This window comes from Neoarius graeffei, chromosome 19 (genome assembly GCF_027579695.1).
Source record: "Neoarius graeffei isolate fNeoGra1 chromosome 19, fNeoGra1.pri, whole genome shotgun sequence".
NCBI classification, from domain to species: Eukaryota; Metazoa; Chordata; class Actinopteri; order Siluriformes; family Ariidae; genus Neoarius; species Neoarius graeffei.
In genome coordinates, this window is record NC_083587.1 from 44140639 (window position 1) to 44212727 (window position 72089).

Here is a 72089-nt window from a genome sequence, read left to right on the forward strand (position 1 = left end):
ACCTTCACCAATAGTGCCTTTCTGCTGCACCAACAGACCTGCCCGGACTTTCTCCCGATTTTTGTGGGCACAGACAGGTTCACTTGAGAGAGAGGGGGAGTTAGCGGCAGCACAGACATGGAAGGAAAAAGGGGTGATGAGACACAAGGTCAGACATGAGCATGTGGAGCGGGTATTGTGGGAATTGGCCCCCATCTCCATGAGGCTGGGGTACTGGAGGGGCAAGGAGAGAGAGAGAGAGAGAGAGAGAGAGAGGAAGAGAAGCTTCATGGTCAAGGTAAGCCTGTAGATGGCAGTAATGCAACACTGTGGATGCCAGCTGCTGTAAAACCCAAAAGAAGAAGAAGGTAAACCTGTGCATGTGCACACAGACTTCCTCTGTCTGCTTGACTGTGTGAAGCGAGCGATTTCATGCATATTTGTGGCAGTGGGGTCGTGGCCGAGTGTCAGTCTGTGAATGGAGGGCGGAGTCAGGGAAGGTGAGTGGTCGTGTCACTACACCTGTTGTCAATTAACATGTGTTTGTGTGTGTCCTCCAGTGACCGCGCCCTATAAAAGGAGAGTGAGAAGGGGAGGTCAGCGCTGAGTGCTTGCTAGTAGCCTGTGTGTGTATGTCTGTGAGAGAGTCTGAGTTGTGTGCTGAAAAGCAGCAATAAAGAAAATAATTAAGTCGCAAACAACCGCCTGCCATGCTTCTGTGCTCCACCCACATCAGGGTCTTTCTACAATATTATTTGCTAAGGAATCCCCTCAAATTAAATAACTTCCCAGCCACAGAATGGCCTGGCATTTTGTGAGATATAGATATAGAATAACCATACATCACAATGACCTACATACATAGATCACATACATAGAGATATAGAAATAACCATACATCACAATGACCAAATTTCAACAGGAACTAAATTTCACAGATTTTATGAAATCGAAAGGCTGTCTAGCTTTAAGCTTTATTATATAAGCATGAACTGAAATATAAGAAAGCTGCATTACACTGATTTGAAATAAGCTTCATGATTAAAAAAAGCAATAGAATTATATGTATGTATTCATTGTAGCATAATTTTACAGTAAGGTATCCAGGTAGCAAGAAGACTTAAAATCACACTTGAATAACTACTGGAGTCTTAGGCACTGAAATGGATGTACTGGCAGAACACACTTGACCGACATAACACTGACAGGTAAATCTGTTTACAAAGACATTAAGATCACTTTGGGAAGGCACACCAACAGCCACATATTTGCCATCACGCTGTTGAATGCTGAAGTTATTTGGGTTCAGGTACAGGTAGTCAGCTGAATCGGGGTTCTGGCGAACACAGCGACCGTTGCTTTGGCACAGGGTCTGACTGCAGAGTTTTGCAGCTGCAGTTACGTTGGCCACATAAGGGTTCAGCGTAGAGGGCAGATAAGCAGCCAGTGCTTCGCATGAGGACTGAAAGGGAGAGGAGAAACAATAAATCAAATATAGCAACTGTCTAATGGGAACATTTTTAGTTTAAGCTGCTCCTGGCTTGATTGATTGATTGATTGATTGATTGATTGATTGATTGATTGATTGATTGATTGATTGATTGATTGATTGATTGATTGATTTTTTGGGGGGGGTTGTTTTGTTTTTTACAATGTCACAAAATTGTGCAATGGTAAGGGCATAGGATTAAATTGTAAGAGTCCCATTACATGAAAAAAATAACTGAAAACTTCATGGTATACATGTTAAATTTAAAAATGTCCATGCCACTTAACTACACAAAGCAGAATGTATGGTTTTCATTATAAATACAAATAAAAACAAACAAAGAAACAAATAAATAACTCTTGCATTAGACTGATTCATTTTTTTTTTACATAGGAATCTACTCATCTGATGAAAACCACTCAGATATAAAAGAGTATCACGTCTTTTCCAGAATCCCCGCTGAATTCTGCTTCCCAGAACACACTGCAGCCTACAAACATGGCCACCACAGACTACAACTCCCAGCAAACACACTGACTTTCATGTTCACAGTCACCTATTTACTGACTGCATTCACCTGGACTCAATCACCACCACAACTTATACAAGAACACTCGCAACACAAGGACATTTAGGAAGTAACGCTCAGTGTATCATTCATTGACCTTACCAAAGCTTATTCCTGTCTTTGCCGTCTTTTTTATTTTTATTTATTTATTTATTCTGGTTCCTGGGTTTCCTGATTTCTGATACTGCCCACTTTTTGTTGCTTGCTGATCGCATAACTCTCTGACTGTTTTTTGCATCATGTTTTTGGATCTTTTTGCCAGTGTATTTTAATAAACATCCCAACTGCATTTGACGGTCACCATGAATTTTATTATCTTAGTAAGTTTAATTTTTATTGGTGTCCCTAAAAAATTCTCATTAAAATCAGAATAAAATAGAAGCAATTTAAAAATAAAATTCAAAATTATTTTTCTGACTTCAAGCAAATATACTTCTGAAATATTTGAAATGATATTTGACTCTTACCTTAAACAGAAAGCTCAAAACCAAGCATTTTATTTTAGCATTGAATCAATTTACATTTGATTGATTCATTCATACTTTCTTTTAATAATTTAATGATGTGTACTCTTTTGTTATTTGCCTTTTGTTTATTAATAGTAAAAAAAAAACTTGATACTGTACTCGTTCCTTGTGATATTTGGGTGGAAAAAATAGGTAATCAGATCCCAAAAGAAATAATTTTGGGATCTAATCTCAGGAAAGCACCTATAGAATTGTTATTTTTTATCATGTTTTCACTTTTGAACATACCTGAAATAAATTTGAGCTGGACTTGAAACGAATGACGTATTCCATAACAGTAACAGATTAATATAAATATAATGAATATTTAAAAAAAAAAATTCAGTTGAAATTTGCCCAGAAGATCAGATATTGGTCAGACATAAATTAGAATAGATATAGTGCATTTTAAACATATTTGATATTTGCATACATTGCTGTTGTAGTCAGCACTTGCACCCCAGAGCACTGCACCTGATGCACCTAAAGCTGCGCTCTCTCCAATAGTATGGACTAGATCTGCCTGAGAAGAAGCAAACATATAAAGAGATCAATAATAAACCAGATTCTAATGTCTTCAGCAGAACTTTTCAATATTTCACGTATTTACACTAAAGGTAACAAAATCTCCAAAGTGAAAAATCTATTTGGCTGTATGTACAGTACCAGTCAAAAGTCTAGACACACCTTTTACAACCCCAATTCCAAAAAAGTTGGGACACTGTATAAAACATAAATAAAAACAGAATGTAAAGATTTGCAATACTGGAAACCCTATATTTCATTGAAAATAGTACAAAGACAACAGATCAAATTTTGAAACTGAGAAATTTTATTGTGTTTTAAAAAATATATATGCTCATTTTGAATTTGATGTCAGCAACATGTTTCAGAAAAGTTGGGACGGGGCAACAAAAGACTGAAAAAGTTGTGTTGTGCTAAAAAAAACAAACAAACCCTAATTTGGTTAATTGGCAACAGGTCAGTAAGATAATTGGGTATAAAAAGAGCATCCCAGGGAGGTGGAGTCTCTCAGAAGTAAAGATGGGGAGGGGTTCACCGGTCTGTGAAAAACTGAGTGGCCAAACAGTGCAACAATTTAAGAATAACGTTCCTCAAAGTAAAACTGCAAAGAATTTGGGGATCACATCATCTATGGTCCATAATACCATTAAAAGATTCAGAGAATCTGGAGAAATCTCTGTATGCAAGAGACAAGGCTGAAAACTGACATTGGATGCCTACAGTATGATCTTCAGGCCCTCAAGAGACACTGCTTTAAAAGCAGACACATCTCTGTAGTGGAAATCACTGTATGGGCTCAGAAACACTTCAGAAAACCATTGTCTGTGAAAACCGTTCATTACTGCATCCACAAATGCAAGTTAAAGCCAGATATAAACAATATCCAGAAACACTGCCATCTTCTCTGGGCCCGAGCTCTTTTACGATGGACTGAGATGAAGTGGAAAACTGTCCCGAGGTCTGAAGAATCAAAAGTAAAAATTCTTTTTAGAAATCCTGGACAGCACGCCCTCCAGGCTAAAGAGGAGAGGGACCATCCGGCTTGTTATCAGTGCACAGTTCAAAAGCCAGCATCTGTGATGGTATGAGGGTGCATTAGTGCACATGACATGGGTAGCTTGTACATCTGGGAAGGCATCATTAATGCTGAATGATATAAACACGTTTCAGAGCAATATGCTGCCATCCAGACAAAATCTTTTTCAGGGAAGGCCTTCCTTCTTTCAGCAAGACAATGCCGAACTGCTTTGTGCACATATTAAAACTGCATGGCTCTGTAGTAAGAGTCCAGGGGTTAAACTGGCCTGCCTGCAGTCCAGACCTGTCCCATTTAAAACATTTGGCGCATTATGAAGCACAAAATATGACAAAGGAGACCCCAAACTGTTGAGCAACTGAAATTGTATATCAGGCAAGAATGGGACAACATTTCTCTTTCAAAACTACAGCAACTGGTCTCTTCAGTTCCCCAATGTTTACAGAGTGTTGTTAAAAGTAGAGGTGATGCAACACAGCGGTAAACACGCCCCTGTCCCAGCTTTTTTGAAACATGTTGCTGACATCAAATTAAAAATTAGCATATATTTTTCAAAAAACAATAAAATTGCTCAGTATCAAAATTTGATATTTTGCCTTTGTACTACTTTCAATGATATATAGGGTTTCCATGTTTTGCAAATTATCACATTGTTTTTATTTACAGTTTACACAGTGTCCCAACTTTTTTGGAATTATCTGCCATAATGAACACTGGCTTATTTGTTGCAAAGATCTCACCTCACTCAGAAATATTTTGTTCTGATCACGGAAGACAGGACGTAAGTAAACATAAATTGGTGCAGTGTAGAGAGACTTTGGAAGAGCAGACACCCTCACAGCTTCATTTACAATACCCCGGACAAACAGAGCTGCTTCAGGTTGTTCCCTCAAGCCAACCTTCAAATATGCTGAGGGATATAAAGCTGTACTGGACTCCCACAGCCAAAGGAGCTCGTTGTTGCGGCTTTTCTCAATCGCCGGGCAATCACCTGTGTAGCCTGGTTCATCCCAACCATAGTTGTAGCAATCTGGAAATAGGTAGAAGCCCCAGAGGTAATTTGGACGCAGTTTGATTCCCAGCTGCATGGTTTTCTCCATGTACGCCTGAGCTGCATTCTGAAATTGCTGCATAGCAACAGAAGCAGCCTCACTGGAGGACAGAAGTGGATTAGTTTCCTCTGCATACTGAATGGAAAGCTTCCGATAAATATTTTTGGAATCCCAATTCCTGGCCCACAGTGGCCGCCATTGCTCCCAGTCAATCACAGACAATCCTGGGGTGATATCAGGAATATCCTGGATGATATCATAATAGGCTTTCACAAGACTGGCTGTCAGGTTTCCTTTTTGTGGAATGCCACCATTAAACTGCCTCCCTGAACTAGGCTCTGTGTATGGATATAGTCCAAGCCGATTGGAATAGAAGAGGAAAAGAAACTGATTAGGTTTATTGGCTGGTGTGGTCACTGCTTGAAAACTAGAAAAGTCCAATGGAATCTCGAGGTTTTGGCACACATGCGTAGGTGCATTCCATATGACTGCAAAAGGTGTATCCTTAAAGATTGGAGCAGCTGTGAAGGGAAGCGACAAGGCAGTGCCGAGGTAGAGGTTGACAGAAAGTGTTAAAATAAGCAGGTAAGAGCGATGTCCTCTCTCATTGGGATGACACATTGTCACACCCTAAAACCAATGAATAGCAACATACAATACATAGGGATTAAAACAACAAAAATTCAAAATTAGTGTCAATTTTATTCATAATAATAATAATAATAATAATAATAATAATAATAATAATAATAAGCATACCACTGAATATTTTCTAAGCTGAATAAGGCTGAATAAAGCTGTGAGCCATTTCAGTGCAAGACTTGCGGCATTATATATACATTCCAACATCTTATCAAAGATTGTTAAATTTGTTTTTATGATAATACTTTGGTGTGTGTGTGTGTGTGTGTGTGTGTGTGTGTGTGTGTGTTGTGTGTGTGTGTGTGTGTGAGAGAGAGAGAGGGATCGAGATCATGTGATCATGAATATGTTTGCTTTACATTGATTTACATACTTTTTAATATTTAACATTTAGTAATGAACACAATTAACATTCATCTTTAGTAGCCACTTTATCCTGGTTAAAGCAATAACACTGGCTGAAAGACAGCAATACACCCTGGATGGGACACCAGTGCATTGCAGGGCATCATGTACAGTATACTGTACATATTCACACACTCATTTACACCACTTAAACTGAAAGAAAAGAAAAGAATATGTGTATGGTCACATTAAGAGAACATGTTTATGTATGGTTTACAAAAAACCTTACATTTCTCATTAAAATGTGATTTCATGTGTATACTAAATTTAATTGACATGAGTATCCAATCTACTAATTTGAATTATGCAGAGTGAGTATGATCAATTCAGGTAATAATAACATGAACCATTTACATTAAAAAAAATCTTGTGAGGATGTTGGTGCTGACAGGAAAAAATGACTATAGTATTAAATTCATGTGATTAACTCATGTGTGGCAAAAGAGTGCATGTTTTTGGGATGTGAGAGGAAACCAGATAACCCAGAATGAAACTCACTTGGACTCTAGAATAACATGAAAAATTCCACACAGACAGCAACCTGAACTCAGGATTAAATCAGAGACCTTGGCAGTATGATGCAGCAATGCTACCCACTGCATCACCATGCTCCCCACAGCTAATTTACTTGTTCCATATTCTGAAGTTTCCATTGGGCTTAACTTCTTATCATCAAGCTGACCTTCATTCTCCATTAGTACAAAGGGAAACACGGAAAACTTGCAATCTTGATGAATGACTTTATTCTCTAAAACACATTACCCAGACTGTAATCTGTGTTTTGTTTAATGATTAAAAGCTTTAAAGTTGCACCTTCAGAAATCAGTGCTGTGAACCAAAAGTAGCAAAGGAGCTGGATAACCTGGAAGGTTGTTATGTGGGTGGATATGTAGATGCTCCAAGCAAGGCTGACCTTCCTTATGATGGCTATGTATGATGTCTTTCCCAGTCTCTGGACCCTGCACCTCTGGTATGGCTCAGAGGAGACCTGGCAACTCTGTGACTCCCAGAACCTGAGCTTGCAGCTCATCCTTTTTGGCTACAAGACAGCAAAGACACAGGGCCGGTACAGATGGTGCCATGACCGGACACAGCTTAAGCTAGCCAAAATCCTGGACGCATGCAAGCTGAACGCAAACAGGGTCAGCCTGGTTATCACATCACATCACAGTGGCTGATCCAGTTTGCCAGGCAAGGGGGCAAGGTTCAGAGCAACAGCACAAAGAAGTGATCCCTGCTGTCACTCAGAGGTGAGTGGAACATGAGCGCTAACCTCGACCACCAGCTGAAGTTCTCACAAGAGATCATGACAACATCCCTATGACCAGATATCATGCTCTGGTCCACTTCTACTAGGATGGTTATTATAGGGTGACCAGATTTCCCTAGTCTGAAACCGGGACACTTTTGCGCGTGACCATGCTCGTGCACGCACACCTTTTTTTACATAAACGTGACACTCAGAGAGGTGCTCTTATCATTTTGTTGAAGCTCACATTTATCAACATCTCACATGAAATAAAACAAACAGGCATTTTGTTATCTAGTAGCATAGTGGTATACAGATCAGTTAAATTATGGTCAGACAACAGATTTTGTAATGGCTGAGAACAGGCCAGGCTATGTCCATAGGCCAAATTTAAACTGATTTATTTCACCTGTTTGTGAGAAAACCAAGAAGATGCATATGCACATGTAGGCTATATCTCTAAAATTGTATGCACTATAGCATGAACTTAAAAAGTAGATATGTGACCTCAACATAGCCTAGGTCAGAATCAACCTTACTAACCATTCCCCACAACTGAATGAATAAAGCAAGAAGATGTGTACAAAAGTGAACACTTTAATGGAAGGTGCAACAACAAGCTGTTCAACACAGCAATATGGCCAAACTGTCAGAATGGTATGTTAAACAGAAATAAAAAAAGAGACAAGTGATTTGAGAATATATACGGAAGCCGAGAGAGGCCCTTCATATAATCCTTTTTTTTTATTCACCTTGTTATCCCGAGATAACGACATAATTAATTCAGGATCTCGAGAAAACAACACAACTAATTTGAGATCTCGAGAAAACAAAACCATTATTCCGAGATCTCGAGTAAACAGCTGAGAAATGGTTCATTCAGGTGCGCCAAGAGACTTGTGATATGCTGACTTTGGGGCTATTTCTCATTCTGTATAGACGCAACTTTGGTCATTAGAATTTCTGGAATAATCGATCACCTAATAAGGCAATATTTTGATCAGGGGTTGACACAGGGAGAGATTGCATTAAGTCTTTTAATAAGGGATAATTTCAAAATTAGTCCGTGCCACCTCCGTAGAAGACTGGCCCGGCTTCGTCTCTACCGACGGAGATACAGTGATCCAGCTGAGATCATGAAATAATTGTTTTGTTTTCTCGAGATCTCGGAATAACGGTTTTGTTTTCTCGAGATCTCGGAATAACGGTTTTGTTTTCTCGAGATCCTGAATTAATTATGTCGTTATCTCGGGATAACAAGGTGAATAAAAAAAAAATTATATGAAGGGCCTCTCGCGGCTTCCATAAATATACACTCAAACAAAACAGCAATAAAGGAGGAGAGGGGCGACAGCCCGAGGAAAGCCCCCAGAGGAGCGCACAGCATTTGCAGCATAGGCTACCCAACTCAGTACAAGAACAAAACACTTACAGTGTGTGCAGTAGGCTTCGTGCGCATTGTTCTGCACCTCTCGGAGGAAGGGGTAGGTGCCCTGTAAATCTTTGGAAAAGGTACATTTTCTTTTCGGCATAATTGCTGCGGCATTACTGCTGCTAGCTGCTAGACAAAGAACATTCGAGCCAGTTAATGTTTATTTTATTGTTGCATGGCAACACGTTCTGTTGTCTGGAATAATGTGGCTAAATACACACCCATGCCACAGAGCCAGGGGGCAGTAACCAGGAAAGTTTGCGATTCCTGTCAATTCATCAAAATAGTAAATGCAGACATTTCTCCGCTAATGATTCCCACGCTGCTCAGTCGCAAACGTCGCGAGTGGCGAAAACCGGGACATATCCGTGTCCCGACAGACTTTTGTCGGGACTCGGGACACACAACCCCAAATCGGGACTGTCCCGGTAAAACCGGGACGTCTGGTCACCCTAGGTTATTATGATGGAATTGACTGTTCCCTGGGAAAAGGAAATGGAGGCTGTCATCAAGAGAAAAGGAATGGTACACAGAACTGTCAGTTGTATGCTCACAAGCAGGGCATTCACTTATCCAGTGGAAAAGATATGCAGAGGCTACACTGCAACATCCACACAGCAGTTCCTGAAGTCTTTTAGGATCACAGGGTCCAAGTTGAGGAATGCTCTCAAAGACCTGGCAGAGGAAGCAGAACAAGGGAGTTTTTGGCTCTGGCTCTGAAGAGAGGACAAGGAGTGGAGAAAGCAAGGATCCTAGAGTTGGCTGCAGGGGATGGTAGGAAGACATCCCTACTAGTGCTCCACAACCTCAAGGGGTTTGATGTTGAAAGAGCCAAAACATCTGATGACCTCAGGAAACATTACTGACTATGTGGCCCAGCAGATCTTAGGATGTAGCTCCGAATCTGTAGTGTGGCAAATCCATATGGAACCAGTAGTTTGTAACAGCCTTCATCACTGGGTTGGCCTGTATGGCTCCAGAAACACCACTGATTAAGTGTACCAGCGCATCTTAGGATGTATGTAGGTGTACATCAAGTCTAGTCATCCTGCTTCTGGCTCTGAAGAAAGGAGAAGGCATGGGGAAAGCAAAAACCCTATGGCTAGCTGCAATTGGGTAGTAGGAAGACATCCTCACCACTGTTCCACCACCTCAAGATGTTCCATGATTAAAGGAACAAAACATCAGTGATGGATGGTTCCCTGCTAAAGACCCTGCAGCAGGCACAATGGCATCTTCAGAGGTGCATCAAGCAGAAATGCCCAGCAACTGGACACAACTGTGCTCACATTCTCAGATGGTTCTATAGGCCTTAACTTTATATTAATTTGATAGAAATCCCGACCAAATTCACTTTTCATTTCTAGATATGCATAATGACTGCTGTGCAAAACACAGCATTTACACTGCAATTTGTTCTGTTTCCTATTATTTGTTCATGTTCAATTACACACTTCCCCTCCTGCTGCAGAAAACAAAGACCTGGCTGATGACCTGAATACCTTCTACTGTAGGTTTGAAGAGAACACATTAACACACCTCACCTATATGTAAATATCTTACATACACATGGACAGCACAGTGAATCAGTGGTTAGCACTGTCGCCTTACAGCAAGAAGGTTCTGGGTTCGAACCTAGACGGGGGCCTTTCTGTGTGGAGTTTGCATGTTCTTCCTGTGTCTGCATGGGTTTCCTCCGGGTGCTCCAGTTTCCCCCACAGTTCAAGTACACGCAGATTAGGTAAAATATCCAGCCACTGGGGTAGCACAAGCCAGTGCATACTTAGTGCTGGTCCCAAGCCTGGAGTGATTGGGGAGGGTTGTGTCAGGAAGGGCATCCGGTGTAAAACCTGTGCCAAATCAAATATGCGGAACAGATCCACTCTGGTGACCCCTAATGGGAGCAGCTGAAAGAAAAAGATCTTATATATAGTCACACTTTTTTTTCCCTCCCTTGTATCGTGAGAGAGAGACACCAACTGCTGGAACCAAATTCCTTGTGTGTGTCAACATACTTGGCCAAAAAACATGATTCTGATTCTGACTTCATATAATTGAGTTCATACTTTTGTTATGTACAGGGAGAAAATAGTGTATAATTTGTTCAAATTAATAACAACCATTTTTCCTGCCTTATATACCCCTCAACACAAAGATCATCCTTGCAGCAATAGTTATTTCCTAACGTAAGCTAAGTTGCACTTGTCAGAAGTTTACATACAACCCCAATTCCAAAAAAGTTGGGATATTGTGTAAACTGTAAATAAAAACAGAATGTGATAATTTGCAAATCATGGAAACCCTATATTTGATTGAAAATAGTACAAAGACAACATATCAAATGTTGAAACTGAGAAATTTTCTTTTTTTGAAAAATATATGCTCATTTTGAATTTGATGTTAGCAACATATTTCAAAAAGTTGGGACAGGAGCAACAAAAGACTGAAAAAGCTTTAAGTTGTCAAGGCCTCTTAACTTCCTGTTAGTGATCATGATTGACTATAGCTGGTAGTTTCTCTGTGCCAACATAAAAAAGGGCTTGTTTGACAGCACTCATTGGATTGACCAACACACAATACAATGGGAAAGTCCAAGGAGCCCAGTATAGCTCTGAGAAAAAGGATCATAGATTTACACTCAGGAATGGCTCTTGGAGCCATTTCTAAATAACTGCAGATTCTCAATTATCAGTTCAAACAATTGTTTATAAGTCCAAGTTATTGGTGGGTTGTGGATGTATGTAAATACAGGAAGGTGTTTATTTACAGGCATGCTATTACAATGCAATATGTGATGCAAATTGAGAGTAACAAAAACAAACGAAACAGAAAGCAGGGTCATTAAACCAGAGTAACATAAACAAGGCTAGGAAACTTGGAAAACTAAATAGTATACTTCACTCTTTGCAAAGCTTTGGGTATTTGCAGAGTCCTTTTATGAGCACTCTGATTGTGCTCTAAACAGCAACGGGTGAAAACCAGTGATAATTTGCCTTAATGGTGCATGCAATATGCTCCATGCGCATGAACGAGAGCAGCCACTCGAGCTGCGCCAGGCTCAAGCATGCGAGGGAGTGACAGTTGGGAGGTGCAACCAATTCACCAAGCCACTTTGCTGGAAGAAGACCCAAACTGTCACTCTCAGCTGAGAGGAAACTGAGAGGAAATATTGTGTTGTGTGTATATTTTTGGCCATGTATATATAATTTTGTCCCTCTGTTGATTTCAGAAAACCCAAAATAACTTCAAACTTGTGCACCAGATTCTTGTTTTTTTTTTCATTAAAGATGTTTGTTGTACAATCATTCTGCCAGAAAAAAAGAACATCTCAAGGAAAATCACTGAAAGCCCAATATTACCATGACCTTTATGTCCCTGATGATATTCTTGTATGTGTATGTACTAACCCCATTTCCAAAAAAGTTGGAATAATTTCCAAAATGCAATAAAAACAAAAACGTGATTTGTTAATTCACGTGAACCTTTATTTAACTGACAAAAGTATAAAGATTTTCAAATGGCTTTACTGACCGAATTAATTGTATTTTGTAAAAATAAACAAAGTTAGAATCTGATGCCTGTAACACACTCAAAAAAGTTGGGACAGAGGCATTATTACCATTGTATTACATCACCTTTCCTTTAATAATACTTTTTCATCATATGGGATCTGAGAATACGAGTTGTTGCAGTTTTGCAATTAGAATTTTTGTCCGTTCTTGATTGATACAAGACTTCAGCTGCTCAACAGCTCGTGGTCACCATTGTCTGATTCCCCTCTTCATGATGCCACATACATTCTCAATAGGAAACTGATCTGGACTGGCAGCAGGCCAGTCAAGCACATGCACTCTGTGTTTATGAAGCCACTCTGTTGTAGCCTATGCAGAATGAGGCCTGACATTGTCCTGCTGAAATAAACATGGACTTCCTGGGAAGAGACGTTGCCTTGATGAATATACCTCTCTCAAATCCCAATATATCAATGGTCACTTCACACACATGCAACTCATCCATGCCATGGGCACTGATGCACCCCATACCATCACAGATGCTGGCTTTTGCACCTTTCTCTGCTAACAAACTGGATGGTCATGTTAAGCTTTGGCACTGAGATCTCAACGTTCAGTTTTCCTGAAAACAAGCTGAAATGTGGACTCATCTGACCACAGCACAGGTTTCCACTGTCTTTCAGTCCATCTGAGATGAGTTTGGGCCCAGAGAAATTGACAGTGTTTCTGCTTAGAATTGATGAATGGCTTCCACCTTGCGTAATACAGTTTCATGTTGCATTTCTGGATGCAGTGGTGAACTGTTAAATGACAATGGTTTACCGAAGTACTCCTGAGCCCATGTGGCTATATTCGTCACATTAGCACGACGGTTTTTCAGGCAGTGTCGTCTGAGGGCTCGAAGGTCACGCACATTCAACAGTGGTTTCTGACCTCTGTTCCCAACTTAGAGTGTGTTTCAGGCATCAAATTCTAACTTTGTTTTGAAAATATTTTCTTTGTTTCTTTTGTCAGTTAAACAACGGTTTAACTGACAGGTTCACACATATTAGCAAATCACATGTTTTTTGCTTTTATTGCATTTTGGAAAATATACCACCTTTTCTGGAAATGGGGTTAGTACACTTCTGACCACAACAGTATTTTAAACCACTGTACACAGCAGAATTATCATATCAGAAATGCTGTCAAATATTATTTGTTAATAATCAACATTCAGACTATGAATCTGAAGCTGAATATGTTCTGCTGAATAAAGCAGTCCATTTCAGTGCAAACTTGCATATATGGTTAGCGCTGTTGGTTTCAGTGATCCTACTGACAGAACCACTCCTCACTCCTCCTACTGTCGCCACTCCTCAAGTGCAAGTTTGATGGCTAAGAATTCACGGTTACCTACATCATAATTGCGTTGTGCAGACGTGAGCTTCTTAGAGAAGTAAGCCACGGGGTGAAGTTTGTGCTTCTCTCCACAACATTGGGACAAGATTCCTTCAACAACTGTGTCAGATGCATCGACTTCCACGATGAAAGGTTTGGTTGGGTCAGGATGCTGCAGAACTGGGACTGAGGTGAACATTTTCTTTAGCTGGTTAAAGGCTTCCTCCACAGAGGGATTCCACTGCAGCCATTTGGGTCCCTTCTTAAGCAAGGCCGTCAGCAGTGCTACAATGGAGCTAAAACCTTGAAAGAAGTGTCAATAGAAATTTGCGAACCCCAAGAAATGCTGAAGTTCTTTGATTGAGGTGGGTACTTGCCAAGACATAACTATGGCTACTTTGGAGGAGTCCATGCTGACTCCTTTAGTACTAATGATGTAGCCTAGGAATGAGATTTGCTTCTTATGGAACTCACACTTTTCGACTTTAACATAGAGGTGGTTCTCCAATAAACGTTGGAGAACTGCTCTGACATGTTCTCAATGGCTTTCTTCATTGGGGGAATATATCAAAATATCATCTATGTATGCTATCATGTAGCGGTCTAGTATGTCCCTCAGCACATCATTGATCAGACATTGGAATACACTGGGAGTTAAAGAAAGGCCATATGGCATTACCCGGTATTCAAAGTGATCAGTGGCGGTGGTAAATGCAGTTTTCCATTCGTCACCCTTCTTGATTCTTATCAAGTTGTATGCGCTGCGCAGGTTGAGCTTGGAGAACACCTTTGCTAAGCGGAGCTGTTCTAGTGCAGACAGAACCAGAGGCAAGGGATACGGATATTTAACTGTGACTTGATTAAGCCCTCTATAATCAATACATGGCCTAAGGCCACCACCTTGCTTCTCAACAAAAAAGAAGCCTGCCGAGGCTGGCAACTTGGAGGGATGGATGTATCCCTGATTGAGGGCCTCCTGAATGTATTCTTCCATAGCTGCATGTTCCTTCTGGGAGAGAGGGTAAATACACCCACGGGGAGGTGACATACCTGGTATAAGGTCGATGGCACAGTCATATGGTCTGTGAGGAGGTAACCCACAAGCTTTCCCCTTGCTAAAAACTTCTTGCAGGTCGAGGTAGCACTCAGGGATGTTCTTGATGGAGTCTGGTTGGGGGCTCTCCACCGATGTGGAAGTGACCCTGAGTTGTGGGTGCACAAGTAGGTGACCATTGCAGAATTTCCTTGCTATGCCAGGAGATCAGAGGATCATAGATGATGGGGAGCAGGTCTTCAGTAGGGTTGCCAGATTGGGATTAATAATTCCAAATAAATGGAGTTATAAAATCTTTCGTGTTTCAATAAATTTGAGTAAACAAATATCTTTTGAATATCTCTTCATACTTAGTCAATAGGTGGCATGGTGGTGTAGTGGTTAGTGCTGTCGCCTCACAGCAAGAAGGTCCGGGTTCGAGCCCCGCGGCCGATGAGGGCCTTTCTGTGTGGAGTTTGCATGTTCTCCCCATGTCCGCATGGGTTTCCTCCGGGTGCTCCGGTTTCCCCCACAGTCCAAAGACATGCAAGTTAGGCTAACTGGTGACTCTAAATTGACCGTAGGTGTGAATGGTTGTTTGTCTACGTGTCAGTCCTGTGATGACCTGGCGACTTGTTCAGGGTGCACCCCGCCTTTCACCTGTAGTCAGCTGGGATAGGCTCCAGCTTGCCTGCGACCCTGTAGAACAGGGTAAAGCGGCTAGAGATAATGAATGAGACTTAGTCAATATGTGCATATCTACTGTTTTGTTTTTAATCATGAAATTGTAGTCAAGGATACCCCAGAATGATATCATGATGTTCAGTAGAGGTTACATAGAGAGAGATTCGTTCAGAATGGAGGTTATCCTGCCTTCACCTATGGGTCCTCTGTCAATAGTTCGGATGCTGATGGGGCTTTGCAAAGGGATGGTGGGTAGGTTGTATGTCTGGATGATCATGTTTTTGATGAAATTTCCCTCTGCCCCTGAGTCTATGAATACAGACAAGACTTGTGTGGAAGATACCAACTTTAACAAAACCAGCACTTTAAATTACTGTGTATTAAATTTTCAATCAGGACTCGCCACCTGGGTGGTGGGTTCCATGGGCTTGGAGCATGCAGGACAGCTGGGACATTGCGTTATGTGATGAGCAGTACTTTTGCAGTAGAAACAGAGACTCTCTTTCTTTCTCCTTTCTCGTGCCGATCTCTTCAGGTGAGTGTGAGAAACTTCCATGGGTGCACCATCCTCAGTGCATAGAGCAGACTCAGAGGTTTCTTTGATAGAGGGTTGGCTGGCAAGCAGATGGTCCAGCCAGATGGTGAGGTCTATCAGGGAGTCCAGTGTCAGGTTGACATCCTGACATGCCATTTCGCTCAGAATTTCAGGATGGAGACCCTGACGAAAAGCAGCTTTCAATGCTGGTTCATTCCATCCACTGGCTGCAGCAAGTATCCGAAAGTCTAGGGCGTACTCCACAACTTTTCTAGAGCGTTGTTTCATGTTGAGGAGACTCTCTCCAATTTATATGCTCTAGGGTTCATGATCAAATACTCGCTTGAAATACTTAAGAAAATTTTGATACAAAGTTGTATGTTCACCTCCTTTACTCCATATAATGCTGGCTCACTGTGGTGCCTTACGAGTGAGAAAGGACAAAAACTTGGCAATCTTGTGTTCATCCGAGAGACGGCGCCAGGGCCGGAGTGGGCCCTGTTTTCAGTCCGGGAGTTTAATTCACATTCACGGGGCTCCACTTAAAATTGGATGGTGTGTGGCCGCGTGTCTAATCCGCATATACATTTATCTGTGTCACCAACATGTCCCAAAGTTCCTTAGTGAAAATATTTGAAAACACATCCAAAGGACATGCATCTTCAGAAATCGGCATCTTCGGCCTGGGTGTGGGAATGAACTTTTACGTCGGGGGCGAAATCCAGCTGACTGCCACTCCAAATAGCAAAGCAGCAAGTATGGCTGATTGTTTCGCGTTATTTAAGACGAATTACACAACACATTTTTAGTCACATAGTCTTAAAATAACGAAAGCACTCATCTCGCGTGCATTTGAACCAATGCTTGTGCATTACAGGCCGCATACGCCTCGAAAATAATGGCAAATCAACAATGCTGGGTACTCAGCAACCGGCAGATAAAGCGTGAGGGTGCATTAGGCAACTCAAAAATGGTTAAATGAAATGTAGGCTAAAGCAAGTGTTCGATTCTGCTTAGAATATTGGCATACGCATACACCTCTTCTAAGTTATATATTTAACAACAATTATTTAACATCAAATATGACTTCTAGGCCTATGTGTTCATAACCACAATGTGCGCACGCCTGTGGAAATGCACGGTGTGACAGCGAGATGAAATAGGCTGGATGAGGAAATAACGCGCAACAGTACATTTGGGACCTGTTCATCTAAAATTGTTAATAACTGGGATGTAAAGCAATGTCCGGTTCTTCTTAGAATTAAGACATACACCACATCTATACCGTGTAAATTGCGAGATTTCACATGACATCAAAAAGCTGAATTGACATCGCAAACTATCGACACATTATAGGCCTAGCATAGACTGATAAAATCGACAAACAGGGTTATCATACTCCATATCTTTTGTAACCTACCAGCTGGTCTTGAGAACATATCTGTCAATTTGGCACATTTTGCTGCCACCTCCTTCCTTTTTTTAAGCTTCGCCCTTTCGGTTCCACCTGGCCTCTTTCTGCCCTCCATCACTGACGCGCGCTGTTTCGCGCCAATGTTGTTTAAGTTCCCCGCAATACAGAGGAGGAGTCTTGGACCAAACCAACTGCAATAGAGGGGAGGGGAGAATTTCCTTATTTGGTAGCGCCTATTTAATCTGCTGCGATGCTGTCGGCGTCTGGGCTGCCATGTGAAAATGCAGAGTGCAGTTGAATTGATGATTAATGCAAGAATAAGATCAGTGACCAAAATTACTGAAAATTATTTTCCCCATGCTCCAAGCAGGCCACCATTGATGGTTTGGGCCAGGGATGGTCCCGGCTAAATATAGGGCCACCCCGGCATTGGACGGCGCATAGTGGAGAAGTACAGTGAGCACTGAACCAGAAACCCTTTACAGGCGGTGGTGTCTCCGGCATGCTTCTCGGGAACAGGAAGTTGTAGCATGGCATTCAGAGCTGTCTCAGGGTGTGGAAGGACGGCCTGCAACATCACAGTTGCAAGTTGTGTCATCCGCGTGTTGAGATCAGCGAGCATCTGTTGATGTTCTCCTAACAATCTTCCCTGAGTGTTCAGAGCAGTCTGTTTGGCTTCTTCCGCTACATCCATTCTATGGCAAAGTATCCTGTCAGAGTGCAGGCACTTACAGACGTAATCACAGGAAGAAGCAACGAACAAACAGCATAACAGCCAAATCGTAGTCAGTAACAGAGATGCCTACTAGTACGGATTGGCCGTATTTTGTACGGAAAAGTTACGTAAATACGATGTTACGGCAAACAGTGTTATTCTGTACGGAATTATTATAAAGTCTTAAAAAATTCCAGTGAGTTGTTTTTAAATGTCCAAGCGACTTTTTCAATCCATGCGCAATTCACGGCTAGGCTATTTATTTTTACGACAACCGCACATGCTGTGTGTGACATGCGCAGATTCTGCACATGCTGTGTGTGACATGCGCAGATACCACACATGCTGTGTGTGACATGCGCAGATTCCGCACATTTGTTCGCGCTATTTTCGATACGGTAGAATGGCCGTGCATTACACCCAGTCAAAAGGGCAATGGATACGCGCACTGCAAACTGTGTAGAACTGACATTAACATCACTCATGGTGGTCGCGATGACTGCACGCGGCATGTCAACTCAAAAAAAAACATATGGAGTATGCTGAAATGGCGAGTCAGGCGGAAAGTAAATCTGGGGGTATCCAGCAGTTTTTTACGAAATCTGTGGATGAAAAGACATGGAACGTGACACGTGCTGAAGCGGTGATGGTTGACCTATGCTTGGAGTTGAACTTGCCAATTAGTGCCATGAAATGGGTTAAACTTATTCAGTTTCTTTTTACATGTATGATTTTTATTCACTGAAATATCAAACACTGGCTGTACTTCTTTAATTCAAAGTCTTTTCAGTGTTGCAAGTACAAATGTACATGTAGTATGATCAAAAACAGAATTTTATGATTAGTGCTGTTGGGATTGTGGCAAAAAAATTGATCATTCCAGTTTTAAATACAATTATAAATGTCATTTTATTCAATGTCTCTTCTGAAGCATTATGCTGAATTATTTATATATTGGGACATTAAGATAACAACGTCGGACTCTCTTTGGCATGAAATAAGAATTTTTTTTTATTTTATTAGAATCTGTTAACAGGTAGAACATTTTGCCAGGCAATATAATATAATACTTTTGAGGAGTTACATTCAATACCAATGATTGGTAGTCAACCATAATGTCTGCAAATAGGGAACACTATTGTATTTATAAAAATGTGATATATTGTATGCTCTAGAAATTTGTTGAGTGGAAATTCAGTTGAGATGGCTGCTCGCGTTTTGTTCATTCAATTCACACAAAACAGTTCTTTTTAATAATTTAAATGTTAAACATATTGGTATATACACCTCTTTATAATGGAAATGCACATAAATTAATGTTACTGAAAGTCATTCCAAAATACTGAAAAATGTTTTCAAGAATACTGAAATTCAAAATTTGGGGTAGGCATCTCTGCAGTAAGCAGGCGAGGGTCAGTTGATCAGCAAACAGAGTAACATAGACAAAACCAGGAAGAAGAAATGTGATAAGGATAGCGAGAGTCAAAATAACGTGAGATCAGGCAGAGAATACAAAGGCTCAGTATGGATTGGGAAAGCAGAACGATACTTCGCACTGAGGCAGAGTTAGAGAGGGGCTTAAGTAGTGTGGTGGTAATTGACCTAATGACAGACTGCTGAGTTCAGTACTCTGGTGACGGGGGGGATGTGGATCTTGGTCATTGTAGTCTTCGGTGGCCATGTTTGTAGTTTGGCTAGCGCTATTGGTTTCAGCGCTCCTACTTACAGTTATCCCAAGATAATTACAAGCCCGATTCCAAAAAAGTTGGGACAAAGTACAAATTGTAAATGAAAACGGAATGCAATGATGTGGAAGTTTCAAAATTCCATATTTTATTCAGAATAGAACATAGATGACATATCAAATGTTTAAACTGAGAAAATGTATCATTTAAAGAGAAAAATTAGGTGATTTTACTGTAAATTTCATGACAACAACACATCTCAAAAAAGTTGGGACAAGGCCATGTTTACCACTGTGAGACATCCCCTTTTCTCTTTACAACAGTCTGTAAACGTCTGGGGACTGAGGAGACAAGTTGCTCAAGTTTAGGGATAGGAATGTTAACCCATTCTTGTCTAATATAGGATTCTAGTTGCTCAACTGTCTTAGGTCTTTCTTGTCGTATCTTCCGTTTTATGATGCGCCAAATGTTTTCTATGGGTGAAAGATCTGGACTGCAGGCTGGCCAGTTCAGTACCCGGACCCTTCTTCTACACAGCCATGATGCTGTAATTGATGCAGAATGTGGTTTGGCATTGTCATGTTGGAAAATGCAAGGTCTTCCCTGAAAGAGACGTCGTCTGGATGGGAGCATATGTTGCTCTAGAACCTGGATATACCTTTCAGCGTTGATGGTGTCTTTCCAGATGTGTAAGCTGCCCATGCCACACGCACTAATGCAACCCCATACCATCAGAGATGCAGGCTTCTGAACTGAGCGCTGATAACAACTTGGGTCGTCCTTCTCCTCTTTAGTCCAAATGACACGGCGTCCCTGATTACCATAAAGAACTTCAAATTTTGATTCGTCTGACCACAGAACAGTCTTCCACTTTGCCACAATCCATTTTAAATGAGCCTTGGCCCAGAGAAGACGTCTGCGCTTCTGGATCATGTTTAGATACGGCGGCTTCTTTGAACTATAGAGTTTTAGCTGGCAACGGCGGATGGCATGGTGAATTGTGTTCACAGATAATGTTCTCTGGAAATATTCCTGAGCCCATTTTGTGATTTCCAATACAGAAGCATGCCTGTACAGTATGTGATGCAGTGCCGTCTAAGGGCCCGAAGATCACGGGCACCCAGTATGGTTTTCCGGCCTTGACCCTTACGCACAGAGATTCTTCCAGATTCTCTGAATCTTTTGATGATATTATGCACTGTAGATGATGATATGTTCAAACTCTTTGCAATTTTACACTGTCAAACTCCTTTCTGATATTGCGCCACTATTTGTCGGCGCAGAATTAGGGGAATTGGTGATCCTCTTCCCATCTTTACTTCTGAGAGCCACTGCCACTCCAAGATGCTCTTTTTATACCCAGTCATGTTAATGACCTATTGCCAATTGACCTAATGAGTTGCAGTTTGGTCCTCCAGCTGTTCCTTTTTTGTACCTTTAACTTTTCCAGCCTCTTAGTGCCCCGTCCCAACTTTTTTGAGATGTGTTGCTGTCATGAAATTTCAAATGAGCCAACATTTGGCATGAAATTTCAAAATGTCCCACTTTCGACATTTGATATGTTGTCTATGTTCTATTGTGAATACAATATCAGTTTTTGAGATTTGTAAATTATTGCATTCCATTTTTATTCACAAATTGTACTTTGTCTCAACTTTTTTGGAATCGGGGTGTGGCAGCAGGGTCGTGGTCAAGCGTCGGTCTGTGAATGGAGGGCGGAGTCAGGGAAGGTAAGTGGCGGAATCACTGCACCTGACAGGAATTAACCTGTGTTTGTGTGTCTTCCCCAGTGACCGCGCCCTATAAGAGGAGAGGGGGAGCGGACGAAGGGAGCTACTCCCCAACCTGGATACTTGTGTGCATGCGTGTGTGTATGTGTGTAGTTAAAAGCTGAAAAGCTACAATAAATGAGTTTTTGAGAACTCAGTTCTGGCCTGCCGTGCTTCTGTGCTCCACCCACCTAGAACACTTGCTACACGGGGTTGTAAATAGTTTTCTTCTTATCACAAGAAAATGTCCTTTGTTATCTTGAGATAACAAAATAATTTTCTTATCACAAGAAAACAGTCGGAAAAAAATTACTGTAAACACAGCTAGGCTTCCAAACTAACATGTAAAACTGAATATTCATGTATTTATTCAATCAGACAATCATGTGGCAACAGCACAATTCATAAAATCATGCAGATACAGGTCAAGCACTTCAATTAATGTTCATATCGAACATCAGATTTAATGACTGACCATGGCATGTTTGTTGGTGCCAGATGGACTGGTTTGAGTATTTCAGAAACGCTTGATCCCCTGGGATTTTTATGCACCACAGTCTCTATAGTTTACACAAAATTGTTTGACCCCCCCCCCCCAAAAAAAAAAAAAAACAACGAGTAAGTGACTTCTGTGGGTAGAAATGGCTTGTTGATTAGGGAAGTCAGAGGAACATGGCCAGACTGCTCTGAGCTGACAGGATGTCAATAGTAACTCAAAACTTATTCTCTTATTTCTTAACACACTGTAATACAGCTCTCTTATATTTCAGTTCTCGCTTATATAACAAAGCTTAATTCATACTGAGGGCAAAACTACTGTATTTATAGGAGCTCTGATAAATAAATATTACATGTAAACTACGAGGTGCTTAACATCAAAAATGTACAACAATATATATTTTCTATAACAATCCTTGAGTCTCAAGTAAGCAATCTTTACAACCATGGTGAGCAGAAAAGCATCTCAGCATACACCAAACATCGAACCTTGAGGTGGATGAGCTACAACAGCAAAAGACCATATCAGGTTCCACTCCTGTCAGTCAAGAACAAGACTCTGCAGCGAGTATCATGAGCACGGACTCACCCAAACTGGACATTTGACGATTAGAGGGGGAAAAAAAATCACCTGGTCTTTTTCCAGTCTTCAGCTGTTGAGTTTGAGTGAGTCCGGGCCCATGATAGACTCAGATTCTTGTTCTTGGCTGACAGGAGTGGAACCTGATATGATCTTCTACTGTTGTAGCTCATCCACCTCAAGCTTTGATGTGTTGCACACTCTGAGATGCTTTTCTTCTTACCACGGTTGAGTGCTTATTATTTGGGTTACTATCGACTTCCTGTCAGCTCAAACCTTCTGGTCATTTTCCTCTGATCTCTCTCATCAAAACATGCTTTAGCCTGCAGACCCTTTGCACACAAGATGTTTTTTTTCTTCCTTCACCAGCTAGAGACTGCTGTGTGTGAAAAGCACAGGAGATCGGCAGTTTTTGAAATATTCAAACCAGCTCATCTGGCAACAGTAACCATGTCATGGTTAAAGTCACAGAGATCAAACTTGTTCCCCTATTCTTATGTTTGATGTGAACATTAACTGAAGCTCATGCGCTTGTTTGAATGTACTTTTTTTCCATTATGCTGCTACCAGATGATTGCCTGATTAGATAACTAATCTTGAAAACAATGTGCAGGTGTTCCTAATAAAGTGAGTGGTGAGTGTACAGTGGTGCTTGAAAGTTTGTGAACCCTTTATAATTTTCTCTATTTCTGCATAAATATGACCTAAAACAACATCAGATTTTCACACAAATCCTAAAAGTAGAGAAAGAGAACCCAGTTAAACAAATGAGACAAAAATATTATGCTTGGTCATTTATTCATTGAGGAAAATGATCCAATATTACATATCTGTGAGTGGCAAAAGTATGTGAACCTCGAGGATGAACCATTGATTTCAAGGTGAAAATAGAGTCAGGTGTTTTCAATCAATGGGATGACAATCAGGTGTGAGTGGGCACCCTGTTTTATTTAAAGAACAGGGATCTATCAAAGTCTGATCTTCACAACACATGTTTGTGGAAGTTTATCATGGGACGAACAAAGGAGATTTCTGAGGACCTCAGAAAAAGTTTTGCTGATGCTCATCAGGCTGGAAAAGGTTACAAAACCATCTCTAAAGAGTTTGGACTCCACCAATCCACAGTCAGACAGATTGTGTACAAATGGAGGAAATTCAAGACCATTGTTACCCTCCCCAGGAGTGGTCGATGAACAAAGATCACTCCGAGAGCAAGGCGTGTAATAGTCGGCGAGGTCATAAAGGACCCCAGGGCGACTTCCAAGCAACTGAAGGCCTCTCTCACATTGGTTAATGTTCATGAGTCCACCATCAGGAGAATACTGAACAACAATGGTGTGTATGGCAGGGTTGCAAAGAGAAAGCCACTGCTCTCCAAAAAGAACATTGCTGCTTGTCTGCAGTTTGCTAAAGATCACATGGACAAGCCAGAAGGCTATTGGAAAAATGTTTTGTGGACAGATGAGACCAAAATAGAACTTTTTGGTTTAAATGAGAAGTGTTATGTTTGCAGAAAGTAAAACACTGCATTCCAGAATAAGAACCTTATCCCATCTGTGAAACATGGTGGTGGTAGTATCATGGTTTGGGCCTATTTTGTTGCATCTGGGCCAGGACGGCTTGCCATCATTGATGGAACAATGAATTCTGAAATATACCAGCGAATTCGAAAGGAAAATGTCAGGACATCTGTCCATGAACTGAATCTCAAGAGAAGGTGGGTCATGCAGCAAGACAACAACCCTAAACACACAAGTCGTTCTACCAAAGAATGGTTAAAGAAGAATAAAGTTAATGTTTTGGCATGGCCAAGTCAAAGTCCTGACCTTAATCTAATCGAAATGTTGTGGAAGGACCTGAAGTGAGCAGTTCATGTGAGGAAACCCACCAACATCCCAGAGTTGAAGCTGTTCTGTATGGAGGAATGGGCTAAAATTCCTCCAAGCCGGTGTGCAGGACTGATCAACAGTTACCGGAAATGTTTAGTTGCAGTTATTGCTGCACAAGGGGGTCACACCAGATACTGAAGTCAAAGGTTCACATACTTTTGCCACTCACAGATATGTAATATTGGATCATTTTCCTCAATAAATAAATGACCAAGTATAATATTTTTGTCTCATTTGTTTAACTGGGTTCTCTTTATCTACTTTTAGGACTTGTGTGAAAATCTGATGATGTTTTAGGTCATATTTATGCAGAAATTTAGAAAATTCTAAAGGGTTCACAAACTTTCAAGCACCACTGTATATTGTTATATGTTTTAGATGTTAAGCACCTTGTGGTTTACATGTAATACAGTATTTATCAGATCTCTCTTATAAATACAGTAGTTTTGCCCTCAGTATGAATTTAGCTTTATTATATGAGCATGAACTTAAATATAAGAGAGCCACATTACACTGTTTTAAGAAATGAGAGAACTGCACTACAATGTTTTACAAGAAAAGAGATATCTCTGCATGGTAGACCAAGGCCATATAGTGCAACTGCCAGTATTAGAATGAGCTCTGTTTAGCCTACTCTACATCTTTTTTTTTTTTTTTTTACTTTAGTGGTATCCAAAAATAAAAAATAAAAAAAAAATAAAAAACACACAGAAAAGTTTCCTGTCACAGTTCTGCCAGGTTTATTTTGTAGAAATACACCACATAATTTATTATTAAAAACAGAATTAAAATTCATGACCATAAACGTGATTTTAAGCAAATACATTGCAGAAAATTTGCTGTTTAACTTCTCTTTGTATCTCTTCCTCTGACATTAATGCTGAAACAGCTCTGAAGAAGTCTGATTTAGAAGCAGTATTTACTGAATCCATTTCCATATTATTTTAAACAGTTTATGGTTTTTCAAAAAAAAAATTCACTTCATGATTTTTTTAAAAATAAAAGCAATAGAATTATATGTATGTATTCATTGTAGCATAATTTTACAGTAAGGTATCCAGGTAGCAAGAAGACTTAAAATCACACTTGAATAACTACTGGAGTCTTAGGCACTGAAATGGATGTACTGGCAGAACACACTTGACCCACATAACACTGACAGGTAAATCTGTTTACAAAGACATTAAGATCACTTTGGGAAGGCACACCAACAGCCACATATTTGCCATCACGCTGTTGAATACTGAAGTTATTTGGGTTCAGGTACAGGTAGTCAGCTGAATCGGGGTTCTGGCGGACACAGCGACCGTTGCTTTGGCACAGGGTCTGACTGCAGAGTTTTGCAGCTGCAGTTACGTTGGCCACATAAGGGTTCAGCGTAGAGGGCAGATAAGCAGCCAGTGCTTCACATGAGGACTGAAAGGGAGAGGAGAAACAATAAATCAAATATAGCAACTGTCTAATGGGAACATTTTTAGTTTAATCTGTTCCTGTCGTTTTTTTGTTTTTGTTTTTTTTAACATGTCACAAAAGCGTGCAATTATTAAGGCCATAGGATTAAACTCTAAGTGTCCCATTACGTGAAAAAGGAGAACTAAGAACCTCAAAAGATGAATACATGTCATATTTAAGAATTCCATGTCTCTTAACGACAAACTGCAGAGTTTATGGTTTTCATTATAAATACAAATAAAAACTAGAAAAGCACTCGGAGAGCGCAGACCTCCGCCAAGAATCCTTTAAAAAAATCCGGGATCCAGAAGGTGATCCGGATCACCGCCAAAATTTAATGGATTGTTACTTGTGCCCAGTCACACCTATGGAAAAAATTTCAGAGCAATCCGTTCATTACTTTTTCCATAATGTTGCTAACAGACAAACCAACCAACAAACAAACAAACAAACCAACGCTACCGAAGACATAACCTCCTTGGCAGAGGTAATAATAATAACTAGAATGCATTTCCGGAGAAAATGCGAAAGTGTGCTTGCTCAAGTGTGCCGCCATGGCGACCCGGCAAGAGAGGCGACCGTACACCCACACGACAAGTTTTGTGTCAACACGCGAAAGTTTGGCCAAGACACAAGGCGGATTCTCATACGGAGATGACAGGCTGGCAAGGTTCTTTACAGGGACATCCCAGAATATCACTAACATGAAAATGTAGATGTAATTCTAAATCCGTAAAGAGATATGACCCAAAACACGTTTTTGCTCATTGTGGCACCCCCTAGTGGCCAAATGACACCAAATGGCAGATGGTTCCTGTTGCACCACACAGCAAAGTCTGTCACCAGGCTCCTATACTCCTCCTATCTGTCGTCACTGATACACCCAACGATGGCTGTGTCATCGGCAAACTTCTGAATGTGACACAGCTCCGAGTTGTAGCAGAAGTCCGCGGTGTACAGGGTGAAGAGAAGAGTGCAGCACCATGCCCTGGGGTGCTCCGGTGCTGCTAATCACAGTGTCAGACGTGATGTCATTCAGCCTGACGTACTGCGGCCTGTCAGTGAGGTATCTGGAGATCCAGGTGACCAGGCAAGGGTCCACTCACATCCTGTTCAGTTTGTCCTGAAGCAGTAGGGGCTGGATGGTGTTGAAGGCACTCGAGAAGTCCAAGAAGAGGATCCTCACTGTGCCATTTCCCTTATCCAGATGTGAGTGGGCTCGGTGTAACAGGTAGAGGATAGTGTCTTCCACACCGACACCTGCCCGGTACACAAACTGCAGACAGTCCTGGGCATGTTGTACCTGGGGTCTGAGGAGGCTGAGGAAGAGCCACTCCAATGTCTTCATCAGAAGTGAAGTGAGTGCCACCGGTCGGAAGTCGTTCAGCTCGCTGGGCCGATTCTTTTTGGGAACTGGAACGATACATGATGTCTTCCAGAGGGTGGGCACTCTCCCCAGCTGCAGGCTGAGGTAGAAGATGCGTCGGAGTGGTTCACCCAGTTCAGCAGCACAGGTCTTCAGTAGTCGGGGACACACCTTGTCCAGGCCTGCTGCTTTCCTGGGGTGAAGCTTCCTCAGGCCAAGTTTACATTAGACCGTATCTGTCTCGTTTTCTTCGCGGATGCACTGTCCGTTTACATTAAAACGCCTGGAAACGCTGGGAAACGGGAATCCGCCAGGGTCCACGTATTCGATCCAGATCGTGTCTGGTCCGGTGCTGTGTAAACATTGAGAATACGCGGATACGCTGTGCTGAGCGCTAGCTGGCGTCGTCATTGGACAACGTCACTGTGACATCCACCTTCCTGATTCGCTGGCGTTGGTCATGTGACGCGACTGCTGAAAAACGGCGCGGACTTCCACCTTGTATCACCTTTCATTAAAGAGTATAAAAGTATGAAAATACTGCAAATACTGATGCAAATACTGCCCATTGTGTAGTTATGATTGTCTTTAGGCTTGCCATCCTTCCACTTGCAAGTGGTAAGTGACGCGCATGCCCGACATGCACTGAGATCACACACACAGCGGCTCAGTCCCAAATCACTGCTCGTGCGCTTCACTCGTGCGCTCTGTGAGCTGTGCAGGGCCGGAGTGCGCACCCTCCAGAGGGCACTCGCTGTTCAGGGCGGAGTGATTTGGAGCGCAGGATGCCTGCGGAGCCGAGCGTATCCATGTATTGGCGTTGCTGTGTGCAAGCTAATCGTTTTAAAAACGTTAATCTGATGATCCGCTGATACGGTCTAATGTAAACACCACCTCAGTTGACCTCTGACCTGGTCTGCAGTAATGCATAGAGGAGTCTGTGTTGAGGTGGGGGAGGAGGGGGCTGCTGTGATGACTGGGGGGAGGTGTGTTGAGGGAAGAAGGAGAGATGGCTGCAGTGAGGGAGAGGGTGGGGGGGACATGGGCTGATTGAACCGATTGAAAAAGTCATTCACCCTCTCCACTGTCCCCTCAACGACTCTGGTCTTTGTATTGTGGCCTATGATGGTTTTCACACCTTCCCAGAACTCCCTCATGCTGTTCTCCTTCAGCTTCTGCTCCACCTTTCTCCTGTAGCTGTCCTTAGCTTCCCTCACGCAGCGTTGTACCTCCTGCTGTTGGATTTAATCATTTATACTCGTTTGTTATTAATCTTTTGTCTTTTCTTACTTTTAACCATGTGCTTTACATTAAATGCTGTTTAATAATAGTGAAAACACCTTGTTATTGTATTTGTTCCTCATGATATTTGGGTGGAAAAAGTAGGTAATTAGATCCCAAAAGAAGTAACTAAATCAGATCTGATCTGAAGACAGCAGATGTAGAATTGTTACATTTATCATGTTTTTGTTTTTGAACATACCTTGAATAAATTTGAGCTGGATTTGAAAATTATGTTCCATAACAGTTCCATAACAGAAAAGTTCCATAAAAGTAACATATTAATATAAATATAATGCATAATTTTAAAAATATATGTATTTCAGTTGAAATTTGCCCAGAAGATCAGATGTTGGTCAGACATAAATTAGATTAGATATAGTGCATTTTAAACATATTTGATATTTGCATACCTTGCTGTTGTAGTCAGCACTTGCACCCCAGAGCACTGCACCTGATGCACCTAAAGCTGCGCTCTCTCCAATAGTATGGACTAGATCTGCCTGAGAAGAAGCAAACATATAAAGAGATCAATAATAAACCAGATTCTAATGTCTTCAGCAGAAACGTTCATTTTTACAGTGAAGTTAACTGTAACTAGAAAGTAAATAATCTATTTGGCTGTATATATGTATCCTAGTACTGTGTGCTCTGTCATAATGAACATTGGCTTATTTGTCAAAAACATCTCACCTCCGTCAGAAATATTTTGTTCTGATCACTGAAGACAGGACGTAAGTAAACATAAATTGGTGTAGTGTAGCAGGACTTTGGAAGAGCAGACACCCTCACAGCTTCCTTTACAATACCCCGGACAAACAGAGCTGCTTCAGGTTGTTCCCTCAGACTGACCTTCAAATATGCTGAGGGATATAAAGCTGTACTGGACTCCCACAGCCAAAGGAGCGCATTGTTGCGGCATTTCTCAATCACTGGACATTCACCTGTGTAGCCTGGTTCATCCCAACTATAGTTGTAGCAATCTGGAAACAGGTAGAAGCCCCAGAGGTAATTTGGACGCAGTTTGATTCCCAGCTGCATGGTTTTCTCCATGTACGCCTTAGCTGCATTCTGAAATTGCTGCATAGCAACAGAAGTAGTCTCACTGGATGACAGAAGTGGATTAATTTCCTTTGCATACTGAAAGGAAAGCTTCCGATAAATGTTTTTGGAGGCCCAATTCCTGGCCCACAGTGGACACCATTGCTCCCAGTCAATCACAGCCAATCCTGGGGTGACCTTAGGAACATACTGGATGATATCATTATAGGCTTTCACAAGACTGGCTGTCAGGTTTCCTTTATGTGGAATGCCGCCATTAAACTGCCTCCCTGAACTAGGCTCTGTGTATGGATATAGTCCAAGCCGATTGGAGTAGAAGAGGAAAAGAAACTGATTAGGTTCACTGGCTGGTGTGGTTGCTGCTTGAAAACTAGAAAAGTCCAATGGAATCTTGAGGTTTCGGCACACATGCGTAGGTGCATTCCATATGACTGCAAAAGGTATATCCTTAAAGATTGGAGCAGCTGTGAAAGGAAGAGACAAGGCAGTGCCGAGGTAGATGTTTACAGAAAGTGTTAAAATGAGCAGGCAAAAACGATGTCCTCTCTCAATGGGATGACACATTGTCACACCCTAAAACCAATGAACAGCAACATACAATACATAGGGATTAAAATAACAAAAATATTGTCAATGTATAAAATAATCATGCAAACATACCATCTAATCTGCTCGAAGCTGAATAAAGCAGCCCATGTCAGTGCAAGTCTTCTAGCATTATATATAATACACACACACACACATACACACATTCCAGCATCTTATCAAGTATTGTTATATTTGTGATAATACATTTTATGATGATACAGTATTGTTATTGTGTAATTGCGCACACACACACACACACACACACACACACACACACACACACACACACACACACACACACACCACTGTCTAGGCAGGTTCCAGTTGGTCTAATAAATTTTGTTTGTAAAAGGCTATGCAGAGGACTGTTTAGAATGAGGAGAAGTAAAGGCCTTGATAGATTAACAAGCAAAACTCTATGTGCTCAAATATTGATAAGGAGAGAAGTTGAAATATTTCTAGGGTCAGCTTGATCTGGTTGCTTTAGATAACCTAGAAGGCAAATGGGTGTTCTAAAGGGATGGGAAGACATCTAATGTTCATAAAGAGAGTTAACGTGAGTAAGACCAAGGAGAAATATAACTGCAAGCATCCCAGCAGGGCATAGTTGCAATGAAAACTTCAAGTCATTTGGTCAACAGCATGGCTGTATACACTTACAACAAGTTTCATGTCAGTTGACCGAAGCTCAGCCGAGATATGAGCTCACTGCCTGTTTGGTGGCTTTGCTGCCAAATTCAATAGGCTGTGACTGACAAATAGTTTTGAAAATAAAAAATGTGTCTGATCACTTTTGTGAGGGTTTGTCTGAAGATTATCTGTGCCAATTTGTTGAAGCTTGGGTAAAATTTGTGGCCTGTGAAAATTTTGAATCTCTGGGATAAAGTCCAATATGGAAGCTGAATTGATTACATTAACTTTACAAATTACCATGTGTTGGTCTTGAGACCTCCCATGGCCAAAACACATTTTTGATTATTGTAGCAACACCCCCTCGTGATCAAATGAAGTAAAATCTTTTGCCCTCCCTGGCAGTGGGGTCCTGAGTCCAAGTTTGGTTTTGATACATCAAAGTGTTGCTGAGATATGACCTCACTTCCTGTTTATCAGCTTCATGCTAAATGTGATTGGCTGTGATGGATGGCTACTTCTGCAAATTGAAAAGTCAACATACCGTATAACTTTTGTGAGGCTTGAGCCAAAGCTTGGTGAAGATTGGACAAAATTTGTGGACTGTGAAAACTTGCAAGTGTTTCTGATAAAAATCCAAAATTGTGGAAAATCCAATATGGTGTCTTTTGGGTACATTGAACTGAACTTGAGCCAAGAAATCCAATGGTACCTTATTTTTGCAAATCAGGTGTACAGTTCAAAACTTACATGCATAGGTATGAGCAAACACATACACTGATTAGCTATAACATTAAAACCACTGACAGGTGAAGTGAATAACATTGATTATCTCTTTAGAATGGCACCTGTCAAGGGGTGGGATATATTAGGCAGCAAGAGAACAGTCAGTTCTTGAAATTGATGTGTTTGAAGCAGGAAAAATGGGCAAGCGTAAGGATCTGAGCAACTTTGACAAGGGCTAAATTATGATGGCGAGGTGACTGGGTCTGAGCATCTCCAAAATGGCACATCTTGTGGGGTGTTCCTGGTATGCAGTGGTTAGTACCTACCAAAAGTGGTCCAAGGAAGGACAACTGGTGAACCGGTGACAAGATCATGGGTGTCGAAGTCTCAGTGATTTGCATGGGGCACGAAGGCTAGCCCATATGGTCCAATCCCACAGAAGAGCTACTGTGGCACAAACTACTGAAAAAGTTAATGCTGGCTAAAACAGAAAGGTGGCAGCATTAACTTTTTCAGCAGTTTGTGCTACAGTAGCTCAGTATGCAGAGATAATTACAATTTTCTGAACTCTCTCTTTGTTCAGGAACCTATACACCAAGTTTGGTGCCTGTAGCTTATAGTTTTTGCTGCCCAGATATGTTTACAAAAGAAAACAATAGTAATCTTTACTAAAGCAGTAGGGTTCCAGCAGCTTCCTTGTTTCGACCCCAAATATCCTTTTTCATAGGTTTTGATTACTTTGAGGACTCTTTTATACCCAGAGACCTGCACTACAGCTCAAATTAGTCAGTGCATCACCCTACCAGAAAGAATTACTTCTGGTCAATCTTTGGTAATTGTACTCAGGAATTTTTTACATGGAGATGTTTATGTAACATTTAGCAAGAAGTCTCCAATGTCAGCACTGTGTAACAGTCGGGGGTAAAGCTGTAACTTTCCTGTCAAATGTGCGAGAGAGACGGACGTATGTGCAGAAGTGTTTATTTGAATGAAGTGCAGATACACAAAAACACAAAGGCAAACAGTCCAAATCAGCAGGCAAGGTCATAAACGGGAAAACAGGCAAAGGGTCGGTCGAGGCACAAACAGGATGTCGGAGGCAAGACAAGAACTAGAAACGGGAACAGGAGTCGAGAAATCGGGAAAACCACAAACACAGGAAAAAAGGCTCAGTAATGCGCACTGAACATGGCGCAATACTTCGCAATGCCTTAGCATCAGCGCAGTCCTTAAATAGCCCAACCCTTAGTTCTCTAATAGAGAACAGGTGCGCCTTGTTCACGGCACGTGTGCTGGAGCTCACTCGGCGCGTGCACAGCCCGAGGCACGCCTTTTGGTGCACGTGAGTGGGGAGTCAAACTCTTGCTGTTACCAGAGGACCCCCCCCCCACTGTAACCCTAGCTATGTAATAGGCGAGAGGCTGAGGGCTACAGAAACGGAGATCAGCGCCGCCCTATGCACCTCATGGCATGGGAAGGACTTTAGACATTGACAAACGCATTGCAAAAGATGTCATCTCATCTCATTATCTCTAGCCGCTTTATCCTTCTACAGGGTCGCAGGCAAGCTGGAGCCTATCCCAGCTGACTACGGGCGAAAGGCGGGGTACACCCTGGACAAGTCGCCAGGTCATCACAGGGCTGACACATAGACACAGACAACCATTCACACTCACATTCACACCTACGGTCAATTTAGAGTCACCAGTTAACCTAACCTGCATGTCTTTGGACTGTGGGGGAAACCGGAGCACCCGGAGGAAACCCACGCGGACACGGGGAGAACATGCAAACTCCGCACAGAAGGGCCCTCGCCGGCCCCGGGGCTCGAACCCAGGACCTTCTTGCTGTGAGGCGACAGCGCTAACCACTACACCACCGTGCCGCCCTGCAAAAGATGTGTTGATGTATAATAATAATAATAATAATAAGAAGAAGTAGTAGAATATTGACTGGCTTTTATCATGGTATATCAGATGTATTCCATTCAGCTAGAATGATAATGAACTCATGTTCAACTCGTTCAGTGTCATGCTAGTTGAATGGAAAATATCTGATATACCACTCAACGCCAGGCAAAATTATTTAATTGTGTCACTCAGATTTTGGATGAAAAATACAAGTTTTTCAGCAGAAGATAAACTTCATATCTTCAAGCCTTGTGACTTTTTTATTATATAGACACATTCACAAACAAAACATACCCAAATTTATTAAAACAATTCATCGATATCTTATATCACGGTTGTAAGTTGTGTGAAAAATACAAGTGGTATATTTCCCAGTAAAAACACTCGTGTCCATATAATATGTGTGTGTGTGTGTGTGTGTGTGTGTGTGTGTGTGTGTGTGTGTAATAATCAGAGGTGGACAAAGTACCCAACTTCATTACTTAAGTCAAAGTACAGATCCCACTGGTCAAATATTACTCCGATACAAGTGAAAGTTGTACAGTCAAATTTTTACTTAAGTTATAGTACTTGCTTTTAAAAATATTTAAGTATTAAAAATACATTTTCTGTCAATGCATTGTTGTATTATTGCCACGACACTTACAAAACCTAATGCCTCTGAAGCAACTGACTGGATTTACTGACTAACTTGTAGAACCTGTAGTGCTGAAGCTCCACCTGACATGCTAGCAAACTCTTTTCAAACTCGAAATCATATTGGGTAGCTAACGTTACTAGAAAAAAAAGATTTCTACATTGTTTATTTGGCAAGATTATGCTAAAGTTAATGTTATTCATGTTAGCGTAACTCCATTTTTACATGCTAACTAAGTGTCCAAGTTAACTAGCTGTGTGTTAAAGTTAGCTGTGGACAAGGCGATGGCAACTTGACGGGCAAATCCATAGAAAGTCATTTGACAAACCAGACTGCATAGCTATTGCAACGTTATCGCTAGCTCTAAAAGCACAGACAACTTCACTACAAGCTTTCTCTTTGAATAAAAAGTTTATATACCTCAATATGCTTCTGCAGGTTGGATGGCGAGTTTTTGTAGGCCGTGATGTGGTTCGTTTTCAGCAAACATTTGAAACAAATCTTTGATCCTTTCTGAAAACTGAAACGTGGGTTCTAGGTATGGCCATGGGTGCGTGCATTCTCCAGAAAAAGCACCTCCTTACATTCTGCCATCAACTGATCGTGTTCAAATAATACTGCTGAGAAATCATTGAACTTGAGTTTATACAGTCTATGGATGTGACATGACCCTAGTGATTACTGATAGACTGTCTCAGTGTCACTTGCGAAAAAAAACCAATCGTGTTTTATAAAAGAAAACAAAAAACATCTACTTTCAAAGCTGCTTCATAGTAACGAGTAACAAGGAGCTTGACAGAAATGTAGTGGAGTGAAAAGTATGATATTTGCCTTTCAAATGTAGTGAAGTTAAAGTCATAAGTTAAAAAAAACCCAATACTCAAGTAAAGTACAGATACTCAAAAAGTGTACTTAAGTACAGTACTCAAGTAAATGTACATCGTTACTGTCCACCTCTGGTAATAATAATTATAATACATAGGGCCAAATTACTCAATTCTGATTGGTCAATCAAGGAGGGCTTTTTTCCTTAACACAGGGCCGTATTTCTGAAATGCTATTGGCTAGTTCGTTGCTTGGTTACGGTTACAAAAATTAGCAAATTTTGTCAATAAAATGGCTTTTGTAAAGAAGTTCCAATAAAATTTTGTAAACCACTTTCAAAATCCTAGTGTCGTGTCGCTGTGTCATGATGAAAGACGCTTTAGAAACTGATTCAAACGTGCAAGATAGTCTTGCGCCCTGGTTGGTTCAGAAAACGTGAATGACAAGTGTTGTGAACTCGAATGGCTTCCGAAGTATGAATTTGGCCCTATATATTATAAACAAGTAATCGTATGATTCCTCGTAAAATTAAGGATCAATTTCACTCGTGATTTCAAAGTTTTTCGCAATTTTCAAAACTTCGAAATCACTCGTGAAATTAATCCTTAATTTTACTCGGCCCCATACAATTATCTATACTAATGATATTGACTGGCTTTTTTCATGTACTACGTTTACCTTTATTTTGTACTATACCGGGTGTTTTTGCACTATATTGCCTTTACCTTGTATTACTTCTTTCACCTATTTATTTATTTGTAATTGGCATGCATGGTGAAAGAAAGCACAACTTTATTCATCACACATTTGTGAAATTCCTTTCTGCATTTAACCCATCTGAAGCAGTGAACACACACATGAGCAATAAGCGCACACACATATCCAGAGCAGTGGGCAGCCATGCTAACAGTGCCCGGGGAGCAGTTAGGAGTTAGGTGCCTCGCTCAAGGGCACCTCAGCCCAAGGCCGTCCCATATTAATCTAACCGCATGTCTTTGGACTGTGGGGGAAACCGGAGCACCTGGAGGAAACCCACGCGGACACGGGGAGAACATGCAAACTCCACACAGAAAGGCCCCTGTCGGCCACTGGGCTCGAACCCAGAACCTTCTTGCTGTGAGGCGACCATGTGAACCATACACCACCTAAGAAACTAAGAATTTCATTGTGCAAGTGGACATGTCCTTACTGTGCATATGACAGTAAACACTTTGAACTTGAACACGTGTATGTGTGTGTGAGAGAGAGACAGAGAGATCTGAGATTAGATCTATATTTGAGTTTGGCGTTACTGAGTCACATGACCCGGAAGCTATTGAAAAAACAAAGTGGGCTCAGAGGTGAGCTAACCCTCCTCTCACTGCTGACAATCGGTGAAGCTGAGGAGGAAGACGCCGCTGGAGCTCGGTTGAATGTCTGTGGAATGTCCAACTTCAAACTTTCTTTATCTCGGTATTTACTGGGCCATTTTTTAAGACCGACCCCCCACGCGTGTGCACAATTTGGGCTGCGGTTAATATGTTTAACACGAGATGTGAAAAAGTTTATTCCATATCATGCTTATTCAAATAGCGTCATGGATATGTGGGCGTGGTTAAATGACGTTGCTGCAGAACGGTGGAGTTAAAGCTTATTGATATTCATCATGCTCTGTTTGTATGTTTTACCGTTTAACTTTGTTTTTTTTTAATTTAACTTATTTATATTAATTATAAGGTAGTTTTCTTACAGCCAAGGGGGGGGGGGGGAAGCTAAAACAAGAATCACGCCTCGTATTGTTTTGAAGACGTTTGCAAAAGTATATCTTCCCGTGATGCACTGCGGCACTGAGCCGTTGCAATAAAGGTCTAATTCTGAAAGTACTAAACGTGAAAGATGACAGTTTTGTGAGAAATGAGATGCTTTAGATTTGTTTATTATTATAAGGCCTAAATTTACCGTGCCATTAATCTACCATCATTCAGTCACCTGTCAAGATTTCTCGGTTTATATACCGTGCGGGTGAACAGAACTCCCGGCTGGTCCGAAGGCAGTAAGTATTTTCAATTGATTGTGATGGTCAGTTTCAGAATCCTCGTTTCTTCTCTCCCCCTCCCTCTGCCGAACTTGACCAGCTTTTGATTCCTAAGTCTTTTTATTTAACGCTCGTCATATAACCAGATTTAAATATATACACAGTGCTGAGCGTAAATGAGTACACCCCCTTTGAAAAGTAACATTTTAAACAATATCTCAATGAACACAATTTCCAAAATGTTGACAAGAAAAAGTTTAATATAACATCTGTTTAACTTATAACGTGAAAGTAAGGTTAATAATATAACTTAGATTACACATTTTTCAGTTTTACTCAAATTAGGGTGGTGCAAAAATGAGTACACCCCACAACAAAAACTACTACATCTAGTACTTTGTATGGCCTCCATGATTTTTAATGACAGCACCAAGTCTTCTAGGCATGGAATGAACAAGTTGGTGACATTTTGCAACATCAATCTTTTTCCATTCTTCAACAATGACCTCTTTTAGTGACTGGATGCTGGATGGAGAGTGATGCTCAACTTGTCTCTTCAGAATTCCCCAAAGAAAATAATTTATTTCCACCACAAAGGTGAAGGCTACAAGAAAATCAGCAAAGCTTTACTTATCAGTCAGAATACTGTAGCAAAAGTGGTACAAAAATTTAAGAAAGATGGAACTGCAACCATCTCACAGAGACGTCCAGGTCGTCCACGGAAGTTAACACCTCGACAGGAGCGTCTTCTGATTTGAAGGGTTGAAGAAAATCGGCATGCAAGTTCACTGCAGTTATCTAAAGAAGTAGAAAACCAAACTGGGATGACTATTTCCCATGACACAATATGGCGTACACTGCAGAGGAATGGCATGCATGGATGCCGTCCACAAAAGAAGCCTCTCCTAAAGCCCAGGCACAAAAAAGCCCGCCTAGAGTTTGCCAGGGCCCATGCTGACAAAGATGAAGACTACTGGGACTCTATACTCTGGAGTGATGAGACCAAGATAAATGTTTTTGGAACTGATGGTTTCAAAACTGTATGGTGTTGCAAAGGTGAGGAATACAAAGAAAAATGCCTGGTGCCTTCAGTGAAACATGGTGGTGGCAGTGTCCTTATGTGGGGCTGCGTGAGTGCTGCATTTCATTGATGGCATCATGAATTCGCAGATGTATTGCTCTATACTGAAAGAGAAGATGCTACCATCACTCCGTGCCCTTGGTCATCGTGCACTTTTCCAAAATGATAATGATCCTAAACACACATCTAAGGCCACTGTTGGATTTCTGAAGAACAGGGTGCAAGTGATTCAGTGGCCAAGTATGTCTCCTGATCTGAACCCAATTGAACACCTATGGGGAATTCTGAAGAGACAAGTTGAGCATCACTCTCCATCCAGCATCCAGTCACTAAAAGAGGACATTGTTGAAGAATGGAAAAAGATTGATGTTGCAAAATGTCGCCAACTTGTTCATTCCATGCCTAGAAGACTTGGTGCAGTCATTAAAAATCATGGAGGCCATACAAAGTACTAGATGTAGTAGTTTTTGTTGTGGGGTGTACTCATTTTTGCACCACCCTAATGTGAGTAAAACTGAAAAATGTGTAATCTAAGTTTATATTATTAACCTTACTTTCACAGTATAAGTTAAACAGATGTTATATTAAACTTTGTCTTTTCAACATTTTGGAAATTGTGTTCATTGAGATATTGTTTAAAATGTTACTTTTCAAAAGGGGGTGTACTCCTTTACGCTGAGTACTGTAAATATACATGGTTGTTGGTTTAAACAATTATCTGATTGGTCAGATGTTTTAGCAGATCAGGTCCAGGCCTGGAAAAATCACTCCAGAAGCAATCTCATCAATACTGATAAACCCAAGCCTGAGCTATAGGTATCGTTGTCGGTCTGGTGTGACCACCACCAACAAACTGCAGGGGACCAATTTATTCATAGTTATCGGTATTGTGGGACGACTAGGACTTAAAGGACATTACATGGACTTGGGAACACTTCGGAACTTATCGTGTCGGAGGAAGAACTACTATATTGAATTGCATGACATTCTTTTGCATTGCATCATATCGTATCATATTTAATCACATTGTGTTGAATCAAATCGTGACAAATTCCACTGCATCACCTCGGGGTGAATCGTATCATATCGTATTAGTAGTTTCTTTAGAAGACTCTAATTTATTGGATCATTAGCAATGCATTGAGATGTGGACTGCGTTGGCATGACGGAGATGCTGCACTGATGGTGTGTGACTATCAGTATGAAAGTGGAACGATATTCTTTAATCGTTTATTCAGCACAGGCAATTTGTGACATAACTGATTCCCATGCCAGCTCTGTGTGGGTACCAGTAGCCTGCTGTACTAGACTGTTGCATAATGGCTGATCACTGCCAATTGTGCAGGTTACGGTATGCGACGGCCGACCAATGCTGCAGTTGCAATCACGTTTTCTCAGGGAAATGCATTTCTAGCTGATGTAACTCCTGAGGATAGCAGCAGAATAAATTCAGACGACTACAGAAACATTCTGCCTGCCAACTTCTAGAGAAATGCATCCAATCTAGTTGGGAGGAACTTCATCATGCAGCCAGTCAATGATAGTACAGCAGATAACTATAAAAATCGTTCAGATGGTGAAACAAGCATGAAATTTGGCACAGATTGTCTCCAGGACCTGCTCTTTTCAAAAAAGGCGTTGGCCACATGAAAATCCAAGATGGTGACCATTTTTCAAGATGGCCGACATCTGTGGTTGAAAGTGATTGGATGAGGTTACATAATGGACAAAGTATGCAGAATTTTTGAGCTCAACTCCATGGATTTAGGTGATAAGTTGCTGCATACAGGTAATTTTAGTTACAGAAAGTGTTGCTTGGGAAATATCCAAGATGGCGTCCAAAATGGCGGCCACAAATGGTAAACTTAATACCTCAGCAACTAATTCAGATAGAGACACGATTTTTTGATCCAATGATGTGTTTTAATCAAGGAAGTTTATTAATATGTTATTCAAGCCAAACTGGCCATGACATGGGTCAAGACAGCATCGAAGTTGGCCACCAAAAATACCATAGGGTAAAATATTTTGGTCATACAAACAGTAACCATAGGAAAGATATCATGTATACCTGGATTCAAGACACTGAACATGGGCATGTTACTGTGCTTGTTTTGGCTATATAATATATAAACACAAAAAATTGTACCATAATATTTAAAAAATACAAAAATAAAGAAAAAAATTGAGATATAAAAAAAAAAGAGATTTAAACTTCACACTTGCAACTGCACAAAGCTGTGCAGGTAAGACCCAGCTTGTAGCATTTGCACCTGCCACGACAGCCTGCTTTGCAGCCACACTTGGTTAGCTGTTGGCAACTCTTGGCTATGGGAGAGTTGGCTGTCCAGAAAACCTGCCATGCTTCACCTGACTTCTGCCATCCCCAGTCAGCAGGACTCTCTGGTTCTGGCTGACATTGGGTTGCTTGGCCCCACACACAACCAGCCTGGTAAGCAGCACACTTTGTATGTTGAAGCAGAGCTGCTTTGGTTGGTGGAATGGCCTCATAGGGCCTTTGTTTCCTTGCAAACATGTAAAACCTGGCCTCATCCACAGTGGCAGCAGTGCTGGACCTGTTATACATGAGTATGACAAACTTCTCCAGGATCTGCAGGTCACCCTCTTCTACTGTGAGAGGGTACTGACTCAGTTTGGAGAATACAGGGGAGGCCTCAGGACAGATGTCCCACGTTTGCCAAGCCGTCTTCTTGCCCTTGTTCCTGAAGGCTGAGACGGTGTCACAGCCTGTGAAGGCATGAAAGAACAAGATGCCAGAGATCTTTTCCTGGCTCATATGTTTACACGTCATGGATGCTGATCCATCGCAAGCTCTGGCCTTGGCCAAATGCCACCCAAAGGTACTCCAACCCCAGACTCTGAAGTATGTGGAAGACACTCAGTGCAATGATGACAATATCTGTGTCATTTGCCTTGATCACAATGGCTTTGCTCCCATGTACCACAAGTGGTATTTTGCCATGTTTTGTCTGAGTGTGGCTTCTATGCCACCACCTTCATCCAGCCTTGCTGGGTCCATGATCAATGGCATTTCATGGAGCTCACTGAACACAGGCATGTTCCTCGCCAGCATACTGTAGCCATCATGTTCTGGGACATGGTGACTTGGAGATGTCAAGTTCTCACCTCTTTTGACAAAGGCAACATAAATTCCAGTTTGTTTTTCTGTTTGCAGTAATAGAATTGGAATCTGCCATGATTTCACTTTCTGATTAAGGCCGAGGGGCTATCCTTTTACCACCTTAACCAAATTGTGCACACATTACTGTATGGGATTCAACTTGGTTCGGTCACCCCACACCTAGTCCGATCATTCATCCAGTGCCATTTAAGTCCTGTGTGATCTGTACACCATCCGGGTAAGTACATGACTAATCATGTACAGCCCCCTTACCCTTGGCTCGGCTCTCCTGCGCTGGCACATCTTGTCAATTCAGGTGCGGCTATCTAACTAGTATCTAATAGCTATAAAACTAATGTTTACTAACTAATTGATATGGGGCTGTTAGAAAGCATTTGGGACACTAAGCTATACTACAACTACTAGTCTAATACTATAGGATTAGTAAAGCTAGATCAGCAGACACTGAACCCCATGCTGAGTTACACAGCAGTGACTGTCACCAGTGTGCCCTGGTTGTGTGCCGACATTCACTCTTTTTAAAATTGATTTTCCCCCACCATTCTTTATTGATTTTTTTTTTCTATTATCTTATTGTCACTAAGATATGTTTTACGGGATATGAAATCATGCAAGCCAAGATCCACTCCCTAATTTTTTTTTTTGCTTGATTTGGCTTTATTTGTCAAAGAAATATCATTGTTTTCATTGTGCGGCAGCCATTTTGGCTACCATATTTGATGCTATATTACACTGTGATGGTAACAGAAAATATGTTTCACAAAATGAGCTTATAAGGGCAAAAAAATACTAAAAGAGCAAATACATGGAAAAATATTACACGAAGAACCTAAACTTGTCACTCACCAGCAGCCATCTTGAAAAATGGCCGCCATTTTGAATTTTTTGTGTGGCCAATGCCCTATTTAGAAAGACAGGACTCTGAAGAGTATCTGTGCCAAATTTGATGTTTGTTTCACCATCTGAATGATTTTAATGAAATATGCAGTTATCCGCTGCACTATGACCCAAAACACACTGCTAACACAACAAAAGGCTTCATCAGGGGGGAAAAACTGGAAGGTTTTAGACCAAAGCTGTGTTCACATATATACCGGTACAGTTTAGTGCATCTGTCCACACTAGCGAGAAATGTTTGCGGTTTTCTTTCACGGTAGTTGAAATGCGCGTGCGCGAAATGTTTCCGTGGTTACCGAGTAACTTCCTTCCGAGAATATGGCGGATGAAACGCGTGTGTGCTTTTTGTTGTCAATGTAGAGTCTGTATTTCTGGTGGTCATTTATTCAGTCAAATCGTATAAAACGCACGAGGCAGTTGAGAAAGAAACAAACGAATCTCCGTTCTTCAGTATTTTATTCAGCAAAGACATCGATTGAGGTGCGAGACTTTGCGCATTATATTTGCATCGATACAGAACCGCTTCATCTGTCCACACTACAGTGAAGCACTACAGTACCGATACTGTACCGGTACGAAACCCATACGTTTGTGGGTTTCGTACTGATAGTTATACCGCTACAGTACCGGTATAGTTGCTAGTGTGGACAGGTGTTGCGGTACGAAAGTAGTACCGTATCGGTACAAAATCCCTAGTGTGGACAGGGTACTAGGACAGTCACCAGACCTTCAATAAACTAAGCATGCTTTTCACCTCCTGAGGAGGAAACACTTGGAAAAGCATAAAGAATAATGCAACAGTTTGATGTCAGTGGGTTACTGGCTCGATGCAAGAAAGAGCCTTGAAGAGTTCATACCTCAAGGGGTTTGAGCTGTTTTGGTGGCACACAGGATCAACACTGTGTTTACAAGACAATAAAATATCCAGCACAAAAGGTAACAAGACTCACAAATCAGTAAGATTATTGGATACATTTATTCAGTTAAATTTCTTACTATAAAGTTTGAAAGATGATAAATAAATAGGCATGACGTATCCAAACCTTTCTACAAAAGAAAAGAAGGCTGTATCTTCATGCTGTAGATGAAGGCGCAAGTCTCAAAGTAAATCAGTCTCTCCCACACCAAACAAAAAAATGTTAGACAAAACAGTGTAATATGATAAATGAATAACCTATGAGTCCGTAATTTTTGTACTCAGTTGGGCTCTCTCTTCTCTGTACCCTTTTAGAAGTTGGTTAACCAGGTTCAGTTCACTGTTACGTTTCACAGGATACAAGGGGGGGAATGGATTGCCCTTATACTCCAGAACAGCCATAGCAGCACGGTCCAGGTTCTCCCTGTTTGGAAGACGGGCCATGAGTGTATATCCATGGGACTGGTGTTCGAACCTCGGAGCAAGTACTTTGAAAAGCTTAGGAATCAGATCTTTCTCCTGGAAAAATAAATGTATTAAATCCATTAAAACTTATTGTATACTTTTCAAGTAACATTTCTACGCTCTACAATGCAGCAGTTCCCCAAAGGCAAGATTCTCCCATGTGTGCAAAAAAAAAAAAAGCATGCAAATATGGGGTTTTCAGTCTCTGCATATTCTCCCATTCACTTAAAGTGCACGAGCTTTGTACGGTTTCAGTGCACAGCCTGTGTAGACCAAGCGTTCCCATTTCTCTCTCATTGTCCGGTCTTTTGGGAAACGATGAGTACTAATCCCATCAAGACTGGTGTTGCTACACCCTCCTACAATACATCTCATATCATCTCTAGATACTTTATCCTGTTCTACAGGGTCGCAGGCAAGCTGGAGCCTATCCCAGCTGACTACGGGCGAAAGGCGGGGTACACCCTGGACAAGTCGCCAGGTCATCACAGGGCTGACACATAGACACAGACAACCGTTCACACCTACGGTCAATTTAGAGTCACCAGTTAACCTAACCTGCATATCTTTGGACTGTGGGGGCAAACTGGAGGAAACCCACGCGGACATGGGGAGAACATGCAAACGCCACACAGAAAGGCCCTCGTCAGCCACGGGGCTCGAACCCGGACCTTCTTGCTGTGAGGCGACAGCGCTAACCACTACACCACCGTGCCACCCATGATACATCTGTTAACCATTTTAATAATTAGGCGATAACGAAGAAATTTGCAGGAAACCACCAGGTCGTTTTCTCATAAACAAACCAGCGCTGACATAGGATTCAGAGGGAGGTATCCTGCACGTGACGTCACGCAAATCAACGTTTGCCAGAAAATCCAAATGCCAAGTTTTTTCAGAGGCGGACCAATTCACCTCAAATGGCTTGATTTCAACTGAATTTTTCTGGTATTGCGCAAGGTAAAAAAAAAATTGCAAAAAATGCAAAAATGTGACAGATATTTGACCAAAGTTTAATACAAGATAGGTGAATTACATTGATCTTGCTCCTGAATTTACTTGTGATATGCACTTTAAGTCAGTGATTTACAGTACACACCATGAAGGCAGTTAGATATAGCAGGTGGAACAAACCCAAAATCTGAGCATTAACACCATTTATGCACATTTTGCCCTTGACTTGACTTTTTTTTTCCATGTATGTGCTTCTGAGGGCTGCAGTAAATCAAGCACCACCACATGGCGAAAAACCATACTGCCTTTTAAGTCAGTGGTAGGCCTACTTTTAACATTACTGTACAAAGCTTACAAATGCCAGCATTTTAAACTACAATAACCTATTATGTTAAACAGGGAAAAATAAAAAATTAAAATCCACATCACATGGTGTTGTACACAAACCTGGTAAATAATTAGAATACTTAGAATAGAATAAAACATGTATTAAGAGGAGTAGAGAACCAACCTTTTGGTATGCCTTAACAATCCTAAATCAAAATGCCTGCTATATGTTTGTGCTCCTGAGAAAGGGGGGGGAACGGACAAGAGCTCGTCAAGCGCAAAGAAGATGGTCACGAGTATTCTAGCCTCGTCTGGATAAACTGGGGCACGATGATGCGCAGCGCGTCCAGCCATCATCCACCTGTACAGACTCCTGAACGAACAGCTTTCCAACCACATTAAATCATTCGCACAGGGCCAGAATGTGTCATGTGATGTATTTACTTTACTGTTGGGTTTATGTCATACATAGAAACTAACGCCTTCCTTCGATGCAATTCGCAACCCAGCTAAGCTCTCCCTTTGCATTTATTTTCAAAATCAGAGTCTGGCCCGGGCGGCACGGTGGTGTAGTGGTTAGCGCTGTCGCCTCACAGCAAGAAGGTCCGGGTTCGAGCCCCGTGGCCGGCGAAGGCCTTTCTGTGTGGAGTTTGCATGTTCTCCCCGTGTCCGCGTGGGTTTCCTCCGGGTGCTCCGGTTTCCCCCACAGTCCAAAGACATGCAGGTTAGGTTAACTGGTGACTCTAAATTGACCGTAGGTGTGAATGTGAGTGTGAATGGTTGTCTATGTGTCAGCCCTGTGATGACCTGGCGACTTGTCCAGGGTGTACCCCGCCTTTCGCCCGTAGTCAGCTGGGATAGGCTCCAGCTTGCCTGCGACCCTGTAGAAGGATAAAGCGGCTACAGATAATGAGATGAGATGAGAGTCTGGCCCGTGGTTTGAACGGATTTCAATGACATCCACATGGTAAATGCAGAAGTCTACGTTCCCGTTTCCCCAACAGCCAAAATACATGAGGTTGCGACTCAGTCTACTGCTATTTTAAATAAATCACGCCTTTCATGAGGCCACCTTCATTCTGAAGTTAAGTGTTGAGGGGTTGATTGGCACGTTACTGAAAGTATGCAAAAAAAAAAATGTGAATGGGAGAATGGCGCCCAAATTTATTATGTTTAAGTTCCACTTTGTGCAAGCGTCAAATGCTTTGTGCAAGCAGATAAAGTGAACAATAAATAAGCAGTACTTACCGTAAGCCAAAAATCTGCCATTTCCATTGACTTTTTATTAGTATCTCCTTTTTTGGCATAGTCAATTAACTGGCAACACAGAGAGAGAGAGAGAGAGAAAAGCAACATTTAACCCACAACAATCAAAGATTTCAAATTTTACTATACAATAGTTTGTTTCAGTCCACAATTTAGATTTTTTTTTGTCAAGTCCTGTTCCAAGTGTGTTAACATTTAGTATAACAGCACTGGGACATTTCACTGTTTCGATCACTCCATTTGTCTGTGTTCGTGACATAAAATTACAATTCTTGTAATAGTTCGAGCCCCGTGGCCGACGAGGGCCTTTCTGTGTGGAGTTTGCATGTTCTCCCTGTGTCCGCGTGGGTTTCCTCCGGGTGCTCCGGTTTCCCCCACAGTCCAAAGACATGCAGGTTAGGTTAACTGGTGACTCTAAATTGACCGTAGGTGCGAGTGTGAATGGTTGCAATAACCTGGCGACTTGTCCAGGGTGTACCCCGACTCTCGCCCATAGTCAGCTGGGATAGGCTCCAGCTTGTCCACAGCCCTGTAGTTCAGGATAAGCTGCTATAGATAATGGATGGATGTTTCAACATAAAAATATACTATAATAAAAATATACTTTAAAAAAAAAAAAAGTATCTCCGGTACAATGAGTGCAGTTTTATAGGAAATGAGCTGTAGGTTTTACTGAGCATCTTACAGAACCAGCCACAGTTCTTCTGGACACTTTGGCTACGTTCACACTGCAGGCTGAAGTGACTCAAATCCGATCTTTTCGCCCATATGTGACCTGTATCCGATCTTTTATTGACAATATGAACGACACAGATCCGATTTTTTCAAATCCGACCCAGGCCGTTTGGATATGTGGTGCTAATTCCGATTCCTATCCGCTCTTTTCATATGCGACTTCAGTCTGAACCGCCAGGTCGCATTCATCCGACTTACACGTCATCAACAAGCCACAAACGTCACTATTCTGCGCTGAAGTAGGCGGCGGGTCTCTCAAAAAAAGTTACAACAACATGGCGCATAATCACGGGCGCAGATAGAGGGTGGGACGAGTCATATTTAAATTCACCTCGTTCGGTCCCCCCCACTTATAGGGAGGAAAAAACGTCTATGCTGTCTTTCTTTGCATAAGGCAAACCTCACGGAAAAATCAAAAGACTAATTACCATTCGGTTTATTGAGGTGCACAGCAGTGTATACATATAGTTGCAACAATTCACATAAAACAAAACAAAGACTGATATTCGGTTGGTTGAGCTGCGCAGACTGCACAGGTTGCGAGCTCGAGCTTGGTTGCTATGGTTACTAACAACAAGTTTGACAGGCATGTTGGGGTTGGTTTGCTGGCAGCTTTGTCCCCCCCCAGTTCAAAAAACGTATCTGCGCCCCTGCGCATGACATCAATGCGAGGGACGCTTCGGGCTGTGAAGGTTCTGAATCTTCTCAATGGAAGGACGCAGAGGTTAGGGAGCTGATTTCCATTTGGGGGGATACAGCTATTCAAGCTAGATTGGATGAGTCATACCGCAACCGGGCGGTTTTACTTCCGTAAACACTGGCCATGCTCACTGCGTGTGACGTCGTCGTATCCTGCAATGCGCATGCGGAACACTTTTAGGTCGCTTTTCGTTCATACTGAGGATCACATACAAGTCGCATATATTTGTTAATGTGAACGACCTCACAAAAAAATCGGATTTCACAAAAAAATCGGAATTGAGCATTAAGCCTTGCAGTGTGAACGTATCTTTTGTCACACTCGCTTCTTCATTTTGCACCAAAACCCAATAGCCTTCACTGTGTTTTTTTTTTTAATCTGAAAAGCATATTCCTTATGGAATATGCTGCTCAGATACAAAAAATTTTTCTGGAACATTTTAATTTTGTGCTGGAAAACGAACTCGAAAATGTTTTTGTACTGACTCGATAATGCAGAAGTCATAAAATAGAAAATCTATAACAAAGTTTGTAAGAATAAAATAGGGGGCCTAAGACTTTTGCACAGTACTCAAGCCTTTCAATTACATGAAACCTGTGACAGATGACGTTGTAGGCGCCCAAATTAAAAAGGCGCCCTATTTAAGGTGAAGCGCCCAAAATATGCTACCAAAAGTAAAAAAAAATAAATAAACTTGGCTGTATAAAACCCAATGTCTTGACTTTCTTCTTTAAAAACACTGAAATTAGCATGCATTTCTCATAATTGATGTGAAATCGGCACCATTCCCCCATTCCCATGCTGTTCCGGGTTCGTCGAGCTAGCCGTAAGCCTCGCGCAGAGCACGAATTCTCCATCAACGGCGATCGGCACGACACGATTTCGTGGAGGAGCGAGACTCGCGTACCAATGACCAGAGCGGGATTTTCACATTAGGTAAAGCTTCTTTCTTCTTCTTTTATATTGTTTTATGGCGGTTGGCAAACAGCTTTTAGGTGCATTACCGCCACCTTCTGGACTGGAGTGTGAACCAGAATGTTTACTCCCTTATTGCGCTAAATTCTCCTAACAATTCCTGTATCATTTAAAAACCTAAAAATAGCCCGATATCCCACATTAACTGACCTCAACTGCAATATCTCTCTGATACCTACTGTCATATGATTTAACTCAGGTAAAAGACCAAATAAAAGAGCTATTCAGGGCACAACTGTGTGTATTTAAGATACAGCTTGCATCTTAAATCCACACAGTTGTGTAAGCGCGGGTGGAATCAGTGACTTGGAGCTTGGTCCTCTTGTTGACGATAGTCTTAGACACTGGCCTTTCATTTAAACTAAGATCTTTTACCCGACTACATACTGTAAATTGCGCTGCCGATTCTTGTGATGTGACTGAAAAACCTTTTGTGTCGCAGGTCTGCTACAGGTTCGTCTCTTTGATGGCAACAACGCAGAACTTGCTTTTTCATTCCCAGGCTCCTCTCCTCCAGGCTCTCCTCAGGCCCCAACACATCTTTTAAATACTAACTAACTGTATTCTAATTATTTTTGTCATGTACATCAAGAGGGATTAATGCTGTAAACATTTTGCAATAAAGGTAAAAATAACATTCATAGATTTCTTTATTTATTCATAACTTTGTAGCTAAAAAGGCAGCAGGTTTAAAGATCATAGGCAAAGGTTTTCAGTTTATGCACATTTGAAACTTTATATGTTAAAAAACCCTCTGTAATTTTCTTCAGGTCCCAAGAAGTATTGTTAATAAGTAATAATTAAAATAAGTTAGTGTGGATCACGGCGAATTTCTGCTTGGCAATTTTCGTGACCACTCGGCGCGTGACGTCATTCAAGACAAACAAATCGTCTGAGTTGAGTCCGTTTATTTGCGTTGCCGTTCGGCTTGAGTGCAGACGTGCATTCGGGAGTTTCCAAAGAAAAACCATGCCTTATTGTGCAGTGAACTGTAACAACAGGACCAGTTCAGGAAGAAGTTTTTATCTTTTTCCGAAAGAGGAGAAGAGGCGGAGAGAGTGGATTGTATGCGTGAAGTGAGAGGGTTGGCAGCCGGGTAAATGCACCACTCTGTGCTCCGATCACTTCGACGATGATTCATTTTTGAAGAATCCCCATCTGTTGGAGAGTTTAGGTGTCAGTGTCGGACAGAGAAGGCTCAAACCTGACGCTGTTCCGACAAAATTCGAACACAAAATCAAGCAGTCAAAGAATAAACGGTGCAGCAACGCTCAAGCAAAAAGGAGAAGATTGGAGGTAAACATCTTTACCTTTTTCATTTAAATGCTCAGTAGCTGAAGAAAAAAAAAATCATTGATAGACGAGATGAGATGTCAGGCCCGATATATTGACACTGGGAAATGCCACGGATGGCAGGCTAATGTGGCCTACCGGCACACTGTCCAGTAATCGTTACCTATATCCACTAGGGAGGGCGGTTTAATTATTTTTCAAAAGGGCTCTTAGTTAGTATTACGACGAAAGTAAGAATTTATCATAATTACCAGGATAAATCGTTTGGGCGCAAGTCTTGTTGAGGTCCGGCGTCACCGCGATCAGAGTCGGCAGAGTCGCTGTCCGATTCCGAGGCTGCACGGTCAAACCAGTGAGCCACATTCACCGACTGCTTCGCAAGGGCCATAGGTTCATACATATGGTTTCACCTCTCGATATTTAATTTGGAGAGTTCCTACTTCAAAAGTCGCTATCGCTTTCAGACATTTTACACAACCTCTCACGACCAGAGTCCGTACACGTGTGCTCGGTTTGCAAGTAAACACAGAATTGCTCCCAGTCTGTTTGGCTTGAATGACGTCACAACAACGGTCCCCTGGCGGTGAAAGTGCGCATAAGTGAGATGTAAGGCCAAACAAAAAAGATACCCTGTTTCCGGTTACCCGACAGACCCCCCCTGGGCCTTTCCGACCCCCTCTCAGTCTACAAAATGTTCATGCGATGCACATAGCATGATTGTCCCTGATCATAGACCAACGTCCGTATGTTATGCATAGCGTGAGTGTCTCTCGCATCATAAACGGCCGATTGTACGCACACGCGTGATTACCTCTAACAGGAAGCAACGAAAGTGGCGGTGGTTTGTGTGCTGAAAGACGCGTGTCTTGCACATCGCAAGCCCAGTCTTAAACAAATTGTCGTTAGAAAGAGAGACATTTAAAAGACATTAAAGATTTGTTAGCTTGTACCAGTAGTTCTAGAGTAAATATAGAAATAATCTACACGAAGCATCGGCTGACACACCGACAACAAACAGCACTCACTGTGTTGCTGTCAGAGTTTGAGTACTCTTGCGGGGGCACCAGTAATACCCCCCGAACACTTTCTTGCCTCAGTTTGTGGTGTCAGAATGTCTCTCTGTCTGTGTTAAACCAGGTCTGAGAAAAAGATTTAAAACAGTCTGTGGCAGCAGGGGCGTGGCCAAACACAGGGCTGTGAAAAATCCGCGGAATTCCGCGAATCTGGCCGCCAAAAATATCATTTTAGTAAATCATCTAATTTTACACAATGCTAACACTCCTGTTAGCAATGTAGCTAGGCTCAGTATGGCCAATGGTATTTTTTGGGGCTGTAGTTAGATGCGACCAAACTCTTCCGCGTTTTTCCTGTTTACATAGGTTTATATGACCAGTGACATGAAACAAGTTCAGTTACACAAATTGAAACGTAGCGATTTTCTATGCTATGGAAAGTCCGCACTATAATGACAGGCGTACTAACACCTTCTGCGCGCTTCGGCAGCGCATTGATACGGAGCTCAGTATCAATGTGCTGTTTATCGGAATTCCGCGAATTTGGCCGCCAAAAATATCATTTTAGTAAATCATCTAATTTTGCAATAAAAATGGGGGGGGGGGGGGGGGTTTCCTTTGCGACAATGACAGACCGGTTTACGGCATTTGCGCCATGCTTACAAACCACGGCGCGAATCTTGTGCTCTTTAAACACGCTTTCGATATCAACGGTTTTGAAAAGGAGAATTTCGCGGTATGTCCGTGTCACGGAGGGACATCGTTCAGAGGGAGAACAGTGAGACCGACGATGTCAAAAACATTTGACAAGGAAAATGGCATCAAAAATCCATGGAACTGGCGATGGCTGGAGTTTAAAGTCGGTAGTGAATGAGCACATACGGAAGATAAAAGAACCGGGGAAAGCTTACTGCATCTTGTGCCATCAGGATGTGAAGTACGGTTCTGGTGGAAGAACGCGTTTGGTTGACCATGTTAAAGGAAAAAAACATGCGGAATTGGTGAAATTGAAGCTGTCAAACTATAGATTACCAGGTAGACCATCTTGTTCACATTTAAATATTCAATTTATTATTATAATAATAATAATAATAATAATAAACAGTTCAAATTAAATGGCATGGTTGAGAAAATATTTGCTTTCAGGAGATGCTTCAAATCTATCAATATACACAAAATCTGTTCAGCTTCTGGGGCCCTGCGGGGCCCAGGCTAAAACTGTTTCCTCGGATTTTGTAATTTCTATTCCACAGCCCTGCAAGCAGCAGTCTGTGAAATGGAGGGCGGGGTTGGGGAAGGTAAGTGGCCAAGTCATTCCACCTGCTGTCAATTAGTGTGTGTGTGTTGGTTACAGGGATAGAGCAGAGAAAAGGGGCTCTCTCCCCGACCACAACACATGTGAGTGAAAGAAAGAAAGAAAGCTGAAAAGCTCAATAAAGTGTTTGTGTGTAAACATCAACTCTCGCTTGCGGTGCTTCTGTGCTCCACCCACATCAGGAACCATTACAGTCCGACAGCAGGTGGAATGACTTCGCCACTCACCTTCCCCGACCCCGCCCTCCATTCACAGACTGCTGCTTGGCCACGCCCCCGCTGCCACACGGTTATTAAAGTATGTGACAAGTGCCTTCAAAAAGGCATAAAAGACCGTACAGGCCGTATGGGAAATAGACATTGAACAGCTGATCTTTACAGTTCAACACACATGTTCAGTGTGAGAAGTTTGTGTATGGGTCGAAATACATCTTTGAAAAGTGTTCTTTAGTGTTTATTTCTGAAAACAGAATACCTGCAAACATGCATTCAAACAGAGTGCTGGGTGGGTGGGTATTTTATTGTGAATATGGGGGAAAAGAGAGTGGTGATAGCCATGGGAACATTTTTTAAAAAAAAAAAATCCCTACCCTAATTTTTCAAGGCATGTACAGTGCCATTACCTGTTTTTGTGGTATACCTGTTTTCGTGGAATTTCCGTTTCACGTTTTTTTTCTCGCGCATGCGCGTTCAGTCAACCAACATCAGGGGTCATTTTGACAGCTGTGGTCTGGCAGACGTCATTTTTGGAAAAATGTTCCACATTGTGTCAAGTCAGGTATTAAAATACAATGGTCTCATCTCATTATCTCTAGCTGCTTTATCCTGTTCTACAGGGTCGCAGGCAAGCTGGAGCCTATCCCAGCTGACTACGGGCGAAAGGCGGGGTACACCCTGGACAAGTCGCCAGGTCATCACAGGGCTGACACATAGACACAGACAACCATTCACACTCACATTCACACCTACGCTCAATTTAGAGTCACCAGTTAACCTAACCTGCATGTCTTTGGACTGTGGGGGAAACCGGAGCACCCGGAGGAAACCCACGCGGACAACATGCAAACTCCGCACAGAAAGGCCCTCGCCGGCCACGGGGCTCGAACCCGGACCTTCTTGCTGTGAGGCGACAGCGCTAACCACTACACCACCGTGCCGCCCAAAATACAATGGTATTTAATATAATTTTGCCTATAGGTCAATTTGTTATAACTTTTCACAAAAAAAGATGTCTCATCTCATTATCTCTAGCCGCTTTATCCTTCTACAGGGTCGCAGGCAAGCTGGAGCCTATCCCAGCTGACTACGGGCGAAAGGCGGGGTACACCCTGGACAAGTCGCCAGGTCATCACAGGGCTGACACATAGACACAGACAACCATTCACACTCACACCTACGGTCAATTTAGAGTCACCAGTTAACCTAACCTGCATGTCTTTGGACTGTGGGGGAAACCGGCGCACCCGGAGGAAACCCACGCGGACACGGGGAGAACATGCAAACTCCGCACAGAAAGGCCCTCGCCGACCCCGGGGCTCGAACCCAGACCTTCTTGCTGTGAGGCAACAGCGCTAACCACTACACCACCGTGCCGCCCCAAAAAAAGATGTAATCCTATTAATATTTGACAACTTGGAACAGAGCAGCTCAAATGTCATCTGCTTCCATTGAGAAAGTCCATAACAACAAAAGCACGTGGTCCACAGGAAGTGCCCAGGCATTTTTTTTCTTTCTACGGATGCCCAGATAGGACGTGTCCATTATATCACTAACACCATTTGCTGTCAACGTCCTTCTTTCATGTTGAATTTTTATTTTCAAAGAAGCCCTAACCCTTATCTACTTATCGTTGCAGGACTGTCCTGCCTTGAAAAGACACAAGTACAGATCCTACTGCACTGATAAGAGTGTCAGTTTGCAAAGCAGCCCGCAAGCACAATGTCCCTGAACAAATGACATGCAGTCATTCAGTGTCAACCTGTAAAGGCACTTGCCAGACGATATCCAGTTGTATTTTCATGTGATTTGCACGTGATTTTATTTTCTGAATAAACAGTTTTTGATGTTCATTTGTTCGTGATTGTTAAACATGTTTTAGGAACAGAAGAAACAGTGACAAGCCCACCAGATACACCATAGATGACTGAACTTTAAAGTGCATATTCTGGACCAATTTTTTTTTTTAATATGAAAGTATGTCCCTTTACACACTCATCCAGAAGGGTAATTTTGCACAAGACCATCTGTCTACAGCAGAAAAAAATAAAATAAAACGCATCTGGAAAAATCCCAAGGGAGTCTGGAGCCAGATTCGTGACGTGACCTGTGGAAGCGCCAGCAGGCTGCGTGAGCTTTGCACAGTTTAAAGTGCATATCATGGGTAAATTCAGGAGCAAGATCAATGTAATTCTCCAATTTTATATTAAACTTTAATCAAATGTCTAACATTCTGCATTCTCTGCAATTTTTTTACCTTGCACAATATCAGAAAAATTCAGTTGAAATCAAGCCATTTGAGGCGAATTGGTCCGCCTCTGAAAAAACTTTGCATTTGGATTTCCCGGGAAACACTGACTACGTTTACATGCACATCCAAATCGAGCTGCTGTCGGTAATTGAGCGGAAGGTCCCAGCAGAGTGCCAGAGAAATCCAATCCTACATGCACACAATGAAATCGGGCTATTGTGTGAGGTGCATTGTGCACCCGAGCCACAGGTGGCGCAACACGCCCCATCGTGTTGGTACACTTCCGGTTGTCGTCATGAAGAAGAGCTATTCAAGAGTGTAAACAAAGTTATCAGTTCCGTGTTCTCCATTGCGCGTTTTTCTCCCGTCCATGAATTTTAATATATTCAACTCCTTAAGCTGAATGAGCATGAACTCTGTCTCCTCATTGCTCCAAAAGTGCACGTTTCTGCTTGCCTGTGGCAGTGGGGGCGTGGTCAAGCGCCGGTCTGACAGGAGGGCAGAGCCAGGGAAGGTGAGTGGCAGAATCACTTCACCTGACGGTAATTAACCTGTGTTTGTGTGTCTTCCCAGTAACCGCACCCTATTTAAGGAGGCAGAGGGGAGAGCTCATCCTGGGACTAGAACACAGCACGCGCGTGTGTTTTTCTCTCAAGAATAAAAGTAGCTGTTAAACTGAAAAGTCTGACAATAAAAAGCCTATTAGTACCAGAAGCTTTGTCCTGCCGTCCTCTGTGCTCCACCCACACTTCAGAGAGCTCTACATCGCCATTTTCTCTTCTTCGTTTGTTCCTCCTGACCTCTTCTGCTGCTCGCTACTACTGTTGTCATGCCGACCAAGGCTGTTGTGTTTCCCGCTTGTGGTCTCGTCACTCGTCACTTCCGGAAGTAGCTCGACAACTAGCTCGATAGGGTATACATGCACAAAGTAGCTCGGCAGAAATCGCATAAACTAGGTCGTGTAGCTCGATTCCGAGAAATCAAGTTCGGTTCAATTTCAGCCGAATTAAGGTGTATACATGGCATTTTGAACTTCGATTTCAGTCGAGCAACGGCAGAAATTCGATTCTCTCTATGTGCATGTAAACGTAGTGACTGATTTTCGTGACGTCGCGTGCGGGACGCCTCCCTCTGAATCCTACGTCAGCGCTGGTTTGTTTATGAGAAAACGACCTGGTGTTTTTCTGAAAATTTCTTCAACGTTATCACATAATTATTAAAATGGTTAACAGATGTATCGTAGGAGGGTGTAGCAACACCAATCTTGATGGGATTAGTACTCATCGTTTCCCAAAAGACCGAACAATGAGGGAGAAATGGGAGCGCTTGGTCTACACAGGCTGTGCACTGAAACTGTGCAAAGCTCTCGCAGCCTGCTGGCGCTTCCGCAGGTGACGTCACGAATCTGGCTCCAGACTCCCTTGGGATTTTTCCAGACGCGTTTTGTTATTTTATTTTTTTCTGCTGTAGACAGATGGCCTTGTGCAAAATTACCCTTCTGGATGAGTGTGTAAAGGGACATACTTTCATATAAAAAAAAAAAAATTGGTCCAGAATATGCACTTTAAGTGCACAGCCTGTGTAGACCAAGCGCTCCCATTTCTCCCTCATTGTCCAGTCTTTTGGGAAACGATGAGTACTAATCCCATCAAGATTGGTGTTGCTACACCCTCCTACGATACATCTGTTAACCATTTAATAATCACGCGATAACGTTGAAGAAATTTGCAGAAAACCACCAGGTCGTTTTCTCATAAACAAACCAGCGCTGACGTAGGATTCAGAGGGAGGCGTCCCGCACGTGACGTCACGAAAATCAATGTTTGCTGGGAAATCCAAATGGCAAGTTTTTTCAGAGGCGGACCAATTCGCCTCAAATGGCTCGATTTCAACTGAATTTTTCTGGTATTGTGCAAGGTAAAAAATTGCACAAAATGTGACAGATATTTGACCAAAGTTTAATATAAAATAGAAGAATTACACTGATCTTGCTCCTGAATTTACCCGTGATATGCACTTTAAAGAATGACGTGATTCTACGAAAACCGGTGACGACATGCCCACGTGATTCCACAATTTACATATTTAGAAAATGGCTGCCCCCAGCTGTAGAGTGTTTTTGTTGTTTTATGCACAAGTTGAGAACTAATTGGTGTTTCGCTTGGTGCATGATTATCAACATCTCTACGTTTCTTTTAACTGCTACATTTATCTGAACCCTTATATACACGAAAACCGGTAACGCGCCGATAATCGGAAACTATTTTTTTTTGGCCTAAACAAACCTTCGGAACTTGTGCAAACCAGTATATTTTAACCGTTTTATTGAATTTTAGGGTGCAAATTAGACACCAGGAAGATTGAATTCGCTTTTTTGGGTCGTTCTTCTAGACAATAAAGTTGATATTCTACGTTCCGCCTCCGACCCTTGCTTATGACCTTTAAACACAGCACAGAAATACCGGGTGTAGCCCAAATTATGTAGTTAAAAGGCCTGGTACTGTATTTTGATCAAATTATGACACCGGATAAATATCAAACCGTAACACCCTTTTTGCCTGACAGGACACTGGTCAGTGTTGGGATATTTATCTTAAGCAGTTAGCAGGCTGGCTGGAGTCATGAGTTCTTACCTTTTCAGCGTAAAATCTAACCTCGTCGGCTCGGGCTCGTGTAGTCTCGATCCTCTCATGTCGAACCAAACCCGTCAGGATGTTCCGAAGCATGTTTATTCGGGACTCAGGACCGAGGCCCATCCGCCGAGCCACGCGCCCGTGAGAAATCAGCACTCGTGCAGTCAGACGCATTTCGCGAAGATAGTCTGAAGGAAACACCTTCTAGATTTGGATATATCTATATGTGGCAAATATCAAACTAACGTATTTGATATCCAAAATTAACTTGGGTCTGTCTTAAAACGGTTTACACTAAAAACCTAATGGTAAACACACATTCAGCATGCGCAAAACAGTATCGTTTTCTTCGACTTGAGGCAGTTGTCATCGAACCGTTTGGTATATTACCGCCACCTACTGGACTGGAGTGTAGGTACGACTGTCAAGACGTTCATTTTTCTATTTGCTTAAAGTGCCATTCCACCATTGGATGTATTTTTTTGGCATAAAATACAATATATTTTATGAAAACATGACTAGACAGAGAAATCTTTTAGCTTCAAAATGATATATCAAACATAATTTTTTGACAACGACAAGTATATTAATTTTGCGACCAAAGTCACCTACCCTTTTAATTTCCGTGCGGTAGTGAAACGTGATGTCATCGGCAGGTTCCCCTTCTTGTGTACCACGTCACGTGTGACGTGGCACAGATTATCAGCAATGGCAGATAGAATGCGATTGTCAGCTTCGGAAAAGAAGCGAAGGAAAATAGCAAGTGATGCCTAAAGGAGACGGTCGATGGTGAATATCGGCACAGCAATCGACAAGTGGAAATCGCGTTCTATCCGCCATTGCTGATAATCTGTGCCACGTCACACGTGACGTGGTACACAAGAAGGGGAACCTGCCAATGACATCACGTTTCACTACCGCGCGGAAATTAAAAGGGTAGGTGACTTTGGTCGCAAAATTAATATACTTGTCGTTGTCAAAAAATTATGTTTGATATATCATTTTGAAGCTAAAAGATTTCTCTGTCTAGTCATGTTGTCATAAAATATATTGTATTTTATGCCAAAGAATACATCCAATGGTGGAATGGCACTTTAAAGCTAGACGGCCTTTCCATACTTGCCAACTTCTCAAAATTCTCATGGGGAGAAAAGTGCATGAACGACATTTTCAATTGGACGAGGGTATGATGCACGGTTGAAATGATAAAAACAGTGGATCCCAATTAATTGCAAACCATTTGAAATTCGTACAATTAAGAGTTTTTGAATTGTTGATATTGTTCCATCAGCTCCTATAGGTTATGGGATTCATGTATCAGGCATGAGAGAGCTCAGAGTGAACGTTTAATATAATAACAATGAAAGGGAAGTCTTAAATCAGATTTTGAGCTGAAAAATCTCCTGCCTGAATATTGTATACATACAGAGACCCACAGAAAATAACACAAGTGATGCTTTAGAAGAATGCTTATAATTTCTTAAAATAGTCACAGTGAATGAAAGTATTATTGGATTGCATCAAATGTGTTTTCCTTCTGTAAGCTCATGTAAAAATACAAAGAACTATATCATATTAAATTTATATAAGATTTAACCAAAATAGTAACAACTCAATTAAATAAATACTGCACTGTCTTCGTACTACTAAAATGCATCTCTTTCACTAAACACTTTCCAACAGATTTTTTAAAAAGCAATAGAAATACCATCCAAATCCTATCGGAATGCATCAGAGGAATTTGCTCATTTGCAAACTTTGACTGAAAGTTTTCAAACAAAATTTAAAAATGGCACTATAAATACTACCATACTATCAAAATATACTCCACAAAGAAATTCACTCGGATGCAAAATTTCAGTCCTACCAAAATACACTCACTAGTAATCTTTCACTTAAAACCTCAAAACTTGATCAAAATCTATCACTTTCCAGATAATTCACTTAACTTTCAAACATAAATTCAAAATAGCACTAAGACGCTACCACACTATTCAAATACACTCACCAAACAAATTCTCTGTCATGCAAAATTTCACTAAACACTTTAGAAGTTGTACAGTTTGTTTCTGAAATGGAACGGAAGACTAGGTTAATTTCACACTCAAATGTCGATTATATTCTGATTTAAGGTATCTTTACCTTAAAATGTGTAACTGGCTGGTCGAACATTTGCTTATCCATGGAAATTCATTCTCCCATGCAACCTGGTATTTGCATTCATATTTTTGCCGTTTGGTATTTGGTTTAGTGGCCATGATGAATGACTGCTTGTAAAAAATGTCGGATAGCCTGGGTGAATCCTACATTACGGCAGTGACTGTCGTTCTGTTCGCTGATTGGTTAAAAATCAATTGACGTCAGCAGTGTTTCTCATACGATTCTGATTGGATGTAATCGGGAGTATTTTTAACTTGGTGGTAGGGATTTCCCAAAACCGGGAGATTATCCAGTTTTTAACAAATACGATCGGGAGGCAGGAGACGGAGGCTAAAATCGGGAGCCTCCTGCCGAAATCGGGAGGGTTGGCAAGCAAGCCTTTCCGGCACGGTGATGTAGTGGTTAGCACTGTCGCCTCACAGCAAGAAGGTCCTGGGTTCGAGCCCAGCGGCCAGCGAGGGCCTTTCTGTGTGGAGTTTGCATGTTCTCCCCATGTCCGCGTGGGTTTCCTCCGTCCCCACAGTCCAAAGACATGCAGGTTAAGTTAATTGGTGACTCTAAATTGACCGTAGGTGTGAATGTGAGTGTGAATGGTTGTCTGTGTCTATGTGTCAGCCCTGTGATGACCTGGCGACTTGTCCAGGGTGTACCCCGCCTTTCGCCCGTAGTCAGCTGGGATAGGCTCCAGCTTGCCTGCGACCCTGTAGAAGGATAAAGCGGTTAGAGATAATGAGATGAGATGAGACGATCGGGAGGCAGGAGACGGAGGCTAAAATCAGGAGCCTCCTGCCGAAATCGGGAGGGTTGGCAAGCATGCCTTTCCGGCACGGTGATGTAGTGGTTAGCACTGTCGCCTCACAGCAAGAAGATCCTGGGTTCGAGCCCAGCGGCCAGCGAGGGCCTTTCTGTGTGGAGTTTGCATGTTCTCCCCGTGTCCGCGTGGGTTTCCTCCAGGTGCTCCGGTTTCCCCCACAGTCCAAAGACATGCAGGTTAAGTTAACTGGTGACTCTAAATTGACCGTAGGTGTGAATGTGAGTGTGAATGGTTGTCTGTGTCTATGTGTCAGCCCTGCGATGACCTGGTGACTTGTCCAGGGTGTACCCCGCCTTTCACCCGTAGTCAGCTGGGATAGGCTCCAGCTTGCCTGCGACCCTGTAGAACAGGATAAGCGGCTACAGATAATGGATGGATGGATAGATGGCCTTTCGATTTCATAAAATCGGTGAAATTTAGTTCCCTCTGAAATTTGGTCATTGTGATATGTTTCTCATCTCATTATCTCTAGCTGCTTTATTAAAATGGTTAACAGATGTATTGTAGGAAGGTGTAGCAACACCAATCTTGATGGGATTCGTACTCATCGTTTCCCAAAAGACCGGACAATGAGAGAGAAATGGGAGCGCTTGGTCTACACAGGCTGTGCACTGAAACCGTGCAAAGCTCGCACAGCCTGCTGGCGCTTCCGCAGGTGACGTCACGAACCTGGCTCCAGACTCCCTTGGGATTTTTCCAGACGCATTTTGTTATTTATTTTTTCTGCTGTAGACAGATGGCCTTGTGCAAAATTACCCTTCTGGATGAGTGTGTAAAGGGACATTCTTTCATATAAAAAACAAAACAAAACATGAAATAGGTCCAGAATATGCCCTTTAAATTAAAGGGCATATTCTGGACCTATTTCGTGTTTTGTTTATTAAAGGCTTTAATATACAATAAATGTTCATGTTTGTGGTGATTTATATGGGTACTTGTTTCTTTAGAGTAAACATTGCAATTATATTATTTTGCTTTATATTTTTAGCTAGTTCTCACGTAAATAATTGTGCTTTTAGTTTTTATTAGCAAAAAGCTAGTATTAACCGTAAATCCCTCTAGTCAGCTCTCCACCTGCCTCAATACTAGAAACGATAAGTGACTTTTATTTTGAAACAAAACAAAATACTACTGCAACTTTCACCAGGAAGTAAACGAGTTAACTATTGTTTCTGGTGTATATTTTAACTTTACTTATATTTTAGTTAGATTTATTTAAACCGGAATATTTCATGTGGCCGATATGTTTAAGCTGAACCCACTAGCGGTGAGGAGGAAGTGATCCAGTGAGATTAATGGAGCCCGCATTTGATTATTTTGTTCATTAAAAGCCACTGGTTTTAGTTTGTCACGTGGCAACATGTTTTCATTCCAACTGAACATAAATTTTAGAGCGCTGCTTGGCGTCGCTTTTGTTATACGTTTATTTTTGGTGGGTTTTGGGATTTATCAAGACAAAACCATGGTGGTCAAATACACCGATATCGATTTTCATGTCTTTTTAGACGCATCCAGACTTGTAATGCAGGTGAGTTCTTCTGTAGAAGAAATGACAGCTGACATGTAGTGATGAAGTCAGGGGCGGGGTTCCCAAAAGCCTCTTAACACTAAGAGCATCTTAAAGCAGATACGCAGATTTTTAAATAAATTTCTGAGTGGATAGTATCTCTGTCCTTGACTCTTGTATGCTGCATAAATGGGAATTTAAAAAAAGTATATTTTTGAGAGAGGGTGGCACGGTGATGTAGTGGTTAGCACTGTCGCCTCACAGCAAGAAGGTCCTGGGTTCGAGCCTCGTGGCCGGCGAGGGCCTTTCTGTGTGGAGTTTGCATGTTCTCCCCGTGTCCGCGTGGGTTTCCTCCGGGTGCTCCGGTTTCCCCCACAGTCCAAAGACATGCAGGTTAGGTTAACTGGTGACTCTAAATTGACCGTAGGTGTGAATGTGAGTGTGAATGGTTGTCTGTGTCTATGTGTCAGCCCTGTGGTAACCTGGCGACTTGTCCAGGGTGTACCCCGCCTTTTGCCCGTAGTCAGCTGGGATAGGCTCCAGCTTGCCTGCGACCCTATAGGATAAAGCGGCTAGAGATAATGAGATGAGATATTTTTGAGAGTTAAAATCGACTGCAAAGTTGGCATTCGAGCTGCCCCGCTGAGCCAGCCAGCCCTGAGCATGTGACATCAAAGCAGGAACCGGTTTTAAGGTCGAGGCCTTTTACAGCTATAGACCAAAGTCATATAAATAAAAATTTATGGTGAAAGTAAGAAATACCGTTACCGACTTGCTCAACTAAGACTGATTTGCCTTAATTGATTGTGGGTTGAGTCTCATTAAAACAGGATAGGTGTTATAACTTATGCAACATACATGTACATGCATGCATTTTCACTGATAAAATGTAAAAGGCTAATTAAATAATCAGATGAACTGAGACAATCACATTCTGAAGCAAATTAAATAATCTTATACTGGTAACTTAAACACACAATACAAGTTACATGTATTAATCTAAATTCAGGTAAACAACATGTTTTGTATCTAAATAAGAGTCGGAGCTTACCTGTCTGTGTTCTTGCTTCTTGAAGGCCGATCTTGTGGCCGATTGTTTTGAAACAATCTGACTTTCGGTTGTTCGTTCAGTTCTCCGTTCATTTGCTCCTTCCATGTAAGGGCAAGATGGCAGCAGTATCCAGTGCAGAAATAAGACAGCTGCTCCACTCATTCTCCATTACTGAGTACTCTGCCATTACTGCTCAGCTCAGGCAATTACTAAAACCCAGGACGGAATGGGATGTCACCGGTTTTAGCAACAACCGCGGGGAGGTCACTGCCCGAGCGATAATATGTCACGTTTCGTCCCGGGTTTTACCAACAACCCTCAGCTCACTCCAGGAGAACTGGTGCAACTGAACTCACTTTGCTTTAAAAAATAAAATACTTTTTTTCTTTAATTGTTGGTACTGCACCCTCTTTCAATACGGGCTTATAGCCAACACTCCTCAACAGATCAGAGGTCTCGTACAAGTCTTCAGTAAAATGTGCAGAGCAGAGGAGAGACCACTTCGTAGCCGCCCAATGTGCCCATGAACTTCTCGCAAAACGCATCCAAATCTTTGCAGTTTGAACATTCTTGGACCATGAATGTAACGTAAAGCCACCTTCTGTCGTGTTGCTGCACCCACCAGCAAGACATCTACGTGGCATGGCGACAAATTAGCTCAAAATGGAGGATCGGAGTTGCAGTCAACTCTGTGTTTTAGTATAGCGGAAATGGCAATGAGACCAATAGACTTCGTGCGGTGATGTTACGGACGTCAAGGTCATTCACTCGGACCGCTACCTATATGAATCACTTTAATCATAAAAATTACTATATTAGATTTATTGTTAACAGTTAAAACTATTCCTGTGCCATTCTTGAGGTCTCAAGGCATTTATAAACGAAAGTGAGGCCATGGCTCTGCATATCTCCTTTAACTAGGAGAGCGAGAGAGTGTTCATTGTGATGCTCGCTCTACCATTTAACAATGATCTTTGTGCTATGATGCTTTTGGGAAACCCACCCCAGGCTAGTAAAGGACACATATCGTTTTATTTTCGGGTATTTTGCGTCGTTCCTTAGTAATGGTGTTACAGTTTGAAATTTTTGCGGTATGATAACCGAATCTAAAAATTTCACTGGTATAAACAAGCCATTGAAAACAAAGACAAACCATTCAGTACATACTGAAGCACAATGCATTCACTAAAGGGGGAAAAACAGACACCTTATTCTTTAATTATGAGCTATCTTAATTGCAAGAAAAGCTCTCATAATTATGAGATCATGATCTAAGACTATTCTGTAGCCTCAGCTGGAGGATCTTGAGCAGGTCTTTGTGACCCCACCAAACCAGTTAGGATGGATATAAAATGTATGACTTTATATCCATGAAGCATCCTGTAGTGATTTAACTTCTCCTGCAAGAAGACAGTGACGGAGTTTCTGCCTGAACAAGACTTGAGTTGCCTGTGCAGTGTTGATGTACAAAAATTACTGCAATCCACCATTAAGTAACGATATTTCCCAGTGTTTCATAGTACTAAGGAAATAAACGCAGATTAAATGTGATAGACCACAGAAGCCAAATGAGCCGTTTCAATGCTAAAAGCGTTCAGGGGGAAGCCTAATGGTTAGAGAAGCAGCTTTGGGACCGAAAAGTCACCAGTTTAATTCCCTGGACCAGCATGAATGGCTGAAGTGCCCTTGAGCAAAGCACCTAATCCCCAACTGCTCCCCAGGCTGCTCTAGGTATGTTGTATGTCGCTCTGGATAAGAGCACAAGAGCAACTAAGGTTTCTGTCTCCAGACTATTCTTCCATGTACACTCGCCACAGTATTTTTCACTCAGACTTAAGTATTCATTTCCCTATGTAATTTACTTGGTTACTTTTGAAATCAGTATTGACAACTACACACAACAGAGCTTCCTGGCACCCTGCCACTAATCCCTTACAAAATCCTTTGCCCTGTTACGTTTTTGGTGTGTCTGGCTAAGTTTTGCCTGAGCTGAAGTCCCGGCTCTAGTAGTAATGGTTCGCCACTGCATTATACTAATGTTAAAGAAATTAAATGCTTTGAAACAGTGTTTTGATTATAACTATCTTTCTTTCATAGGGTGAGTCTCCATACAACAGGTCCACCTACCGGTATACACCACTCCTGGCATGGATGTTATCACCGAGCAGCTATTTGACCTCTCACTTTGGGAAGCTGCTATTTGTGATTTGTGACGTACTCTCCGGTGTCCTTTTATACCACATATTGACTCTTCAAGGTTTATCCAGTGATGCAGCCTGTCGTTTCTCAGCTCTCTGGCTTCTGAATCCTTTACCAATTGGCGTATCGACGCGTGGGAATGCTGAAGCACTTTTGGCTGTTTTGGTCCTGTCCACTCTCTTGTGTTTACAACTGAAGAGACATTTAACAGCAGCATTTCTCTATGGTCTCTCTGTCCATATGAAAATCTATACAGTAATATATGCCCTTCCCATCGCCCTCTTCATATCAAATCACAAGGAATTGCAGAACCGTTACAGAGGTGTTTTTAGGGTTCTCCAAAGCCTTTTCAATAAGGATCTGGCTCTATTTGCTGTCGTTGCAGGAGCTGTGTTTCTTGGACTGACTTTGACCTTTTATTGCATGTAAGTTAAAATAATCTGAGTTTAACAAAGATCTAGCCAACTGGGAATTGAACTCATTTTTGCTCAGCAGCATTCTGTTAATTATACATCTACAGTGCCTTGCAAATGTATTCATACCCCTTGAACTTTTTCACATTTTTCCACCTTACAACCACGAACTTAAAAGTTTTTTATTGAGATTTTATGTGATAGACCAACACAGAGTAGCACATAATTGTGAAGTGAAACGAAAATGATAAATGGTCTTCAAAATTTTAAACAAATAAAAATCTGAAAAATGTGGTGTGCATTAGTATTCAGCCCCCTGTCCTCTGATACCTCTAAATACAATCCAGTGCAATCAATTGCCTTCAGAAGTCATCTAATCAGTTAATAGAGTCCTACTGTGTGTAATTTACTCTCAGCATAAACACACTTGTTCTGTGAAGGCCTCAGTGGTTTGTTAGAGAACACTGAAGAACAAACAGCATCATGAAGACCAAAGAACTCACCAGACAGGTCAGGGATAAAGTTCTGGAGAAGTTTAAAGCAGGGTTAGGTTATAAAAAAATATCCCAAGCTCTGAACATCTCAAGAAGCACTATTCAATCCATCATTCAAAAATGGAAAAAGTATGGCACAACTGCAAACCTACCAAGACATGGCCGTCCACCTAAACTGACAGAGCGAGCAAGGAGAGCACTGGTCAGAGAAGCAGCCAAGAGGCCCATGATCACTCTGGAGGAGCTGCAGAAATCCACAGCTCAGGTGGGAGAATCTGTGCACAGGACAACTATAAGTCGTACACTCCACAAATCTGGCCTTTTTGGAAGAGTGGCAAGAAGAAAGCCATTGTTGAAAGACAGGCATAAGAAGCCATGTAGAGGACACAGCAAACATGTGGAAGAAGGTGCTTTGGTCAGATGAGACCAAAGTTGAACTTTTTGGCCTAAATGTAAAGCGCTATGTGTGCCGGAAAACTAACACTGCTCATCACCCTGCACACACCATCCCCACTGTGAAACATGGTGGTGGCAGCATCATGCTATGGGGATGCTTTTCTTCAGCAGGGACAGGGAAGCTGGTCAGAGTTGATGGGAAGATGGATGGAGCTAAATACAGGGCAATCCTGGAAGAAAACCTGTTGGAGGCTGCAAAAGACTTGAGACTGGGAAGGAGATTCACCTTCCAGCAAGACAATGACCCTAAACATACAGCCAGAGCTACAATGGAATGGTTTAGATCAAAGAATATTCATGTGTTAGAATGGCCCAGTCAAAGTCCAGACCTAAATCCCATTGAGCATCTGTGGCAAGACTTGAAAATTGCTGTTCACAGACGCTCTCCATCCAATCTGGCTGAGCTTGAGCTATTTTGCAAAGAAGAATGGGCAAAAATTTCAGTGTCTAGATGTGCAAAGCTGGTAGAGACATACCACAAAAGACTTGCAGCTGTAATTGCAGCAAAAGATGGCTCTACAAAGTATTGACGCAGGGGGGCTGAATACTAATGCACATCACATTTTTCAGATTTTTATTTGTTTAAAATTTTGAAGACCATTTATCATTTTCGTTTCACTTCACAATTATGTGCTACTCTGTGTTGGTCTATCACATAAAATCTCAATAAAAAACTTTTAAGTTCGTGGTTGTAAGGTGGAAAAATGTGAAAAAGTTCAAGGGGTATGAATACTTTTGCAAGGCACTGTAATGCAGTTGTACTGATTGAACACCAGTGGTTCTAATCTGGCAAGCCATAAAATTAAAGAGCATGCTGAGACTGATAGCTCCAGATCACAATAACCAACACACATTTAAGTTATTCCACGAAATCGAGTCGTACATGAGCTGATAGTCAAGTTGGCTATAAACCATGTACGATGAGATTAAGTGGAATAACTATGTTATTCTATCCACATTCACTGGATTTTGAGAAATGGAGCATTTTTGTTTTTTTGCAAATTCAATTAAAAAAAACTTTATGCAAAACATCCAACAAAATAATTTCTGCTTAGAATATAAACAAACTGGTGAAATGACAGTAGCAATTTGTGAAAAGTACGATAATAATTATTGAAAAATAAGAGCTTTCTTACTATCAAATACATTCATTACATATTTTGTTGGGTTTTTTTGTTTTGTTTTTTTTGTATTTTTGTGGTTTTGGTTTCGAGTCGAGTTTTTATTTCGTCCTCGGTTGGTTCAGCAACACGGTCCGTCATTTTGTTTTTCTCTCACGGTATATGAGCCGATATCCTAGTAGTAGAGTAGCCTATCAAAACACACGATTGCTCATATCCAGTGAATGTGGATAGAATAATATGAATTATATGGTTATTAGGCATGTAATGATATATATCGTGTGATAAATCGCGATACAAATTTGATCATTCAAATCGATGAAATAAAAAAATGAATTATGACTTATTATCAGGCTACATAATCCCTTAGATTTTTCCTAACTGTGATTGGGTTGTTTCGACAGCAGAAGGTGTAAAGTACTGGGAATGCATGTAACTTCACCCTAGGCAGAAGTAGTACAGCTCTAAGACCATGAACGTGCACATAAAACAGATCTAAAATGGGGAAAAAGCTGTTGTGTGATTGACTATACGAATAGATTTAACAACCCGTGAAAGCTGAAGAAAAGGAGGTAATTGTTTTCTGTTTAAGCTGACTACAGCCTTCACAAATGTTCATAAAATTTTAGTAAGAAAAGGCCTATTTGTCATCAATATTTTCCTTTTTTAATAAAAGGAATATTTTAGTTAACAGGCTATTATATTTTACTTTAACCTTTTCACAAATGTGGGTAAATAATCATTGTTGGTTATTAAGAAGATGAAACAAAGTTGTTTTTTTTTTTAACAAAAGGAATATTTAAGTTGATAAGGAATAGGAAAATAAATGTTGCAATTTTGGCGGCACGGTGATGTAGTGGTTAGCGCTGTTGCCTCACAGCAAGAAGGTCCGGGTTCGAGCCCCGTGGCCGGCAAGGGCCTTTCTGTGCGGAGTTTGCATGTTCTCCCCGTGTCCGCGTGGGTTTCCGCCGGGTGCTCCGGTTTCCCCCACAGTCCAAAGACATGCAGGTTAGGTTAACTGGTGACTCTAAATTGACCGTAGGTGTGAATGTGAGTGTGAATGGTTGTCTGTGTCTATGTGTCAGCCCTGTGATGATCTGGCGACTTGTCCAGGGTGTACCCCGCCTTTCGCCCGTAGTCAGCTGGGATAGACTCCAGCTTGCCTGCGACCCTGTAGAACAGGATAAAGCGGCTAGAGATAATGAGATGAGATGAGATGTTGCAATTTTTTTGGTAATAAAAAATTTTTTTTTTCCAAAAATGTCACGGGAAAATTGAATCATTAACTCAGTATTGTAAATCGAATTGAATCGTGAATTGAGTGAATATTTACAAGCCTAATAGTTACACAACCATGCTATAACAGTTAAAAAGAGGAGCTCTTCAGTAGCTTTCATACAGCACCAGCCATGAGAACGAGGCCACAGAATTCGGGCATTTTAGCCGACTTTGAAGCACGATTTCCAGTTAAAATGACACTTCAGGTGCTACGGAGCTCATTATGTTTGAATTGATGATTTTCCCCATTTCAGATCCATTAATACACTGCCTGGCCAAAAAGTTGCACACTTTAATATTTCTTTAGACTGACTTCAGCTTTGATTACAGCACACATTTGCCTTGGCATTGTTTCAACAACCTTATGCAACATCACAACAGTCATTCCCATCCAGAGTTGCGTTAATTTTTCACCAAGATCTGATACTGATGGTGGGAGAGTTGAACTACTCCATAAAGTCTTCTCCAGCACATCCCAAAGACTTTCAGTGGGGTTAAGATCAGGACTCTGTGGTGGCTGATTCAGGTGTGAAAATTTTTCCATAAGTGAGCTCTGATAATGGTCAGTCAGAAGTTTTTTGTTGTTGTTGTTGTTTTTTTCTTTTTTCCCCCCAACCACATTTTTTCTATGAAGTTGACGGTTCACCACTATTCTTCCAGGTTTTAATAATGCATTGGGTCATTCTTAATCATATTCTAGTATTTTCAGCAATCTCCTTAATTTTCTTCTTTGCTTGACGCAGGCCAATAATTTGACCCTTCTGAAACACAGTAACATCTTTCCATGACCACAGGATATGGCTTCTGACATGATTCTTAAAGAAATGAGAAGCTTTCATCAGTTAGGGATTTTTTAAAAAATTGTCAGCTGAAACATATTAATCTCTGCAGTCCAGGCTTGTAGTACTCGAATCGAGTCCGACTCGTGCCCTAATTTTAAGGACTCGTGACTTGACTTGGACTTGTGCACTGATGACTCGGACTTGTGTATTAACTGCATTTGGACTTGTAAATTGGAGACGAGGACTCAGATTTTTTTTTGTAACATGCCATAATAATTTGGCATAAGATATTTATATCTACATTAATTTTTGTACTAATTTCATGCAAGAGTGTCACACCTGTGCGCCTTGTTGCATGCATCAGATAGACTCTTGGGTGTGTGCCGGACAGCATGCCATAAACGGTTTCACATAAAGGCAGCAACAGCCACTGTCAAATGGTGCGGTTGGAGTCTTGTTCTCGGACTCGACTTGGATCAATAGTGGACTCGACTCGAAATTTTCTTTAATGGCTTGGAGTTGACTCGGATTTGAACACTGGGGACTCAAGACTGGACTCGAGGTTTAGTGACTCAACTACAACACGGCTGCAGTAATTATCCAACTAAAGGCTCTTTTTTTTTTTTTTTAGATATTTTTTTGGGCTTTTTGCACCTTTATTGGATAGGACAGTGTAGAGACAGGAAATGAGCGGGAGAGAGAGAGACGGGAAGGGATCGGGAAATGACCTCGGGCCGGAATCGAACCCAGGTCGCCCGCATTCATGGTATGGCGCCTTAACCACCTGAGCCACGACGCCCCCAACTAAAGGCTCTTTAAAGGTCCCATGGCATGGTGGTTTGTTGATGCTTTAAACGGGCTCGTGGAGGTTTCCGGATGTTATATCCACAGCCTTTCTCGAAATAAACCCTCGGCACGTAGATATAGCCTCCTGGGAGAAAGCCCCATTTCAGCGCTTTTCCCAGTGCGTCGTTTTGCTAATGAGAAGCAGGAGGCGGGGAAGGGTAGAGGGTGGGGGCGGGTTTTATCATTAATATTCATGACATGTAAACATGTTACCTCTGATTGGCTAACAGCACTGTGACGCTACCTCCAGTGGGTCAGAACAAGCGGATGTGGGTGTCTTACTATGGCGAGAGAGAAGGAACAAACCGCGAAGGGAAAAATACCGCGCGCTGACGTCATTAAGGTGCAACGTGAGGAAATAAAATAAATTCAACAAATGTTTGGGTTTTTACTGAACAAACAAACAAATAAAATGAACGAGTGACTTAAAAAAAAGAATGTGGGTGTCTTTGTAAAAACTGTTTTGATTGGCTATTATAACAGAGCATGCTGCATGCTTTTTGGTTTTGTAGCGCAGAGTACCTGGCTAACTGCAGGAAGCGGTTAGCTGCACAGCTAATGTAGCCATTGCAAGGCTAACGCACCGATTTTAAAACACGGCAAAACGACTTAACAGTTATACACTTACTTGTTCGGTGTTTGTGGCTGATGCGGCAGGGATGCTTGGTACGGACCCAGGCTTCAGTGACAGTTGATGTGCAAAACCTGCCCTGTACTGTCCCAAGTTGTGGAAACATTCATCAGGAAAATGCTTCCGACAAACATACACTGTCTTAGGTAGACTCGACGGCGTATTATTGAAGTAAATAAAATTAAGCCACTGCGTCTTCAGGGGCTCTCCCGTCGGCAGTAAAAACAGACTCCTTTCTGTGTTGTCACATCCATGTACAGCGCAAATTCCATGTTTGGTGGCAACTTTTGAGCTGGGCGGGCAATCCATACAGTGGGTGGGAATCCAGAGGGGGGGCGTGGGGATCATCTCCCTTGCTGATGTCGGCAAGGGAAGAGCTTCTCAACGCGCCGTTTTGACGCGCCATTCTCAAATATTGAGCATAGTTTGGTTTACACATTATGAAATTTCTAGCCACTGGGGTGACTTAAGAAGGTCAGAGGAACTCATTTTAACGTTAAAAACCTCAGAAAGTGAACATTTCATGCCATGGGACCTTTAAGTATTTGCTTATGTAAAAAATGGCCCCTTTTTTTTTTGGGGCCAGGCAGTATATTTGGCACCAATTAGTTGCTAAATATTTACTCTCTAATGATCAGATTTACAGTATATGCCTCTCGCATGGCTGTCCTTAGATGTTTATAATGAGCATTTACACCCCTATTCGTTACAAAACTTTTTTTGTACAAAAACCTGATTCAAATAATGTAGATCACTTGTTCTTTGTACAAAAAACAAAAAACCCTGAGCATTAAAATTCTGTAAATTCTCTTTAAATTTTTCAGGTATGGCTGGGATTTCCTCCAAGAAACCTACCTCTATCACTTAACAAGACGGGACATTCGTCATAATTTCTCCCCATACTTCTACATGTTTTACTTAACAGTGGAGAGTGACTGGAGCTTTGTTCTGGGTCTGGTGACGTTTCTTCCCCAGGCTATACTCTTGCTCCTTACCTCTCGAGCCTTCTATACTGACCTGCCTCTCTGCTGCTTCCTCAACACAGCCCTGTTCGTCAGCTTCAACAAAGT

General features: G+C 41.7%; 4 protein-coding genes across 7 annotated transcripts in view; 1 reads left to right on the forward strand and 3 right to left on the reverse strand.

The window, feature by feature from the left end:
- Positions 1-1055: 1055 nt before the first annotated feature.
- LOC132867941 (hyaluronidase-5-like) lies at positions 1056-5776 on the reverse strand. Its single transcript, XM_060900913.1, has 3 exons — positions 4844-5776; positions 2976-3065; positions 1056-1441 (listed from the first exon to the last, which is right to left on the reverse strand). Exons 1-3 carry the CDS (start codon positions 5774-5776, stop codon positions 1106-1108), a joined length of 1359 nt encoding a protein of 452 aa, XP_060756896.1. The 3' UTR covers positions 1056-1105.
- A 19517-nt stretch (positions 5777-25293) lies between these two features.
- On the reverse strand, positions 25294-32065 carry LOC132867942 (hyaluronidase-5-like). The gene is made up of 3 exons (XM_060900914.1): positions 29370-32065; positions 29090-29179; positions 25294-25993 (listed from the first exon to the last, which is right to left on the reverse strand). Exons 1-3 carry the CDS (start codon positions 30300-30302, stop codon positions 25658-25660), a joined length of 1359 nt encoding a protein of 452 aa, XP_060756897.1. The 5' UTR covers positions 30303-32065; the 3' UTR covers positions 25294-25657.
- An 11101-nt stretch (positions 32066-43166) lies between these two features.
- On the reverse strand, positions 43167-57616 carry mrpl17 (mitochondrial ribosomal protein L17). Of its 2 annotated transcripts, XM_060900122.1 has the most exons (3): positions 57268-57616; positions 46120-46188; positions 43167-43644 (listed from the first exon to the last, which is right to left on the reverse strand). In XM_060900122.1, the coding sequence occupies exons 1-3, from the start codon at positions 57439-57441 to the stop codon at positions 43384-43386; spliced, it is 504 nt and encodes a 167-aa protein (XP_060756105.1). In that variant the 5' UTR covers positions 57442-57616; the 3' UTR covers positions 43167-43383. The 2 variants fall into 2 exon arrangements, with proteins under 2 accessions (XP_060756105.1, XP_060756106.1); XM_060900123.1 differs by lacking the exon at positions 46120-46188.
- Positions 57617-61384: 3768 nt separating this feature from the next.
- The window catches only part of pigm (phosphatidylinositol glycan anchor biosynthesis, class M), a 19844-nt gene continuing 9139 nt past the window's right edge, over positions 61385-72089 (forward strand). For 2 of the 3 annotated variants that reach the window (XM_060900124.1, XM_060900126.1), the window contains exons 1-3: positions 61385-61769; positions 64897-65423; positions 71844-72089. The exon at positions 71844-72089 is cut by the window's right edge and continues 13 nt beyond it. In XM_060900124.1, the coding sequence (XP_060756107.1) occupies positions 61602-61769; positions 64897-65423; positions 71844-72089 (941 nt within the window). In that variant the 5' untranslated portion in view covers positions 61385-61601. Of the gene's footprint in view, positions 61770-64429; positions 64531-64896; positions 65424-71843 lie in introns of those variants that run through there. The other variant, XM_060900125.1, reaches the window with a different exon arrangement.

Coding starts and splice junctions, on each gene's coding strand:
- LOC132867941 (XM_060900913.1), bottom strand. CDS start 5,776: ATGTGTCATCCCAATGAGAGAGGACATCGCTCTTACCTGCTTATTTTA. Junction 3,066..4,843: donor ACAAAATATTTCTGAGTGAG/GTGAGATCTTTG, acceptor GCTTCTTCTCAG/GCAGATCTAGTCCATACTAT. Junction 1,442..2,975: donor GTGCTGACTACAACAGCAAT/GTATGCAAATAT, acceptor TCTCCCTTTCAG/TCCTCATGCGAAGCACTGGC.
- LOC132867942 (XM_060900914.1), bottom strand. CDS start 30,302: ATGTGTCATCCCATTGAGAGAGGACATCGTTTTTGCCTGCTCATTTTA. Junction 29,180..29,369: donor ACAAAATATTTCTGACGGAG/GTGAGATGTTTT, acceptor GCTTCTTCTCAG/GCAGATCTAGTCCATACTAT. Junction 25,994..29,089: donor GTGCTGACTACAACAGCAAG/GTATGCAAATAT, acceptor TCTCCCTTTCAG/TCCTCATGTGAAGCACTGGC.
- mrpl17 (XM_060900122.1), bottom strand. CDS start 57,441: ATGCGTCTGACTGCACGAGTGCTGATTTCTCACGGGCGCGTGGCTCGG. Junction 46,189..57,267: donor TTAGATTTTACGCTGAAAAG/GTAAGAACTCAT, acceptor CTGTGTTGCCAG/TTAATTGACTATGCCAAAAA. Junction 43,645..46,119: donor TGGCAGATTTTTGGCTTACG/GTAAGTACTGCT, acceptor TTATTTTTCCAG/GAGAAAGATCTGATTCCTAA.